This window comes from Micromys minutus (assembly GCF_963924665.1).
Source record: "Micromys minutus genome assembly, chromosome: 14".
Lineage (NCBI taxonomy): Eukaryota > Metazoa > Chordata > Mammalia > Rodentia > Muridae > Micromys > Micromys minutus.
Window position 1 is genome coordinate 37,321,428 of NC_137983.1, and position 72,089 is coordinate 37,393,516.

Here is a 72,089-nt window from a genome sequence, read left to right on the forward strand (position 1 = left end):
AGAAATAAACGACCATGGAATGTGATGGAATGCTCACAGATTTTAATGTTGTTCAGTGTGGTTAGGTAAGTAAGATGATAAATAAAAGTAATTAAAATCACTAATATGAATACTCCAATTCTGCTGCAGCGGGTACAGGCAAACTTTTATCTCTGTAACTGCTGTACTTCATCAAGGGAAACAAGATTAATTCTGGTTTTTCTGCTGTGACTGGTCCTGCCAGGAAAACAAATTAATCTTTAAAATATCATCAGAATCTTAAGGTTTTCTATTCATAAATATCCCTAAAGGCACCCCACAGTGAAGAATAAGTAATAATGCAGGGAAATGTAAACCTAAGGGACATGTGAAAAATAGAATTATGGGGCTGCAAACACTACACATTATTCCAGCAGGAACAGAATGGAGCCTACAATCAATGATTAAAGAATGCCATGACGTTGTCAAAAGTAACTGTTGTAGTTTTCTAAAAGAGCCGTTTAGTTATTGCTTTGGATTTAAATAGCTGGAGTGAGGCACACTGGAGACACATCAGGCTTTCGATGAGAGTTGCCAACAGAAAATAAGTCACCGGTTATTTGGAGACTGACAGTCGGTATATGTTATTTTTGAGTCATCTGAAAATTGCCCAGTTATATACTTCCCCTTTAATTCACACCGGTGGAAGGTGGGCTCTGAATGAGCTGCTCAACAGAAAAGATAAAGTCGCTGTAAGAAGTCATTTTTCTATACACTGTATCTATCAGCATGCTTTCTGATCAGCTGGGCAAGGGGACCCATTTGGGTCCCACTTCACATGTGAAGAAATATAGCAAATCCTGAACATAATCAATTCAAAATCAAGTAATATAGTCATCAATGTCACATGTGCCAGTCAACTCATGTAACTTGTTGATAAACTATCAACATTTTTACTGCAACAGGATCTGGTTGTGTAGACCAGGCTGAACTGAATTGGTGTTAATTCCTCTGCCTCTGTCTTTCAGATGCCAAGAGTACAGGTCTTTAGGAGAACGTTTGCTACATATTTTGAAAAGATATGTCCTGAAGTTAATTAAAATAGTTGGATAATTTTCATACTATGCTAATGCTGAGATTGACTTTATGGAGAATATTGGGTTTAAGGAACAAGCTCCATATGTGCGTTATTTGACAATACGGAAGTCATTTGAATATAACTTTTATCTGAAGCATTTTATAGCAAATTTATTTATAAAATAAAACCAAAATGTTTACCAATAAATCATTTCTTCAAAATGATATAATGCTATTTAGGATTTTTTTTTCCTCTTAAAAATATACTCTGAAAAGTATGTATAAGCTGAGGCTGGAGAGATGGCTTGGATGGTAAGAGCAATTGCTCTTGCAGAGGACAGAGGTTTGGTTCCCTGTACATTCGAGAGCTCAGAACCTTCTGGAACTCCAGCTCCAGGGCATCTGATGCCCTCTTCTGGCCTCTGTAGAAACTACATGCACGTTATGCTACGTATGCACACACCCAAATGAACACAACTACATACAAAATGGAAATAAATCCTGAAAACATGAAGCATCAGAAGCTAAATGAGATGAAGAGCCGCTGTAATCTGTTTGTAGTTCCCAGGAGATCATTAGGACAAACGCCCTAGAGCAGGGTCGTCTGTCACTTTGCCATCGTGCTGGTGAAAGTAGGTGCCTAGCAACCTTTGTCAAAAGCCTCTTTGTCCTTGTTATTGTTCATATTTTGGATATAGCATCTCACTAAGAGGCTGAACTGGACACCAAATCTCAAACTACACTTCCCAGGTAGCCACAGTGACTGCAGCTTCATTCAGTTAAAACAGACTTTGTCTAATCTGAAAATACTTTTTTTTTTTTTTTTTTTTTTTGAGATAAAGTTTTGTACCCATGTTTGGCCTGGAATTTATGGTCCATGGCCTATCCTGCTTCGGTTCTCTCCTCCTAGTCTTGGGATTAAGCCCACAGAAAGGCACTTGATAGTATTTCCCAACATGCTGCGTTTTGGTCCTGAGGATCTTAAGCTGTTCCCATCACTAGTGGATGAGGCCTTTTGCATGTTACAATGCATGTGTGACTTTTCTGGGCCCGTAGCACATGCTAGGTAAACAAAACAGCAGTTTAAATATGGAAGGAAGTCTTCGATTACCATCCTGATCCTGGTGTCTGCATGACATTCAGCCGATTATTTTTGCTTTCCAGAACTTTCCTTGCAATTGTAAACACAGAGGACGTTGCTTGGTCATTCCTGTATAACAAAGCTGAAGTCCCTGAGTCAAGAACCTGTGTTCAGTAAATATTAATAAAATGTCCCTCAGCTTCTCCTTTAAAAAAAAAAAAAGAAAGAAAGAAAGAAAGAAAAACCAGAGTTTAAAAACAGCTTCCCTTTGGGCAGCATTCTTTTTCAGACTCTTTGAAGATGTGCATAATTTTCACAGGCTGGGAATGGAGTCACTGGAGACAGGCATATCACACTGTCTCCTGGTAACAAGGATGCATTTAACTAGCAGAACGGAAAAAAATAAAATAAAAAACAGGCTAGTTTCCACCTGGGTAAAAATCTCACTGGGGGAAAGGTTACTGGTTGTTTACATTCAAATGGACTCTAGGGAGACTGGCCTGTGAGGTAAGTTAGCCAGAGGTCCTTCCTAGAGTGCGTTACCAGCCCGGATGTCTCCTGCCCTTCCTATGGGGCCCCCATTGAAACAAGGATACAGGGGCTTTGTACTAAGCTGAACTACACATCCGTGACTGTTGCTAGAGCAACAGAAGAGTTCTGACTGCTGATGAGTTCTGATCTTTCTGACTGATCAGTACCCTACTCTTTCCATTTGGTTTTGAATCAGTCTTTGGGCGCTCATTGCCTCTGCATTTTAACACCAGCTAAGAGGGGTGAAGGTGTTTTTCACAGCTTGGGTGGAGAGAGGGGGCAATTACTTCTAATTTGGGGACCATGTTAGATCATTGAGGGATGTTTATCTAAGGCCAGATATTAATTAACTAATTTAAAGCACTACTTGAAAGAATGCCATTGATGTGAGAAGCAACTCGGTTCATAGACTGGGGCCCTGTCAGGCCCAGCCCTACAGCATTCACGTACACTTAGGACTTCAATTTAATTGAAATTCTAATCCCTACCAGGTTTTTAATAAGAGGCAATTATTAGGAGATTAAGAAACATGATTCTCATTTCCTAGTTAAAGAGGTCAGGCAGTTGTCACAATACTCCAGGGAGTATCAGCCAAGTGGTGGCACTACCCAGGGCCTGTGCCCTGTTTCTCCCAATGTATCTTAACCTGCCCATGTGTGTTCTATTTTCTATTATACTGATAATTGATTCCTTTGATAAATTGTGGTAAAAGGAAACTACTTCGCAGACAACACTCTTTATCCAAAAGAGGAAAGCCAGCAGGCCCGGTTTGCCCAACATAAAAATAACCACTCTTTTGATTCTAAGCAAAAAGAGAATTCACAGCCAACTCAAAAAAAAAAAAAAAAAAAAAAAATGGGGAAGAGGGTGGTACTTCTGAAAATCCGGGGCCTGGGGCATTTTCTGGAATGTGTACAGTCAGAAAGTGCAAGTGAGTCAGCAAAAAGAATGCACTGAACCACACCCCTCTCACCTGCTGAGGAGTCATTCTTGCTTTGTGGTCCACTAGTGTCAGCCCTGAAGAGCTGCAGTTTAAATCCAATTCCTTTCAAATACTGGGCTAGTCAGGACCCAAACCAGCTCTCCATTTCCTGCTGTGTGAAGACAGTTCTGTCAGCACCCTCTCTGTGCTTTGACTCTCTTACAGGAGAAAATAAGGATGTTTGAACAAGGGTGTCGAAAGCCCACCCAGGTTGCTGAGTACCCAGTGATTTTCTTTTTTCTTTTTTTAAGATTTATTTATTTAATGTATGTGAATATACTGTCATTCTCTTCAGACACACCAGAAGAGAGCATCACATCCCATTACAAATGGTTATGAGCCACCATGTGGTTGCTGAGATTTGAACTCAGGACCTCTGGAAGAGCAGTCAGTGCTCTAACCACTGAGCCATCTCTCCAGCCCAGACCAGTGACTTCTTAGGTAGCCAAATGCTCATAGAGTTGTGAAAAGCAGCAAATGCATGCCCCCCCCCCCCAGCCCGTGTAGGGTAGCATTATTTACTACCTCGCTCAGCTTGCGGTTCTCTCTGTAAGAATGAGGAACCATTCACACAAACCAAGCCTGTCTTCTGGCATTCATTGGAACCGTTCGGTCCTCAGCCTCAGAGCTTTTCACAGAAGCCTGTTATCAGTGCTGCTCAGATGACCAAATCCCAGCCACAGCACAGGGTGAGCCAGGCTGCTTCTGTAAACTGTTCTCAAAACAGCAGAGCGAGCCCTGCCGCCTTCCCAACATGTGCCCACCCACTGCTATTTCCTCATCATCTCTTGTTTTCCCACTTTTATGTTAGGGTTAAGTCGCTACCCACCCACCCATTCCCCCTCCAGTGGACATTCCTTAACAGGAAACCAGATGGCTACTACTTACATTTCCTTAACTTCCACTCTAATAACTACCAATAAATCCTGGCATACTCACCAACTCTTAACATCCTTGTGGTGACAGTGACTTTTAAGAGTCATGAGGCTTGTGACAATGCCTCCTTTAGTTGCATCCCTATGAGCTGCTTCATGTTGCTTAAATTCTGCTCTTCTGTATATCTGAATTCCCTGCTTGCTGCCTCCCAAACACGCTCAATCTTAGACACTATCTCATCCTCTTCCCCTGCCAAATATTGATTATACAGACCTTCTCCAATCCCAACCCCTTCAGCTTTCCTCGCTGTTACGTCTTTTTGTCTCCCCTCTTCCTTAAATACAGTGACCCCAGGTTATTCTCACAGCTCTGCAGTTTGAACTATGTCTTCCCCATCTCCAAAACCAGCAAGGGCATCAGCAAAGCATTGTCTTGTGTGATGGCTCTGTCTTCCACACAATGACCCTTTGTTCTCCTAATTAGTCTACAAGGGCACTGTCACTTGGAAGAGTCACTCAAAAAGGATACCCTTGGTCATTATTACAAGTGAAATGTTCCTAGCAAACATGCCCTCCCACACCGATTCTCCTGAAGGCCAGTACAGAAAAGAAAGAGAGTTCAGATCCCCTGAGTTGTGATGTCCACTTGAAGGAGAATAATGGAAGACAGTGGAAATCTTTGTCCTACGATTTACCTTGTCCCATTGAATGTCCTCACCCATTGTTTCTTAATGAATGGCCTGTGGTGGATGCCCCCACCAAACCCCAGGGATCAAAGCCGTGATGTACTATGTGCTCTCTGGGCTTCCATTGGGTTTAGCTGCCTTTATGGCTGCTAGTGTGCAAGCCTTACCTACTTCTTTGTGTTATTGGCTTTGTTTGTTTGTTTGTTTGTTTCTGGTACTACAAACTAAACCCAGAACATTACCCTTGCAGGCACCTTTGCTTTTCAAAAGCACAGTTCCCAACAATTTGAAGCTAACATGTGTGGCAGGTTACCTCCAATCTTTACCCACAGATAGTGCTGGGTAGACAATTTCTGATTAGCAGAGAATCCATATATAGTTGCTAAGCTTGGAACATGTTATTAATGCACTTTGGGTGTTTGTTCCTATTGTCGTAACACTGACTTTGCAGCTTGAAAAATCCCCAGTTGAAGGACACTCTTGTGAAAATATGCAATGTTATACACGCATTTCTGACAAAAAGGAAAAAAATGTCCAGTCCACCCTAGCTCTGTCCAGACAAGCACAGAGAGAGGCGTGTTGACTTGCTAGGCAAATATTTTCCCCTAGTTTTACTGAATGAATTTAATTCACTGCAGGGCTTTTTCCCACACAAGCAGAAGAGGTGGGCTGCCTCAGGACCAGCCACTGCTGCTCTCCGGAGGGCACTGCAGTGAATCATCAATTTCTTGAATGAAAGGAATAGGCGGAGGACAGGGTAAGAACAAGGAGCTTGTTGCTAATGCCTTCGGACAATGCAAACATTTTGTGAATGAATCTAGATGATATATGACGAGCTGGCTTTGGGGGTTTGTTGTTCTAGATGGAATGCACAGAAAAGAAAAAAAAATGAACTTGTTTCAACAAAAGTTTAATCTAAGGGCCTGTTCACGTGCCTTTTTGTGTAAAGCACGAAACGGGAAGAATATTGAATCACATTGCTTCTTAACTTTCCTAATGCTACAACCCCTTAATACAGTTTAACAAGTTTGTTCAGCTGCTAGCTCCCTTTAAGCCCATTAAGTCATTCACTGTATCAACTCAAAGTTCCAACTTCTCCATTCAATGTCCACTGGTTTCTGTGCCTTTGTAGTGTGACTGTTCAATCCTCAGCTCACATTCTTGTCCCGGAACATCTCACAATGTTCACAAAGTAAATTGTGTGACATAGTCACCAGGACGGAAGCCCAGGTACACTGGGCTCTGCAAGATCTTCCCCAAGTCCTCCTCTAGCCTCATGAACCACTTTAGATGGAGTTCATTGCCCAAGCCTTCTGCTAAGGTAGTTCAGACTCTGAGGTCCCCATGGGGAGAAGGTTATATATACCACCTGTCAATCATGCCGTCATCCAACAAAAGCATTTCAGGTTCCTATGATGTGTCAGGATTTATACTAGGAACAAGAGATAGGTAAGTACCGTGGGGAATAAGGCAGATGACTTTCTGATTAAGGGAGCTAAAAAGGAAAACAAGAAAGAAAATTTAATACTACCAAGAAAAGGAGAAGATATTTCCATGACAGGAATTAGTTACTGATTTGGGTAAGACTTGGGTGAAGAGGTAGCTTGGAACAGACTTCAAAAGCAACAAGGAGCCAGTAAAAGTGTTCCTCGATACAGATTGTGTGCACTGGGAAAATTCAAGCACATAGTCTTGAAGGAAGAATTCCTGAAAGTCCGTGGCTAGTAGAGCAATCTTTTCTAACAGAAGCCAGGGTCAGGGAATGGAGGTTCTAGAGTGCAGAGTAGAAAGTAAAGTTTTCTTTGCAGCCTGGGAAATACTGAGAGAGTCCTAAACAGAAAGCTGGATGAGATACTCCTGCTGTAGAAGTTGTAAGGTTTCTCTGTGGTATGAAGGTTTTTCTTTGTGGTCCCGGGATCTCACATAATACCTACTTCGGTTTTAACATCCAGAGCCAGAATGCTGGTCCATCTGCAACAGTCTTTCCAAGGTATGGCCATCCCATAAGAAGAAAAGCCCAAAATATGTAGTTCAATATGACATGTGCAATTTTTTTTTTTTTTTTTTTTTTTTTGCTTTGGCTTGCCGAGTATGTGCCCAGCTTTTTAAGATTTGTTAAAAATGGAATTTCAAGTGTATTTGCCACGTGTACTACATTGGATATCCTCAAATGTTTTAAGCATTTGTCCTTCTCTAAGACCATGATAGGAAATAGGATTAGGTGGATTGCTGCTTCTATAGTCTCAGTGGAACTTTCTAGAGCAGTGGTTCTCAATCTTTCTAATGCTGTGACTCTTTAACACAGTTCTTATGCTGTGGTGACCTCCTACCACAAATCATTTTCACTACTACATTAGATCTGAAATTGTGCTACTGCTATGTATTGTAATGTAAATATTTTTGGAGATAGATGATCCAGGCTGAGAACCGCTATTCTAGGGCATGATGAACGTCGCAAGAGGGTTTGTATTCACTCTGTGTCTTCTTACCAAGAGAAAACTGAATCCTATGCAGCTCCTGGAGGCTTACCTAGGCACTCCAGTGGTAATTCACATGAGAAAGGAAGCCAAGAAACAGGGCCTTGCTTAGGAAGCCACTGGGAAGACAAGCCCTTGTTGGGGGAACAGTATTCAGGGATCACAGCATTTGGAAAGATGGGAATCTCTGCTGTAGACCTTGAGTCATAGTTTAGGAAAATGCCTGTTTCCTAATCAACCTTCCATCCTGGGATGTAAGTGCTTTGTAAAGGCCCAGGAATTTCACTTACTGTTCAATCCCTGCCACCTCATATGCTGGTGACCCACCCCTGACACTGCCCATTCTTACACCCCAGTGTTGTATATATGTTTGTTAATCTCTACGAAAGAGTCAGTCTTGACATCAATAACAGTATCTGGGAAATTCATCAACTTGTTACACTCATTAAACCATAGAAAACATGTACTAGAGACTCAGGACTATGTTTGCCATTGAGCCAAGGGGTTAAATGTGCGGTTTTGGTTATACATTTACCGACATCTTTTTTCCCCTGGGGGTGCAGTATATAGAAAGAAGACTATAAGCCAACATGGAAGAATTCGAGCAGAAAGACATGGCAAAACTCTGTCTTGACAGTGAAGGCAGTGGAGGCACTGGGGCATCCATCCATTCAATCTGGAAATTCTGAGAAGAATGCTCCATCCTGGGGTTAGAGAGCCCAGGACACTCCTGAGCTTTGATAAATGCAGATTCCTTGAGACAAACTTTCTCTCCTTTGTGTTGACTTGGGAAAGACAGGCAATTCCTTTCTCCTTTCTTTCCTGCTACGGCATTGCTTTTAAGAGCAATGTTATTATGCAAGGTCCCTCAGCTGCAAACGTGGCACCCAACATCACCCTCCCTTTACCTCACTTTGATCTGGGGCTTGAAACTTCACTCATCACAGGTTTATTGGGATTACCAGTTCTCCTCTTTAAAACACATTAGGAATCTTAGATGAATAATGGAATCGACTGACACAGTTGTATCTGAAACAGATCGTTCAGGCTTGCAGTGCAAAAGACATTCTAGAGGAGAAACTTCTAGAATAATATTCCAAAAACGAGTACTGGATCCCTGGATGAGTGGAAGTGGAAAGTCACAAACAGGGTAACCCCTGGCATGAGTTAGGCAGACTATGCCCTGTTTGTACAGAGTGGTAAATTCTGTTTGCAATAAAAGTACTAGGCTAGCTATTATTTTTTAAATTCTAAACAAATATTTCCCTCTGGTAGTCAGCTGAGTTACTGGGAATGGTAAGTTCTCTTTCCCTACAGAATTCTGTAAATATCTTTTCTCCCTGGGAGAAGCATAGCTATCTGGACTGGTAGAGGGACTGGCATTTTACGCGTCACTGTAGGAAATGATTGTTTTTCCCCAGCATTCAGATTTGATTTTTAATATGTTATTGGCTCTGGGAACCAAGCTGCTCCAGAGTAAGTATGTATGAACAGGCAGAGATGTACATTTTAAAAGTGTTCTTTGGGGATTAGAATCAGAACGTAGGCATAACTTAAGGAAAGCCGAGGAAGAAGACTTTGTTGTGTTCTGCACAAGTTTTCTATGAAAGATACCAGATGCTCACTGTTGAGAAAGATACAGCCTCCTCTCCTTGATTGTCAGCCTCCTCTCCTTGATTGAGAATTAAAGCGGAGACCTCAGATGCGCCCATTTAATTCGCAATCGTTTTTTTTTTTTTTTTTTTTTTTAATTTTTCCTGCAGTTGTTTTGACCCAAGAGTTAGAAATCACAAGAATTGCCTGCTTAAAACTGCGCGAACAACACAAGGGGAAGATGCCATCAGGGTAAATGCAAGAATGAGAATAGATAAGTCCCCTCCCTACTGTAATTATCCCCTTTAGGCAAGGATGCTGTGAAAGTGGCTGCCTGCTACAGCTTAGCTGGGGAAGCTATGGCAACTGTTAGCAGTTGTGAAACCTGCTTTCTCTGAAGCAGCAGAGGGTGCTACTGCTTCAGGGAGGACACTGCTGCATTTCTCTCAAGGACTTCGGCGCTGCCCTCTCTCTCCAAGGCATCTGCTCTTCACAAAAAGCACCAAGAAGAGGGGAAGAAATGAGTCCCAAGGTTATGTTGAAGGACACAGCTGGGAAATTCACTCCTAAGAGAACACAGAAATAAACCCTTTTAAAATTCTGGGTAGGTTTGGCATTTTGAAGTACTTGGGGAAAAACTAAGGGTGTGGGGGGGGGGCTTTAAGAAATGATACGTTTAAGAATTTCTCTGAAGCTTAAGACTGAGACTTTAATCTGTCTGGAAGCAAAATGTAGAATTTGGAGTGCAGCAATGCCTACAATTACAGGAGACTTTTGACGAACGATGAAGTAATTCCTATAATATCATTAGTGGTTTCTCTCTCTCTCTTGCTCTTGAGTATTTTATGTTTTATACATTTGATGACAGTCCAAAATGTTACCAAGATGAATCTGAAATACATTCTGACAAAATTATCCTGAGTTCGTTTTAGAGGCATACATTTCCGAGCAGGCCAGCCCTCTGCCACTAAACCTCCTATAAATTCTTTAGCAAAAGAAGACACTGGCTCTTGGTGGTTAAGGAACACACCCAGAGCAGTCCAGTCTGTTCATGGCAAGGCAAGTAGGAGACCCCAGTGTCCTTATTCCTGGTTCAAAGCTCTCCCTGCCCTAAGTCCCAACATTACATGTGATACTCTTACTGCATTCTGCCATTTGAGAACACATTATTCATTGATTTAATCAAAGAAGTCTCGCCCAGCTCTATGATGGGCTGAGAAAGAAACGAAACATCATCCCGCAGTTCTTCATACGGCTCTGTACCCATTCACACCAAAGTCAAGCGGGTGCCTTCCGTTTAGCTGCCTATCTTTTCCTGCCTGTAAACCCCCGGCTTCGTGACTGATTTCACTATTTCGTGTCAACAGTAGAGTAAAGTTCAACTGACTCAGAGCAAGGGAAGTGGGCCAGGTGGCCAGGGTTGTGTAACACCTTCTTCACTTGAGACCGGGTAAGAGTGATGAGCTCAGGCTGCCTGCCATCACTGATGCTGCACATAGAGGTGAAAAGTTCAAGGCCCCAGAAAACCCCTAAGCTACTTTGATTCTCCGGATGATATGGTAGGAAAGCCAGAAGGTGTTTTCTTGATATGCCTTCCCTGATGGGATGAAGCAGAAAGAATGGGGACGGAGGTACCCAGCTGTTTCCAGTGACCTGGTGGAGACAGGACCAGTCACACCTCGGTCTTCTCATAACAGTGTGAATTGTGAACTCCTCACCTGCCTTTCTCAGAAGACGAAAGCCATGCAGAGGAGTTTGTAGTTTGACGATGGGTCTACCCTTCCTAACTATTTCTGGACTCCAGAAACTATGTGGAGCCTAAGATCAAACCAGTTCTGTGAGAAGCAGAGGAGATTGAATCAAATTTCATGGATCAGGCACGGAAGAGTGTCTTCTGTGTGTGGAAAAGTATTGTAATTGGGGAGTGCTCTGGAAGGGAACAGTAATTGAAAAGAGAATGCCCATAAACTACTGAGCAAGTTAACAGAGGGTATGAACTTCGGTGCTATTTGATTAAAGGATATAGTAATTTTTTTAGTACATAGCAAATTATGGAACCTATTTCCATAGTTTCTTATTGAAACTAAGGAAGGACAAAGGTAGGTTTGAGGAGAGTTATGTAAATTACACAACCACAAAGAAGTAATGAAGGACATTTGAAATACCTTGACATTGTGCCTATTTTTTATGCCCTTGTTATTTTAGAGGTTTACCTATAGTATGTCTACTCATATAAATATCTAATTAATATTAATGAGAAGTAATATTTCCCCACAGACGACCCATGAATGGCCACTTTACTTAGAGAGAGTAATACCTAGCTACAGCTCCAGGAGGGATAGAATAGTATTCGTGAAAGAATTTAGTTCTAATTCTGCCACTTGAGAGTTGTGTCGCAGTGACCAAGTTGTTTCTCTCACTTGTAAAACAAGAACATTGATGTCAGCCTGTATTGTGCTGTTAGGATTTTTATATTACAAATGTCAGCGGACCTAGTGATTACAGAACTGAGGGTGTACCAGGAGCCTTTCTCTAATCTCTGAAAGCTCAAAAAGAATGTCTGGAGTCAATATTATAATTATCAGTTTGTACTATCAACTTCTGAAACTGTTTCCAAGCCAACACTGCTATAATCTTGTTGGGAGGTTGGTTTGTCCCTGACGGCGTGCATGTGACTACAAAGTGCATGTGGAACTCACACATCTCTGGCAGATGTGTATGATTTTGCCTGGAATTTCTTGAGTATCCTTGCTAATACTGTTGCTAGCAATCTGTGTCTCTGGCTTACAGGCAATTCAGAATGGTAATAGATTGCTACATTACCCTGAGAATATATGTTTACTGTAGCAAGCCTCACTGCTTGCTTTGTTTTTTGCATTGCATTGTTTGCTTTTGTTTGTTTGAATTAGGAAGCAATTGCCTTCCTAAAAGATATGGAAATCCTGTGTGTGTGTGCGTGTGTGTGTGTGTGTGTGTGTGTGTGTGTGTATGTGTGTGTGTGTATTGATATTAGCAAGAGTCATCCATGTGTAATTATTTCTCAGGAAAAAAAAAGGTTCTTTTTTATAATATCCTATGTAACTGGTGTTCTAAGACATTTTAAGTAACCAAAGTTTGATGATACCCCACGAAGACGCAGGCTCCATTAGAGTATTGAAAATTAAATGTGTTCCATGCCTTTTCCGAATTCATTCCATGATTCAACTTCAAAATGGCCTCATAAATCACCAAGGAAGCCTGACTATTGCTCACCCTGCCTCCGTGTCTGATGATAAAACTTTAAAATTTACACTGATAATGATTTCTCAAGGGAGTCAAGAGTGTTCTCCCATGACTTTAGACACTTGTCCAGAGTGGTAACCAATGCTGTTGGATCCTACCAACATCTTTTTAACCTCGGGTGGCTATAGACATTAGAACATATTTTAAGCTAGTGAAAAAGCCTAGGCCGTGGTTTTCTCATCCTTGTTGTGTTTCGCTTCTTCTTCTCTACCACATCCCCTGGTAATGATTTCCACAGGCTGGAAACAGTGAGGACAGAAGTTCTTCACTGGATAGATCTGAAATGGGATTGATACCTCTGTAAGTGATCTCATAACCCCAATGCACTTTACACACTGAGTAATCAATCACGTCAGACACTAAATACAGAGAATACAATCTTTAAAACCATCACAAATAAATCCATATTTGAAACTTGGTCTACCACAAAGTGATTCTGTGTTTGATGTATCTTTTAAAATCATCATGGGCGCCTTGATGGAGTTGGGTTCTTATTATTGCTCTTTTTATTTTTTTTATTTTTGACTGATTGATTTTCTTCATGATACTTGAAGGTATACCTCACCCTCTTACTCATTTTGGTTATGTGGAAGCAGGATGCTATCATGATGGGAACTGTGTACCCAGTGATCTTCATCTAATTCCTTACCGAATTAGTGAGTAAATATCTAATTTCTGGGGTTTAAATAAGACCACGATACTTTCTTGATTTACAGAGAATTTTCTACATATAACATATACAGTATTACTACAAAATAATAGGTTTTACACATGTTTAACTGAACTATGTGTATTTAAACACGCAAAAAGAATGATAACTATATGTGTATATATAGTTTATCCTGAGGACTGATGTTATTTAAGCATTCATAACTGCATGTATTCAATATTTTATTCAGGCATTGAAGTGGGTAGTGGATGAATTGTAAGTCTATTAGGATATAGTCATTTCATGATAAAGGTTTTGTTTTTTAGAAAAAGAATGTAAACAGCCACCATTTTAATCATTCATCCATCTGGTACATCAGTCTTGTGATCTATTTATTTAAGCTACATGCCACTAATAACTAGTCTCAGGTCTGAAAGATGAGGCCCACACCTTCTCCAGTGTGCTCTGGTGTGCTGTGGTGTGCTCTGGTGTGCTGTGGTGTGCTCTGGTGTGCTGTGGTGTAGTCTTGTGTGGTCTGGTGTGCTGTGATGTGATCTGGTGTGGTCTAGTGTGCTCTGGTGTGCTGTGGTGTGGTCTGGTGTGCTGTGCTGTGGTCTGGTGTGCTGTGGTGTGATCTGGTGTGCTCTGGTGTGCTGTGGTGTGGTCTGTCAGTACTATAGGCTCATATGCTGGTACTGAACACAACCCTCAGAAGCTTGGAAAAAGAAGCATTTCCTCAGACAATCTTCCTTTGGCAAGTTCACCTTGGTTGCAGGTGACTGAGGAAATAATGAACTAGAACTTTACTTAATCTGTCTAAAAGCGAGTTCTTTTACATCACTGAGATATTTTGACCCTTAACAACAATTTTCATGTTGATTTTTTTTCTTATTTATAAATAACAAGTAGGTGACTTGCTTTACGTGGATTAATCCTCTCCTTCAATACTGAAGATACCTGTGATTTCACCATTTATATAGCAAGCAGGGCTTTGTACCTGGGGGCTAGAAACCTGAGGGTGAGGGCCCCTGCCTAAGTGTATGAATTGGTATAGTCAGGTTAGCTCAAAGTCCATTCCGGAGAGTGGTGTCTTTATGAAGTACATTTGGTTTCGCTAAATGCTTTTTAAAAACCACATAAAATAGATTATGATGTCACCTCTGATTCCTGTGTAAAGAGGATCCCTCCTTCTTGCCCAATTCCTTTTACTCCACACCCCACCCCACAAGTCTAACTAACTCATCCATGTTTATTTTTTTTTCCCTTCCCAATCATGCATTTGAAATTTCTGTCCTTTCTTGCGTGCATTTTGTTTTCCACTTTGATTTTCTGTCTTTCCAGGTTTCCTTTTGATACTAATGAGAAGCTCAGGGGCTTCCCTTTGCTTCTTTTGGAAAAACAAATAAACAAAAGAGACTAATATAGAAGGCATCGGTGGAAAGTCACAGTCACAAGCAACAGCCATGGCACAGGGCACCCCAGAGACAAAGCTTGTTCACTGCTGCCTTCCCTGAGACGCCTCCCTGGGAGGGTATCCCTTTGAAACAGAAGCCACCAGCCACCCCTCAGGGATGGAAAACAGTAAGCTATGAGTGATAAAGGATTAAGTCATAGGTTATCAATGTGCACATTGCTTTGTTGGCCTTTGTTCTGAGGGCCTACAGGACATTCCCCCCCCCCCCCTTTAGTGGTTGGAATTTGATTCATTTCCTCTGTTTTTCTCTTTGGTTTCTGATCTAGAATTCTAAGCTTATCTGGGAGAGCGATTTGAAACCTGTGCTGAATGTAAGAGGTCTAGGTGTGCCTACAACAGCTATTCGAATCGAAGATTGATAGACCGTAGGTTTTGTAAATGTTTTGCCGTCTCTCACTGACTGGGCTTTAAGAAGTTCACTGATAATCTAGGAATGAAACCCATCTCACAATGCTGTTATCCTGATTTCCCCTTAAAGCTGCTTCTAGAAGTGGTCCAGAGCTAATCTTTACCAGCCCATTGTCTCTGCCTTCCACTCCCAACAGTGGCAGGGGAGGAAAAGAATCCCAAGTAGTTGAGTAACCAGAAATGGCAGGTGTGAGCCATTGAAATCATGGCTCCATTAGGCCAGTGTCAAAGCCCTTACCAGAATGTTCGACCCTAAACTGTCACTGTTATTTAGCTGGGTCTTTGACAACTCCAGACATACTACAAGCAAAGCCTGGGCACTTTTGACATCTTGTTATTATGTTTTTTTAACTTATGTGGATTACAGTGAGGATAGCAAGGGTAGCCTGCCTCCCTAAGGTCCAGTAGGCTTTTATCTTTCAAAGTGGGAAGATTGCACAATGATCAAAAGAGAAGCCACTGATTGGCTATTGGCACTCTCTAGTCCTTGAAATCACGCTGTGGATTAGAACATGTTAATTGCTGAGTATGGAGTTGTCTTGCTTGGGCTTGCTTCAGAGTCGGGAATTGGGAATTAAAACTTTGGAAACCCGCTTTGGCGTATAGGTGTGCACAAAAGGGGATGGGAGGAGCCTTCTACCTAATGGGGAAGGCAACCTTGAAACAAACTGAGAGCTGGGTCTGAGATTCTGAGAGTCCAGTACCCTTCCTGGCCTCAGACTCTGCTGCCTGTGGTTGCAGAGTCACTGTCCCTCTTCTAACCCCAGACACTGCACTGCAATGAAATAAACCGGAAGACGAGGCCCTAGTGAGGAAAATGTCCCATAAACAGCTCTCAGTGCTGGCTGAGGTGTTCTCAGGGACATTAACTGATTTCTAGCTATTATTGATTCAAATCTTTAGAAAACTGGCTACCTTTCCACTTGAAAAGAAACTTCTGCAAAGGACAGTGCTAAGTGTGAAATTGCAGAACAAAGGCAGTTAGGTGAGACATAAAAATCTCTGTATCTCACTAATACCAGCCGTAAAGTAAGGGACTTAAAAAGTGTACATTTCAAAGGCCTGTTTAATGTCTAAATCATGTTGTAGTACTTAATATTAATTTGCTGCTTTGTATCAAAGCACTGTTCTCTATGTAAACATGGTTTTATTGTAATTATCATCAATATTAGCCACCATCCTTTTTTTCCCTTTAGTTTTTTGAGACAGTTTCTCTGTGTAACCCTGGTTGTCCTGGAACTCGCTCTGTAAACCAGGTTGGCCTCGAACTCAGAGATCAGCCTGCTTCTGCCTCTCACGTGCTAAGATTAAAGGCATGTGAGACCACCAGCCATTCACCATCCTTACTTTTTACACTACAATTAAAAAAAAACTGTAAAAAAAAAAACAAAAAAAACAAAACAAAACAAAACAAAACAAAACAAAAAAAAAAAAAAAAAAAAAAAAAAAAAAAAAAAAAAAAAAAAAAAAAAACTTCAACCCAAGGAGCTGAAATTAGAAATACTCCAAATTCCAAAACTTTAGATTTGGAGTTTTTTAGCTAAGGTATGCTCGACTGGTAAAAGTCCTGTCAATATTCCCAAATCCCAAATCTCTTCAAGATGAAACAGTTTGGGTCCCAAGCATTTCTGGTGGAAGATGTTCCAACCTGCACTCGCATCAGCACATCCGTGTTTATATTCAGACATACTTGTTGTGGGGTAAGTGATTCCTGAGCTTGGATTTTTTAAAAGGCCTATGTATCAGAAGCATGAGCTTAAAAGCAAAGATTATATTCTGTGAGTTTAGCTGATATGCATTAAAGTGGTGTCTTCCAACTTTTAGGCACCACAAAGAACCGTACAAATAAGGAAATGATTAAGGAGAAAACCATAGTTGAGCAAGACCTTTGATCATAAGACAGTCTTGGCAATGAGTTGAGGATCTGAAACCTCAAGGATGTTAAAGTGGGCTGAGATTTTGATTTCAATAGCTAGAAGCTCATCAGAGAGCTCTTGTGTCTCCTGCTAGCCAGTGGAAGAAAGGAAAGAACCAGGTACCAGTCTGCTAGCTATGCACTGGGCCAAAACGTCTCTAACTGCCCTTAGTATCTGATACCAGCAGTGCTGTGCTGGCAGCTAGATGAAAGGTAGAAGAGCTTCCTCCCCACGTTTTACTTCTTTGAACTTAAGTTAGAATAGAAAGGAAGCAAAGAAAAGGAGAGCCAGTGACGTGATACAACATTGACTTGTGCAGAGAGAGAGAGAGAGAGAGAGAGAGAGAGAGAGAGAGAGAGAGAGAGAGAGAGAGAGAGAGAGAGAGAGAGACTGAAACAAGGCAAGAAAAGTTCCCAGAGATTCGTGGCTAGACTTTGGACTCCGGTATAATGGGGTTGAGATTCTGGAAGCTTCAAGAAATAAGGTCTAATGGAAGGTGACTAGGTTCATGCCTGTTCTTCTCTCATAAATGGGTTACAGCTTTCTCTTGGGAGTAGGTCAGGTATAGTAAGAATGTATAAATCCCCATAAAAGCAGGGAGTCATAAAAAGAGCTCCATTGCCCTCTAGCCGTCCCTTGCTTCTTGTCTCCCTTATGATCACTCTATCTTGCAATAAATTCTCAACACGATGTAATCCTCTATAGGCCCTCCTCAGAGTTAAGTTAGTGATAGTTATAGTCTTGATCCTTTTGAACTGTTAGCTAAAGGTATTGCCTTTCTTTACAAATTTCCCAACTTCAGGTATGTTGTAATAGCAAGACACAAGTAAGTTGGTACTAATAGTATCTTAAAAACGAATTCCAATACTACATGCCATGTTTTTATTACAGTTATTTACTTGGGGGGGGGGCTACATGCAACAGCATTCATGTGAAGATCTTTTGAGAGTCTCAAAAGAGTTCTGGAATAGAATTCAGGTGGTCAGGCTTGGGGAAAAAGCAAGTGCCTTTACCTACTCAGACATCTGTCCAGTCCTGGATAACATAATTAAGACCCAATCAAAAAGGATGATGGGGTAACTGACAGCCTGAAAATAATCTATATATTCTTCTGTGGCTTCTCTGAGGCAGTTTCATAAAGAAGCAGAGAAACATCAGATACTTTAAAGGCCATCCTTTGGTAGTATAGAAGGCAAAACCATCAAACATGAAGGGCAGACTTGAGGTCATCCTATGAAAATGTGTCCTATGGAAACCTCTACCACAGAAGTCGAACAATGAGGGACTGAGGAGAGAGCTTATGACACACATGTGTTTGTCATGTAGGCATGAGGACTGCAGTTCAACCCATAGCTGCCATGTAAAAAGCTCCTCATAGTGATACATATTTCCAAGAACAGTATTGGGAAAGTAGAAACAGATAAAACCCTGAGACTCTCACCAGCCAGACATTCCTAACAGTGAGCCTCAGACCAATAGAGAACATGTTTTCTTTTTTAAAATGTGCACGAGTGTTTTTTTTTTCTTACATGTACATCTATGTACCTTCTGCAAGCCTTGCATGCATAGAGGACAGGAAAGGATGCCAGGTTCCTTGGAAATGAATTAGAGATGGGTGTAAGCTGGTTTATGTGGTTGTTGGGATTTGAACCCTAGTCCTCTGAAAAAGTAACCAGTGCTCTTAGCCATTGAACCATCTCTCAAGCCCTGAGAGGCCATATCTTAAACACACACACACACACATACACACCTCACCACACCTAAGGTTAATTAATAGCATAATAAAGGTTGATACCTAAGGTTGATCTCTGATCATGCGTCTACACATATGTATGTACATATACATGTCTAGAGGGAGAGAGACAAAGAGACAGACAGAGAGAGCTAGAGATAGAGAGAGAGAGAGAGATGGATGGATGGACAGACAGACGGACAGACAGATGGATGGACAGACAGACAGAATAAATCAAGAGATCAGACCCAGGTACACAGTGAGACTAAGTTTTAATCAAACAAAACAAAATATAAAACAAGAAACAACCCTCCATCTAAGGTGTTGTGGTCACTAATATTGATGACCATAGACAAGTCAGTTGGTTCTCAGGAGTAGTGTAAACACGGTTCTCATGCCACCTGAGAATTTGGGGAGGAAAATACAACCTGTTTTTTTCAAGATTAGCAAAGCGAAATAGACATAAAAAGCAATACAGTGTTTTAATACTATGTATTCAGTCTTCTAATCCTTAACTTGAAATGGACAAAACTGTCTCAGAGTTTGAGCTCAGAGTACACAGGCAGGGGATGTCTGAAATGAACCTGTACTCTGAGAACACTGTTGTCCTCCTGGATAGGAAGGAGTAACCAGCAGCCTCACAGACAAGGTATGACTGCGTGTGGCTCACTGCACTAAGGGGCTTTGAACAGCTGCTGTGGTTAGAAAGCCACTAAAGGTGGTCACTGAGGATACTTTCCAAAAGTAATTAGTTTGATCAACATGTCACTCATGAGGATCAGGAGGCCATCCTTCTGCATAACGTGGGAAGAAACGTGTAACTCAAATTTGTTGTATGCAGTCAAACAATAAAAAGAATACACAGCGCAATGGACAAAGTACTTGGCTACGTGCCCTAAATTAATTTATTTTCTCTCCTTGAAAAAAGGAAACATTGCTTAAATTGAGTTCTGAACTGCTTCATATTTTATATTTTTAAGTAGCTGGATGGCAAAAAGCCTGCTCATTTATTTCCAGTTATTTAATTTGAAATTCATCTAGTAGACAGCTTTCATCTGTATAAAGTAGGAAGACCAACAGCAAGACAATGGGAAGAGCTCAGTGTACAGAGATGGCCCAGCCTTCTTAGCATCATGTAGGACCTTCAGTAGTGCTCCTGACTTGGGTCCTGAATTATCGAATCCTGCAGGAGAGTTAACATGCTCTCCACGTAGAAAGGGTGACAGGAAAGATTGGGAATGCATAGCTATGCCACAAACACATTCCCCTTGGTCACAGGGCTTTGGACTCTCCATTTGCGGCTGAGTTTTGATGCTGATTGAGGTGAACATAAAGAATGTAGAATGATTCCTTTGTTGTGAGGAAGAAGAAAGCCACGTCTGACTTAGCAAAACGTGTAGTATGAGGTTGTCATCAAATTAACTTGCATTTCATAGACGTGCTCTTGGAATGTATAACATTTTTCAAAGGTCTTGATGTGCATTGGTATCCATGCAAAAAGGAAAACAAACAAAAATGAACAAAACCGACACATTTTAAAGCCATGACAAAACCAACGGACTCAGAGGGAGAAGAAAGAAAGTGCTAACCAGCTCCGTGAACGTGAACTATAAAGACAGACCAAGTCTAGAGTGGTGAATCCACATCTTGCTTGACAAGGAAACCCCTTGGTTTCCATAGTAACATGTGTTGCATAGGTTAACCTCCCAGCAAGTCAAGCAGCGCTAAAAGGCCAACACACAAATCTCAAATAAATCTCAAAGGGAAGAAGTATTAACACCATTAATTTGGGGCAGATTAGGACCTGCATTTATGTAAGAAAAGCGATGTAAAGCAAAACTTAAAATGTGTGGGCTGCATCTTCCTGTCAAGGGAAATGGACTTGGTTACATCCCAGACACAGCATGACAGTATAGGTCTGGTGAATTATTCTGGATCGGTTTCCCAGACATGGACAGAGAATGTAGTGTTGTGAGTTCAGCTGGCCCCCCTTTGGAAGTTCCCCTACTTTTGGAGGGTGTGGATGTTACAGAGAAGCTGGGATTCACTTACTACATGCAGCACACCCCATGGACTCTGGAACACAGTGGGCACAAGGTCAGGAATGCATGTATCACTTTGGGAGTCCCAGGAGCTCACCCCCAGGAAAAGGTGTGCCTCTGGGTAGGTTAAAGGATTCATTTCAGCTGGAGGCAGCTCCCAGGGAAGGCTTAAACTGTGAGCTGCCCAGCGGTTGGGGAAATGAGTTTCTTGCAGACTGGATCTGGGCCATACCTGTGGCACACTTAGAGTTGGCATTGTTTGAGGTTGTGCACCGCTTCCTGTTAAAGTACTGTGCAGTCACTGAAGGTATAAAGCATCCTGAAGTTTGAGGGGTGGGGGTGAAACCTGTTCTCTGTTTATACTATCTTTTGCCCCACCTAAAGATTAAGGAGTTTAAGGTGTTGGTTTGTTTTGCCTGTACTTTTTAATTGGCTTTTATTCTTGTAGTTTTATAGTTTCTAGTACCCTTTTTAATATTCCTCCCTAGGACAATCTTTTTTGTCCTTTTGAGAAATGCTAAAATCCCCCAAATGTGGTCATCATGGAAGTTCCCGTGGGTGACCTCTCTCCAGCTTTCTAACTGTAACAGGTTCTCATTTTTCTTTCTTCAGCAGGGACAGCAATTTTCCCCTCCCCCTCACTGCCTCCATTCACCTATTGCTCATCTTTCCAATCAAAGTCTCGCTCATACACTCCCTTGCTCCTTCATAGGTTAATATCCATAAGCACATCTCTTTACAAAGGGAAGATCTTTCGATCTGTATTCAAATCATCTGCCCTGGGGGCCTTTACATCACAATGGGAAGAGCAGCTGAGGTAACTGAAGGAAGGGTGAGCAATAAGGAGTTAGAAGGTGGGGAGGAAGAGGGGTGATTAAGGGTGATCACCACGGGCTCGCTCAGGCTTGATGAAAACCCACTGTGTGATGACCTAACCTGGAATATCTAACGGGGAGTTAGTTATGCACGTGTCTGGACTTTTACAGAAGTTCACAAGCCATTGACTGGATACTTAGCACAGCTTGTTCAACAAGATGACTGTACTCCACAGAACTTCAACAGACAAGGCAGTAGAACTGTAAAGGACATAGTTGCTCAGTGTGGTAAAGGATGCTGGGTTTGGTGGCTGAAACCTAGATTCTGAGTCATGTGGGGGCTAAGGAAGGAATCACCTTGAAATCAAGGTGGGTCTGGGCTACATTGGAAGGTCTGGGCCAGGCTGGATTTCAGAGTGAGGCCCCATCTATCAGAGGGATAGACAGAATATATTCAATAAATGAGAGAGAAGCTTGGGACTTACATAACCACATTACAGAATAGGTAAGATTCAGCTTTCGTTCTTCAGAATGAAACTAGCCCTGGCCCTCAAAGGAAAATGCAGCGGTAAAAAGCTGACCCTTTTGCTCAAGCATTTATTTGTCCTTCTGTATTCCTGAGACACATGCTTTTCTGTTTTCTGTCTTCCTAATTCTGAGTTAGACACAACTTCACCAATGGGCCAGGTTTATTCAGCTTTGAGATGCCCCTTGGCCACCTTCTTCCTGACAGTTGCTGGCCATGTCAGTCACTTTCCCACAGTCTTCCTTGGAGTGTTGATCCCAACACTTAGGATAGATAGTCTATTATTGCCCTGAATTAAAAACTGGACACCTGCTAAAGTCATCCGAGAGGAGGAAAAGTTAATTAAGAAAATGCTTCCCTAAGATCATGTTGTAGGTAAGCCTGTGAGGCATTTTCTTGATTAATGATTGATTCGTGTATTGTGGGTGGTGCCATGCCTGGGCTGGTGGTCTAGGGTTCTATAAACAAGCAAGCTAAGCAGGCCATGGGGAGTAAGAGCAGGTCAGTAAGTAGCACCCCTCCTTGGTTACGTCAGCTCTTACCTCCAGGTTCCTGCCCTGTTTGAGTTCCTGACCTGGCTTCCTTCAATTATGATATAGAAGTGGAAGTCAAATAAACCTTTTCTCCCCAGCTTGCATTTTTTTTAAGCCATGGTGTTTTACTATAACAGCAGAAAGCCTAAGGAAGACAAGTATAGTGGTTTATTTAATATAATAATTATCAGTATAATTTTTATCCCATGTCAAACATAAATCAACAAGTAATTATTGACTGATTGCTTTCACAACTTTACAGATGTAGGTGCTAATCTACAGGTAAGGAAACTGAAACCCTGCAGAATTAAATGAATAATTTTGGTCACACGGGTAATAAAAAGGAACTGGGTTCCAAACCTAGGGACATTAGATTCAAAACAGATGTGACGGCTGAGTATACCACGTGACTTTGCGCCACCGTCTTGCTTATCTATGAGTGATACACGCTAAGCTGTGAGTTCACAACTTCTCAAGGTAAGAATAGCCATTTGTTTTTTTATAAATAACACATGATCATTATAAAAAATGAAATGAATCCCTAAATATACCTAAACAGAGAAAGTGACCCCAAATTCTATCCCCCTAAAATATGGCATCATTAAAACTTGGGATTGTAACCTTTCATGCATCATTTTATACCCATACAGACAGAACGAGACTGTACCGAGTCCTTTTCAGTGAGGACACATCATGTGTCACCCTGTTCTCAGAGTTCTCTATTTGGGAAATCCACAACAACCTGTGTGTGTTCTCCTACCCATTGGCTCTGTCTCCCTGATAACAGAAATCACTGGCATTTAAAGACATGGTTGTGTTAAAGTAAACTTTCGAATGTTGATTTTTCTCATTCTGTAGTTGATCCAGATCACAGGGCAAAATCCAAATGCATTCTTCACCTGCCCCGTGGTGTTCGTTATGCAGTGCACATGTACTGCATGCAGCTATTCACTTAGCTTGCCAGGGTTCCCCTAAATCCCACGCCTTTGTCATTGTGCTGGGCATAACCATAACGTCACCTTTAGTAAACAGGAGAGACTTTAAAAACACTTAAGGTAGAATTTTGGGGAAACTACTGAAAAGAATGATTGATGCCTTAATTATAATTTCTATGAGTAAAGGAATAGGTAGAAAACATGGGAAGAACTTACTACTTAATAAAATTAAACAAATATCTATTCACTGTTATCTGATTAAAGCTAATTTTCTTATGTATTAATGAAATCCTTTCTTAAGAAAACATACACTAGGACATTGTCATAAACACCATTGTCTCTAGACTGCTGTGCAGGATTAGTACCTGCTATCCAGTTCTTACCTACTGCTACATGTATGGAATATATGCTTTGCTCTTACATAGTAACTTCTAGCTGTGAAGTCTCTGTCTCTGTCTCTGTCTCTCTCTCTCTCTCTCTCTGTCTCTCTCTCTCTCTCTCTCTCTCTCTCTCTCTCTTTCTCCCCCTCCATCCCTTTCTTTCCTTCCCTCCCTCCCTCCCTCATTCTCTCTCTCTTTCCTTCCTTCCTTCCTTCCTTCCTTTCTTTCTCTTTTGATCCCCTCCCCCAGACAGGGTTTCTTTGTGTAGCCCTGGCTGCCCTGCGTGTCCTGGAACTAGCTCCTTAGACTAGGCTGCCTCAAAATCAGAGATCCACCTGCCTCTGCCTGCAGATTGCTGGGATTAAAGGCACACTGCTGTGCTTTCATGTGTGTCAAGCCTCAGCTTGAAATAAAGTCTCCACAGGTCCCCCACCCCCACCCCTGGTACTTCTATTCATCCACACAGAAGTACAATTTCCTTTGCACATCTGAGATATTCTTTCCTGGTCTCCCTGGTGTTTAATGAATACCCTGTACCCGACATGGCCCCCCCATTCCAACCTCCACTTTAGTATAGTCCTTCCTTTAAACTCATCTGTATCATGTATCAGACTTGGGTTTTACTTGGAACTTAGCCTTTTCTTGAGTAGTCCTCTTAGTGTACAGCATATAGAAGGTGCTCGGTTTGTTGACTGAGTAACAAAAGACAGCAGAAGAATGTGTTGGATTGAAATCACGAAAGCTTTCCACTTATCACTAATATGGAAAGGCTCAGTGGAATCCTAGAAAAAATAATCCAAGAGCTGAGACTTTCCAGAGGGCACTTGTACGGAAAAGGAGGAACAGAGCCTGACCAGAAGTTGAGTAAATATCCTCTAAGGCCCCTGATTATCCAGACATTGACAAAAGAAAGAGTTGGTGAGGCCTGCCACTGGGACTATGAGGAAGTCCTGGCTCAGATGATTCATGGTTAAATATTTGCATCTCTTCTAGCTAAGCAAAACAAAAGCTGTGGCATTCCATAGCCCTTAGGCATGTAAGATCTAGGGGCTTTGCCAGTTCTTTCTCCTTTGCAATCAGTTACCAATGAGGCCCCATTTCATAAAATGAAGGCATGCAAACTGGGAAGGAAGTGGAATAGTAAGCTATCGGGTTGGAATTCAGAAAGTATATCAAGACCAACAAAGTAATTGTTCAATTTGATTATTAATGTTTTGATACATTGATAGACTTGTTTTCTGTTCTCTAGCAGAAACAAGCAAGATGAAGGATGGTGAATGTTTTGAGGAAAGAGAGGGGGGAATATAGATAAGTTATTTCCCCAAATCTATCCACCAAGCCAGTGCACTGTCTCCAGATATCAACAATCAGGGTCATAGTGGGCCTCCGTGTAAGCAGCACACTTGTTGATGGACACATTGAATGTATTTATCTCATGACTGCCTGACGATTCAGTGTTATTATTTCCACTTCAGAGATAAGAAAATGGAAGGCAAGAAAAATAATTATCAGCAATTGAAGGAGTAAGGAGGATTTGAGTTCAAGTAACAGAAATAGAGGCAGTTACCTAAGAGTTTCAGAATGTAATGCTATAATATCTGCCACTAGTCATAGGAACTTATCTCTTTGCTACTAAACAACTCCATTTTCAGCTTTATATTCTTTAGGTTTAAGATTTGGTTGGGCCAAGGGAATCGAACATCTTTCATGCAAATCTTCCACTAAATCTTAGAATCCATTTCTAAACCTTTGTGGATGAGCTTATCAATTTCTTTCAGAATACCATTTTGATTAAGATGTATAAAAAAAAAATAGTTCTGCGTGCCGCTCTCCTGTAAGGCTGGCAGAGCTCCTGAGGTTTGAGAGCTCCTGAGCATTGTTAACATGGGACCAAGTTTTCCTCCTTGGGCCATAAATATAGTTACTTGTGTTTTGTTTTAGTTTCATAGAAGTATACAACATATCTTAAGCAAATCCCACCACCTAATCCCTCCGTTCAAAACCCAGTTTAAGCTCCAACTTCAAGACATTTTTGGAACCAACACTGTCCACATGTACACAGCTGTGGGGTTATTCACAAAGACACAGGCAACCTGTCAGTGGCCACACCTCAAAAACCAAAAAAGTCTCCTTCCTACAGAAATCATAAACTACCAGTAGCTCCTTGAATGGGGATGGAACCTCAGGAGCTAATCAGGAGCCCATCTATCCTCCATGCTTTCTCACATTCTCTTTCCTAAGTGTTATCCCTGAGAGCTATAAGGCCAAGAAAAATGTGCTGACATCCCCCAAACTAGAACCCTCACCAGTACTGGTACATATTATGAGAGAATATGAAACTATAATTCAGAATAACGCTCATAATGGGACTCCTATCACTTTACTATGTAGATAAGGTTAGTTTAAATGAATTAATATGTGGAGACCACATTTATGAGCCTGGTTCTGTTACTTGCTTGTTTAGGACCCTGGTCATGACAGAAACCCATGACTAAATTTTCTTTGTGACTTCTTGACAAAGTAACTGAAAGAAGCAAGTTATGAAAGGTTATATTTAGCTCATAGTTTCAAAGGATTGCGTTCATGCAGAAAAGGCATGGTGAAACGGAGTGGCTCGCCTCATGGCAGGTCAGCAGAAAAAAGGAAAGAAAGAAAGAAGCCAGCATAAGGTGCAACCCTTGTCCTAGTTAGGGCTTCATTGCTGTGAAGAGACACCATAACCATGGCAACTCTTATCAAGAAAAAAGTGTAATTGGGGCTGGCTTACAGTTTGGAAGTTTAGTCCATTATCATGATAGTAGGAAATATGCAGCATGCAGGCTGACATGGTGTTGAAGAAGGAGATGAAAAGGTCTACAGCAGGAAGAAAAACTGAGACACACTTCCTCCAACAAGGCCACACCTACTCCAACAAGGTCACAGCTCCCAATTGTGTCACTCCCTAAGGACCAAGCCTTTAAACTCATGTTTCTATAGGGGCCATTCCTGTTCACACAACCACAATCCTGGAACACATATTCCCACCTTCATAATCTACTATCTACAACTAAATCTCATCTCCTAGCTTTTAACACCTTTCCATTATGCCATTCTGTTTTGAATCCATCAAAGGATTGATCTATTTGGTAGGTCAGTGCCCTTTCAGATGATCTGATCTCTAGAAATTCTTTGCAAACATATTCTGAGGTATACATTAGTAATTTCCTTGATGACTCTCAATCTTATTAGGTTAATAATCAAGATTAACATGATGGTTTGATGTTTGAAAGAAATGTAGACTGAGAGGCAGTGTGTGTAAAAGGGTTCTAGATCTCAAGAAACATGCATAGCCAGGTTATGTCTGTGTGCAACCAATAAAATAAACAATGGATCCAACAAAAGGGTTATGCCAGTATCTCCTCTTTACCCAAAACACACGTGATAAGATTCATCTCAGACCCCCACAGACATAAATATGTGATGTTTTATGTATAAAGGGCCATTATTAATTACAAAGTAGAAGAGTTCATCATGACTGGATTTCTGCTAGATGATGCGCACACAGCCAGCACCACAAATGGGACTGCTTATGTGTATCAGAATTCTACTAATACAGAATATGCTTTCCAGTTGATTCAAGATAATTTGTCTGAAAAGAGTTTTCAGTCTTTTGTTATCACTGTCTTTTGAAATCACACAATTGTACATTTATTAACAACCTTCTACTTACTAGACACTGGAAATCAAGGGACAGGCAAGAAAGGGAGGGACTTTTTTTCTAGTGATGAGGGACTCCTAAGAATGTATGTCAATATAATGTGGTGGCTAATGAGACAGGGAAAAACAGAACCAAGGCAGAGGAGACTAAGCACATGTGGTCAGGGAGTCTTCATTATTGACCCTCAGAATATGTCTCATATAGACATGAAATGGAAAAGGAAAATTCAGCCAGAGAGAATAAAGAAATGAAAGTATCTCGAGTAGAAATGAGCCTCTTGAGTTCCAAAACATTAAAGTTTAAAAAAAAAATCTGCATAGTACCAAGCTGTACTATACACCTGTCCCCTGGGCCACTAATTTACTACAGCTCTCTATCTTCATCTGAGAGGTTGCTTTGCACAGCAGATGGTGGTTAACATGGAGAATCACAACTGGTCAACATATAGAGACTAAGTATTTGCAGTGTGCTTGGCCATAAGTGAAACCTGAATAGCACACCCCACCCTGCAAAGCTCAGGCACCCTGATGGAAGAGGGACAGATCATTTGTAAGATCCAGAGGCTGGTGAAGTCTGGGATGAAACAATCAGGGTCTTCTGGATGTGACAGTATCTCTGTTCTCAGGAACTCACAGCAGCTCTTGTTTATGGCACAAGACCTTCATGAGATCAAGCCAGTTGATGGTTTCATTGGTGTAGAGAGGAGTTCATAAAGTAGGAGCTCCCACCCCTAACTGAGGAGCTATTGGCAGCTCTTTGCTTCTGTGGGAGAGAAAATCAGATTTATTGAAGGGTGTGGATCCAGGTTTGTTGACCATGCACTAGTGAATGGGCCTCATATCCAGGGTTGTAAGAACAGCACAAATTGGAATGCATAGGTTCCTATCTAACACAGAGAACACATAGCTGGAGTATTAGAGTAGAGGGGTTGAGTCTTAGAGGAATTAGAAGGAGGAGCTAGGAGTGAATTGTAGTCAGAATAAATTCTATGAAACTCTCAAAGAGCTAGTAAAAATGTGTTTCAACAAAGTCCATCCAAGTTCAGAACAGAGAACAGTAAGACAAGTCTGAAGAGCTCAGTAAGGGTCCAAGGTAAAAATCTGTTGGAGCTACCAAGTTAGGGTGAGGTTGAAAATCATTCTTACTGTGATGGGAACCATTTGGGGTCTTGAAACATGGAACTTGTAACTTCGGAAGAGATTTTTTAAGGAGTGCTATGGCTGCTGTCATGTGACCAAGTGCAGTCACATGGAGAACCATGATGAGAGGCAGGCACCAGTCCTGAATGACAGTAGAGGTAACAATGGTGATGAACTTGACTTGCTCTATTTGAATAGCAGATGCATATTACTTTGTCTCTCATCCCTGTGAAGGAAAGCCTGGCAACCAGATTAAGAAAGAAAAGGATTATTTGTTCTTGATTTTCAATGGCTGTGTCTCATGTCAGGAGAATATGGCTGAGTGTAAAAGTAGTGTACATCTTTGTGGTCAAAAAGAGGAGAAAACGGAATTCTGGGAGTCTCCTGGCTTCCTCCTTTTATCCCTTCAGGTTCCTAGATTACTCATGGTGCTACCTCATGTCAGGCTAAATCTTTCTCATCAGCTAATCTTCTCTGGAAACAATCTCACAAACACACCCAGAAGTGTTCTTCATTGTTACCTGGGTGATTTTAAACCAAATCAAGGCAGCAATGAAGAGTAGCCACCTCAGGAAGTCACCTGATTGGAATAGATTTCAGACTCAAAGTTCACCTGCCTTTGAGGTTAGCCCACCACCTGGACTTATCACCAACCTGTAATTGATTAAATTTGATTAATGTAATTTGATCCCTTTTCAGTAATCAAATATTGGATTAAGGAAGGGGTATTGATTGTCTAAAGAAACAAAGGAGCTGCTGTACAGAGAAAGGATGGGAAAGAGAGAAGGTGATAGAAGGGAGGGAGTGGAGAGAAAGAGAAGGAAGGAGGGGGGAGAGAATAGACAATTGATGTGGTAGGGGAAGGGTGAGCTGTCAGTGGTCACATCACTAATTTGTAGTAGTACCTGGGGCCTCGGGTGCATCTCCCTGTAAGCTACAAAATCAATTTTCTTGTGACAGTGTCAGAGAAGGATAGATCCACAACTGTTACCTAAGCCATTTGTCTTTTCAGAAATCAAACAGCACAAGAAAAGAGACTGGCATGGTTTACCTGAGGTGACATATTCGGTTCCATGTTTTCAGACTTAGGTTTATTTTGTTTGTTTCAGTTTTTCTTTTTCTTTTTTGTTTTGTTTTGACTTGTTTTCTGCAACACAGAGGTTAATTTCCCCCTAATAGACTTTTGGCTTTCAGTACCTGTAATAAAAAGAGTGTTCATTCTTTGCCTTAAAGCATCATATGTGCACTTTAAATTTTTAAGACAAGTATTAATAATTATGACATTTAAGACAGGATGAATTATGTCATTTTCATTCTGGTCCCTTCACATGCTTTTTAGCAAGAAATATATCTGTCTTCTACAGAAGGAAGGGAAGGAAGGGGAAATGAAGGCAAGGACATGTGTGGGGGAGGACGGTTGGCACAAAAAATAGCCCGTAGTATATAGAGATGGTTGGCGGGCAGGTCGTGTATCCTAGGCAAGTATAAAGATCAAAGTTTGAATTCTCAAGACCTATGTCAAAGCCAAGCATGTGGTGTCTACCTATAATCTTGGCACTGGGGAGGTAAGACAGGGGACCCCTGGGCCAGCCTCACCAACTAGACTAGTGGAATCAGTAAGCTCCGGGTCCAGTGAGAGATCTTGCCTGAGTGTTCAATGTTCAGCTTCCATCCACATGTCCACATATGTATACATATAGCCACGTACACAGGTGCCCATACTTATCGTCAGCATCACCTTTTATTGCATATCCTGAGTTGATGTCTTTGGGGTTTTGTCATTCATTTTGTCCATTTTGTTGAAAAGATCTGGAAAGTAGTAGCCTGTTTCTCCTTGCCTGTGAACAACTCTGAGACTTATTCTAGTTGACTTGAGTTTCTCTGTAATGTTTACTTGGTGTTGGCTAATCACATTACATTCTTAAATTACAAGATGTCTATTCACTGTTAAGCATGCTCATGGTGAACACTTGCCTCTGCAGCATTTATACATTTATGTGAACATGCAGAAAATAGCCAAAAAAAAAATCCAAATCAACCAACAAACCAAATAAACAAACAAATAACAACAACAACCAAAAAAAAAAAAAAAAAAAAAAAAAAAAAAAAAAAAAGGATCTCATTGATGTGGGAGCCCTGGATTCTTTCCTCAGAAAACCTGTACTTTCTTACCAATCTGGTACTGATTTTGTAGGACCTTAGATCAAATTTATTCTTGACGTGCCACAATATTTCGGAAGGCTATGAGAAAGACTCATATTTTGTGAAATATTTTTTTACATCCTTAGCTAGAGAGGATGCATCAGTATGTCTAGTTGCTCTCATCCTCCCACGACATGGATGACAAAAACCACAGTCATATAGGATAACCACATACATGTTAAGGCTTCCACAACACACTCCAGAGGGTGGTTGCAGGTAAACATTCATTAACTTCTTAAATGACAAGCATCTACTATCGGTTGTTTCAGCGGCCTTCACGTGTTCTGAGCACCAGCGCTTGGCCATTCCAAAGCAACATCCAAGGGACTTCAAAGCTCGCATCTACCTTAGAAGGAGAATCAAGAAAAAAAAACGTAGACCTGTTTCTGCAAGAAACAAAACCCAATGCCAGTTTGGCAGGGTGGCATAGGGAAATATCCAGGTAACTGCCGATGGAATTGTGTATGCTGAGAAGCCTTTTCTTCCTCTAATGATTTCCATGTGCCCTGGTTCTCTCTCCCTCAGAAGTCTATGCAGATTAGTCAAGTGGAACACAGAGTCAGAGCTCCCAGTGTCTCAGTGCCTACCATCAATAAAGAGAACAGATAACACAGATGATATTTTAATAGCAACCATAAACTGGTACTTAATTCACCTTTTTCCTGTGTCCCTAAACTCCCAGTTTTACTTCCCTGTCATCCTGGAGCAGCTACAAGCTAATGAAGATGAGCATCTTCATTTATGAAACATCCTAAACATGCTGATGCGGGTTTAAAGAGATAACCAATGAAGTAGTCTCTGCATGTAACATGTTCTTGGATGATACGGAAATCATGGCACTAAATCCAGTCCTATTAAGACCTCATCTTTGCAATGACTCTGGCTCTAGTCTGCTTTCTGTTGCTAGGATAAACACCATAAACAAAACCAACTTGTCAAGTAAAAGGTTACTTTACATCACAGCTTACAGATATCCCTGAAAGGAAGACAGGGTAGAAACTCAAGTCAGGAAGCTAGAGGCAGGAACTAAATTAGAAGCCATGGAGGTAGGATGCTTATTGGTTGTTCCTTATGGCTCATTTAGCTTGCACACACACACACACACACACACACACACACACACACACATAATTTTATTCTTATATTGGAAATAGATTTTATTCACTGAAGATATTCTGATTATGGTTCCCTCCTGCTATTCCTCCCAGTTCCTTCACACCTCTGTTCCCATCCAAATCTACCCCCAACTCTTTCCCTCCAGATCCACACACCTCCCATTGTCTTCCATCCAGATCCATACCATTTCTGTCTCTTCTTAGAAAACAAACAAACATTAAAAGAATGAAAATAAATAAAATAATAAGATACAAAAAAGATAAATCACAAACAAATCCAGATATGAAGAAAACAATCAAACAAGAAAAAAAGCCAGTGTTGGTCTTATTCATGGTCTTTATTATAGTAAACAAGCTGTTTGTATGTAGAACACTTCACAGATTCGCACATCATTATTTCTAGAAGGTCATGCGAATATTCTCAGCATCATTCTAATTTTAGTGTATATGTGGCAGAAGAAAGCAAAGGAGGCATGTTCTTAATAGAGGTTCTCTCTTCCTAGATGACTATATTGTGTCAAATTGAAGAACAAGAGGAAAAGTAGGAAAGAAAGAGGAGGGGCAGGGAGAGGGGGAGGGAGGAGAGTGGAAGAGGGGAAGGGGAAGAGAGGGAGAAGGAGACGAGAGGAGAAGAGAGAGAGAGGAAGGAAGGATAGATGGATGGATGGATGGATGGATGGATGGATGGATGGATGGATGGATGGATGGATGGATAGATAGATGAACAGGCAAAAGGAAAGAGAAAGGAAAGGAAAACATAAAAAGAAAAACAAAACAAAGTACTTGTCCAATATAGACCTCTAATCCTATCTACTGAAGAGGCTAAGCAGAGAGAACGTGGTTTGAGGCCAGCCTGAGTGATACAGTGAGTCCCTTTGAAAGGAGAGGGGAAAAGAGACGCAGCAGATCTCACTGAGCAAGTATTCAGAACATCACACAACCTTCAGTGGTGTTTACATCTGTTAGAAATGCTAATATTGGAATCGCTGGCATTTAATTCTCATCCACGAGATGCTATACTTTTAATGCCTTCCAAATTTAATCTGTGCAATCAACTTATAGAAATGGAATTATCCAGACTGAAAACATTGCTTTATGATTATGTTCATAGTCCCAGACAGGAAGGAGCTCAAAGGCAGCATCTACTGCATCTCAAGTTGTATGAACATCAGCTTGCAGCTTTTCATTTCAATCATTTTCAATATATATATCTCGAGTAAAAAGTCTCTAAGTCAACTGAGAACAGCTTTAAATATTCCAGCTAAGACAGTCGTAAAAACAAATCTTATTTTATTATATGCCATTTTTACTCAACCTGCTGTCTCTTTTCCCATGGTCACTGGTTGAATATCGGGTGTTTAAAGTAATGGTAAAGCTGTTCAATAACAAAAGATAAAGGTTATTACCTTTATGCTATTATATTCCCTTAAAACCTTTTTAGAGTTATTTATTTTCATTTTATGTTCATGGGTGTCTTTCCTGCATTATAGTCTATGCATTATATGTTTGACACATCTGCAGATGACATAAAATGGCTCAGGTCCCCTAGAACTAGAGTTACAGGTGGTTAGGAGCCACTATGTGGGTGCTGGGAATTGAACCCAAGTCCTCTGGAAGAGCAGCCAATGCTTTTAATTGCTCAACCATCTCTCCAGTCCTAGTGTGTTCCCTTTAAATAAGGGAGCTGCTGCTCCAGAAGTTCAAAGAGCTGATTAAATATGCACAGCTAATAAGGGTCAGAGGCAGAGTTCGCCAGCAGCCTGGATCTCCAAGGCCAATGCTCTGTTCCCTTCCTAGACAAAACCATCCACTCCCTGTATCCTCTGCATCAAAGATACAGAGTTAACCTCATAATTAGGACCTTAGGACTTCAGCAACCGTTTCCTATAGCATCTGTAAGAATACAAGGAGATATGGGTATGTATCGGAGACCTCTTTCAGTACGGTTACAAACACGTCAAGTTTTCTTTTTAACAAACCTGAATTTTCTAGAAAATTCCTTGCCAGGCATTGACTCATTCCCTAACAATGCAGACTAAATGAGGCGGTGGTGCAGCACACTTCAACAGTAGAAGGGCTTTTATCCAAACGGGAGGCAGTTCAGCTCACCACACCGACCTGGATGATTAACTACTACTAATTGATGGTGAGGAGATCTTTAGGCATCGGAAAAAACAAGTTACCCTCTGAGAGTGTTTTTAAGACCCTCTGTCTTGGGTTGTGGAGAGACATGGTAGGTTCACGGTGCCAGAACAATCTGTTCTGAAGAGAAAAAGTGCAGTCAACCATTTCATCTGCATTATGCCAAAGAGTCACTCACACAAGCCTTAAAAACGGTTTTGACAGCTTGTCTTGGCTGTCTGTAAATCTGCCCTCCAGATACAAACTTCAGAATCCTCTAGAAGGAAAGGAAAGCCTGTAGTGGGTGGTGACTTTCACTCATTATTCACCTCATCCATCTGATCCTCTGTGAAACCATCTTCGTGGGCCTGTTGAATTTTTTTAAAAACGATATGTGAAGTTCAGTGTCGGGTTTAAGTCAATATCTTTAAGTTACATCTTCAAATTTAGACTTTGCCTGTAAAGTCTTACCGAGGCCAGCAGATATTTTTTTTTCTCTGATAATAGAAATTTAAATTGCATCCCACATGCACTTACGTGTGTGCTAATGGCCTTCCCTGCTATGAACTTCAGGAACGTTGAGTGTCTATTTACTTATGACACACACATAGTATCAATGGTCTGACAGGCAGGTCTGTAGAGCAATAAGCTTATCTTTGTATGTCAGCCAGAAGTAAAGGGCTACAATAGAGGTGAAGAATTGGATCCATGTTTTTTAACTTGATGTTTAACCATAATGAATCAGAGGCTTTTATGAGAAACCCTTGCCAGCCCCTGCAAGATCTGCTTGCCAAAAATGGGGAGAGGCTTTTTATTTTTCATTTTATTTGAAAAAATTGTTTGTATCTTAATTTTACACTTCTAGGACACCGTTTATTGAAAAGTTTAGCAATCCTTTTTATACGACATGAGATGTCACACTCTTCAGAGTTTAGTAGTATAATGTTATCAGATCCCATAAAAATGGGAAAAAAGAATCAACCCTGCCCATAAGGAACCCATTAGAGGAAATCGTCTGTATATGAAATTGTGCCTTGAAAAAGCCTTCTGCTTCTATGGCCATAAATGACTTTGTAGATAGACTATTGTAGTTAGTAATCCTGTCAGTACAAGGTAGTTTTGTGTCTAAAACTTGACCACACACCCAAAATACCAATGGCACTCAGATGCATGTCTGGGATACTCCTCTGAAGGTAGAAGGGTGGAATTCATGCAAATGCTATTCAGTTCACTCTACCCATGGGGATTTTAATAAATAGCAGGTGTTGGGTTCATATATTGTTGTATATTGAAATGACTCAGTTCTATGTGCTTTGCCATTCGAGTAGGAAAGAACCATATCTAAACTCTGTAAACATATTGCAAATTTCTATTGACATTTCAAAATGTAAAGGAGATCAACTTTATTATTACATGCTAAGGTAAAACATGCATACAGTTATTAGACAACTATTATTTATTTTGCTGCTCAGAAGGAGCTAAGATCTGCTCATCTCAAAGGAGTTCTTGGACCCTGTGTTTGTCAGAGGATCCTGCCACAAAAGTGATGTCTAGTTGGCATCACACAGGAAGAGCTGCATTTCAGCAGACACCTGCATTTCAGTAGCTATTTAAGTGGCTGTCTCAGAGGTTTAGACTCTAGTTTTCTCTGTACTGTTAACATAGATATCAACTCTGCTGCATTCATGTCAATGAAAGACATAAGTCATCTTCATCCCACTTAGGCCTTTTGAGTGGCATGTTAGAGGGTAAGTGAAGGCAAAGCCCCAAACAGGCATTTGCTGGGACCAAATGTTTCAGTGTTTCATGATAGCCCAGTATATTAGTATACAATGGTTTTCAACCTATGGGTCATGAGCCCTTTCATGATCAAATGAGCCTTTTACAGGGGTCAGTTAAGACCATCAGAAAATACAGAGTTATTTACATTATGATTCATAACGGAAGCAAAATGGCAGTTGGAAAGTAGCAATGAGAATAACTGTATGGTTGAGAATCATGGCAATACGAAGAACTGTATTAAAGGGTTGCAGCATTAGAAAGCTTGAGAATATAGGTTAAATTTAAAGCACTATATTCATATGTAAACCACACACTGTTCTGGGGAGAGACCCTATGTGCCCATCATAATTGCACATCAACACTTGCCCCTAAATAGCCTGCTTGCAAGAATCCTGAAGCATAAACAAGAGAGTTCCTTAAAGCTCATGTTGTGTAGTGAATTCGCTCAGCCATGGAATGGAATTTCCAAAACCATGGCACAAGTCAACCTTTTCTCCTTATAACTTAATTATCTCAGGTAGTCTATTATAATGACAGAAAGCTAGTGTACCTTCTAAATAAGGGGATCTGCAATTTAGTGTGATGTTATGTGACATCTTTCTGGAGCTATCTATTTTGATGAGGAACTTTATAAGCATAGAGACCCTGCAAAGTCTATAATATACCACATATTAATAGAAGTCCAAAATCAACTCACTTATACCTCATAAGACAACTTAGTTTAAGCGTTTCTGCTTTCTTAGCCCTTTGATCTAGTAATGGAATTCTAGTATATTCACATAAATGGGATTCCCTCTGGTTCACTGTGCTTCTTGCTTTTCCATTTACTTTTAAAATATAAAGAACTCTAGTTGTGTGTCTCTGGATTTTTAACAGGCAAGATATTTTCATACTGTACTTTACACTGAGAAAGGCTGACAGAGTAGTGTCTGCAAGGCTCTGGCTGTGAGGGTTGTGAGGATATTGAGTGAGACTAATGTGTGTGCCTTGGGCGTGGCTCCATAGTTGTTTATAAAATGTCACTTGCTTGACACTTGAAGCTTGTCATGCATTGGAAGATCCTTTCAAGAGGAGGTTATGGGTACAGTCCCTAGTGTGCATTCAACATTTGCAGATACAGTCAAGTTGTGAGCTGTGTTCCTCTGTGTGTCTTGTCTGTCCCACTCCCTCGGAAAAGCCATTAGAGATGCAGGATACTACATGGTATCTGTATTTGAGCCTCTCGGCCATTTCAGCAGTGACTTGATGGGGTGTGAGTGGTCTATCCATTTATCTTTTCCCTTCTAATGATTACTGCATGGGCAACCTTAGCTTTTAAAAGAATCAATCCCTTTGTTGTATCTACTAACACATCTTCCTTGAGTTCCTGTTGTCTTTGTCTTTGCCACCTGTTTGCTGAGCATCCAAGTTCTTTATCCTCTACTCTGTCTCCTTTCTTATCTAATGATCATAAAATAAAATATGTCCTGAACAAATTGTAAACATTTGGATGTCGGAAGAAACACTTCTCAGTGACAGGATAAATTCTAACAATGAAGAAAGCAAATGCACTAGCATGGATTTATTGCATGGGGCATGTTAAGTATTTATTTTGTTTTATACTATATGGCATACATGAGGTTGATAATGAACAAAATATGAGTAAAATGTCTATAAGGTAGTAAAGGAACAGACAGGTACACCCTGGCCAAACTTGAAGAGACAAATCTTCTTTTCAGTTTGAAGAAAATTGGTCTGTAAGTATTCTAGCAGAGAGGAATGGAGGATGTGGTTGGTAACTCTCTTGGATCTTTTTCCTTCTCCTAGGGGACCAGCTTGTAAAGGATTGCGAAATGTACCCCCTGTGGTCTTTGAATACCATCCCATATTCCTTCCCAGATCTTCTGTAAACACTGCCAAACAAAGACAGAATGATAAACTATAAGAAGGAAGAACAGAAGTTTCATTTTAAATTAAACCATTGGACCTAAAGTTCCAGAATGTTGTTTAAACATGTTGTTTCCTGGTATCATGAGTCGGACACAAGTGCTTTCTGTAAACGGATATGTATTGGTAAAATTTGAGAACAAGATTCCTACCCATTTACCTAAACAAGCAACAGCTAGGTTTGTTAGTTCACAGCTAACAATACCCTGTTTCTGATCAGAAAGACAGAAAGATGGATGAACACCTAGTTATATATAGTTCGGAAGATGCAGAATTTCTCTAACAGGCTGAAAATTGACCTGAATAATATCTAGTACATAGTGTGTGAGGTGTCTCTGTTAGGAGCTTCTAATATGTGCTCTAACCCAAGGTGCAGGGGGTTTGTTCTTTCCACACCACTGTTCCCTCTTCTTCAAACAAGAACACTATCATTAACTATGTATCATGTGCTATAGTACGTATGCTGCATAATAAAATAACAAATCCAACAATTCTTAGGGACTGAATTTATTATGTACTGATTCCTTATGGACACTAAGTACCACAGCTGTCCACATTAGGACTGTTTCTCTCCCTCTCAGTTCTGTGCTGTTCCTCACAGATGCCCACTAAGTATTTATCAGGTCAGTGTTCTCTATAGTCATCCCCCATGACCACCTTTTATTGTTTGACCTTCTGGCCCTCTTTATTTCTGTACCTCTCTGTCCATGTTCCGAAGCACCTCAATTTTCACCCCATGTCCAGAGTTTGTTCCAGGCATCTTAAAAAAACAAACAAAAAAACCCCCAAACAAACAAAAAATAACCCCAAAAACTGGTTCTTCCAATACCAAGAAATACACCTCAGGGTTTTAGAGAAAATGTTTTATATTGATTAATACACTACAGGTTGGCCACTTTCATTTTTTCCTAATTGTTTTCTTCTCCTTTTCCATATTTTGTGAAGTGGTTGCCACCAGCAGACGTCTTATTTCTCCAGACTTCATTAGAAGTCCATGAAACTCTGGCAGGGCTTGTGAAACCTACAGATGGGTTGCAAAGAACTCATAAACCTTGATATTGTATGAAATGCATGTGCCTGTTTATAGACAGGGGATGGTAGCTTTTATGAGCATCTCTGGGGTACTTTGACCCATAGAACACTCAAATCTCCTCTGCTAAATGAGCAAGGCCCAGTCGCTTACAAAATTCTGTACTTTCCCCTTGGAGATGGTCTTGATTCCTTTAAAATCCTTTCTGAGATGACAAAGAAGCACTCCCTTTCCTTCCCCGAAGTCCATGTCACAGCAAGACTAACGTAAGTTTATGCCTTAAAGATTCCATCTCCTGGAGTCTTCCTTTGTGATCCCCTTGGCCAGCAATCTATAGTGATAACCACCAGGCAACATTCTCTTCACATTCCCAGTGCTTGCCGTCAGAGAAGCCTGACACTTGACAAGCATTCATCCTTCATGTGAGTAGTGACTTGTGGGGAAGTGATGCTTTCACTTCCATGAGCCTGTGAATGCTGGGCACGAAGACACTGACCTTTCGGAAGTAGAGGGTCATACGGGAGTAGAGTAAGAAGCAAAGGCATACAGTGATGTTGTGCAAATGACTTGAAGAAATATGAATGAGTCTTGTGGCTAGTTGTATCATATCCAGACAATAAGGGTGCTTCAGCCTTTGTCTTCTCAAGGGCCAGGAAGGACCTAGGGCAGCATTGTCTGCAGGATCGGCCAGCTTCAGTCTCCATGATGCAGATAGTGCTGGTCGACCAATACTAGTTAAGGTCATTTAAATTCCTAAAGCCTCAATGATCTAGAGTTCTCTAACCCATCAAGCAATGGGTAGGAAATTGAGCAATTGTAGATAGTGTAAACACAAAGAACGGGACCATTTTAGTGGACAGGAATACTTTCTCATACAATGTTATTTTGTAACTACAGCAACATATTGCAATGATTTAACAATTGTGTTAGAAATGAAAAATATTTTTAAAAAATCAGTTTAAAAAGTTGGGGGAAAAATTTAAATGGATACACTTCACCAAAGACTATGTGTAGTCAAACAGGTGCTTGGATGCCCAAGTACTAGTGAGTAAATGAAGCTGAAATGAGATTCTTCCTCACACCTGTTAAAATGAAAAGGACTGACTCAGCAAGTGTTGGCCAGACTAGTAACTATCAGGAACTGCCACTCACAATGGCCAGGCTACGGCAACATGAAATATCACCCTTAGTTTTAAGAAACTTAGTGTACCTGGAACAAAAACCTCCCAAGAAATGAGTCTATTATAAAGGCATCGCAGGGGTTGAGAGCAACTGGTTCTGGGGACATCCTCTCTGAGGCCTGATTAAGATCTTATACATCTCTGCAGAGTCTACCCAAGGCTGCATGAGCTACACCTGCTCTGATTATCATTGAGCCCCTCTGAGCTGCTCCACTGCTAACTGTTAGAGGCCACCGGAGTCAATCCCTGAGAGTCTTTGGTGGTACAAGGAATGGCCTAAATAGAACTAGAAGATGGTGGCAGTTTTCGACTGGAGGTCCTGTAGTGCGTCTGTACCTTATCCGTCCATCTCAGTTACCCTCTTTCTATCACAGGGCAGGGTGCACTGCCAGACAAAGGGAGGAAAATCTGCAAGGAGCATGCTCTTTCTATATCAGAGGTACATTTGTTTTTCCGAGACAGAATTATGAAGTCATCAAGAGGTCTTTAGGCTGGAAGGGGAAGTCCTGCTGGCGAAAACAGCTGCAATCCTATGGATTAAATCAATCTGTAAGTATGTGTTCTTGGATTCTGTAGTGATCCCACGGGTATGTTTAAATGCTGGCTTTTATGACCATGGTTTAATATCATGACAAGCCTTCTCAGCTCCCTGAAGCTGGCTTAGGGAGAAAGGGAAGCTGGCTGCTGAGGGTGTCACTAAAAACTGATGCTCAGTGTCTGTGCATATTCCAGAAGACCCACGTGACACACGTTTTGTCATCTGTGTCTTTGACCAAAGCATGTTACTCAGTCATTAGACTCTGAGAAAGAAGAAGAAAACAAGGGACTTATAAAAATCTTCAGGAGAGATGGTCCCAAACTATTAGTGCAAGGGAAGAATTGTAAGTGAAATGAAAATGGGGTAGACAAGTTAGCTGGAAGTAAAATACTAGAGTTCTAAAGCAGGTGATACATACAGGAATGCACACAGTTTATTTCTTTTGTTTGCCTTTTGTCTTCGCCATAAATAGACATGAGGTAATGTGTGTGTGAAGACTTACTTCCCTCCTAACGAGCTCACCCGGCAGAGGCTTGTTCCCAGCATGCCCTGCTCTTATAAATCAAGAGATAATTTGACATAATTACATAATCCTGTGGCCATTCCTCCTCTTCCTCCTCCCTTAGAGCAAATGGAAGGGCTCTTCGTAGGCTATAAAATGCATCGATTCACTGAGTAGCAGTAGTGATTCTTCTCACAAAAATTATTATTTCCCAAATCATTATGTTGGAAGCCACGGTGCTGGGTGTTGGGAATAGATACTGACTTTACCTTCTGTGGCTTTCAACTTAGCAAGTGAATCAGACAATTAGCCAGATTATTTTCAAAGAAAGCTATGTGAGTATGTTGGAAAGTGTGGCTTGCCTACTCCACAGAATATTCCTCCCATTTTTATTATGGTCACAACTGCTTAACTACACCCAACTAAAAGATCCAATCTAACCTGTTCTATAGCTCGTGTGTTTGTGTACAAACGTGCTCATAATCCACTGTTCCATGAGATGGAAGCGAAGCATTCAGGGATATGTCTAGCATGATTTCTTAAAGCAGAATATCTAAGTTAGAAGAAAGATCTCTTTTACTTCGTTTTCCTTCTAAGAATTGAGAGGTAACAGCTGGAGCTACAGCAACAATTCTGGACTCCGAGCTAATTTTAGGAGTACTAACAAATTGGAGTTCTGGTACTGTTATACCATGTTGCCTCCAAAGTGTCTCTTGCTGGCTGATGGGAGACTAGACTTCAATCACCTTAGTGGACCTCTCACTAAAGCAGAGGAAAGCAAAAATAATATCAACTGGCAAAAGGACATATACAAGTTGAGACTGACCCCCAGCTCTCTTCTGGTAGGGGAAGATCAGAGATGGTATCTCCAAAAAGTGACATCTTAGGGAAATAAGTCAGTGAGGAAATCATCAGAAGGCATTGAAAGAAAAAGGGATGGTGTAAATCAGAGGCACAAAACACCTACAAAATGCTAAAATCAGGGCAGGGTGCACAAGGGGAGGAGGCTGGCATCACCTGGACCATTTGCTGTGCAGAGATGATTGGCATTCAAGAGAGGTCTAAGATGAATACGGAGCAAGGGTAAAGAGTACAGAGCTACCTAGGACAGTGATTCTCAACCTTCCTAGTGATGCACCTTCAATAAGTTACCTCAGGTTATAATGACCCCAATGTTAGAACTGTTTTTGTTGCTACTTCATAAATGTAATTTTGCTACTGTTATGAATCATATGGTAAAATCCGTCTTTTCTGATGGTGTTAGGTGACCCCTGTGAAAGGTCCTTCAACCCCCTGAGGGGGTCACAACCCACAAGTTGAGAAACACTGACCTAGAGAGATAGATACTAGCATACTCCTAGTCTCTAAGGTTTTGTCACCTACAATTCTTCCTCAGGAAGAACATTTAACACTGGAAAAGGGACAACAGCCACAACTCAGCTATTAGAAGTCAGGTAGAAAAGGACTTATTTTCTGTTTTAAAATGGTATATATATATTTTTTTTAGAACTTGGCGGGGAGGAGTGTGTGTGATCTATTACGATACTTCCTTGTTACAAATTCTAAGAAATCGCTGGAGTAGAGGGCGTGGGTGAGGAGGGGTTTGTTTTGTTTTGTGTATAGATAACCAAAGAGGGAAAGGCTGATGTAAGATTTCCAGGAGGGGGACAGGCCTCCTTTGTGGTCTTGCCTTCCTAGAGAGCCTGGTGGGCAGACAGTGATTAAGATAATATTTACAAACAGGATGAGCCTACGTAAGCCCCTGCAAGCCTCAGTTTCATTATTTGTAAAGTGAGGATAATAACGCTCACTTTTAGAGTTGTTTGGAGAGCAAATAAGACATGGCACAGGATTTGTAAGTAGATGAGAGGAGGGTCATATATTTACCTACTTGTAATTCATTTGCCTGTAGAGTAGTTGAGACCTAGAAGATGATTACTTGCACAAATAAATCTTACTGGTACAACCTTGTCTCAATGTGCTTTATGTATTTTGAGGTTTTTGTCTTTGGAAGCATTTTCCAGAACTGCCCTATTTCAAGGAAAATTAGAGAAAAGTTTATTTCTTTGAGACATCCCGATGTTGTAGCGTTTAACACGTTGCTATGAAACCTAAACTACTGTCTTTCACAAGTGTGACTTTCTCTAGAATCCTGCCAAGCCATTCAGATTCCACATTCATTCATGGAAAATTTGCAAGACAAGACAATTACACTTTAGTGAGTTAAGAGCCCAAATTTCTTTCTGCTCTGTTTTCCCTTTCAAAATATTCTTCCTGTGTAGCAAGAAATTGAATGTCTGTAGACACTTTTAGAATCTCACTGAGAGAAAATTGGAGACACAATTACAACCTTTGAGGCACGATGGGGGCTGTTGATAAAAGACACAGCAAGGTAACTTTTTCCTCTTTTTCCCAAACAAGAGAAATAGTGCTTTCCTGCCAGGAAGAGGAGGGGGCCAGAGATAGTACGATGCTACGTATGCCCTAAGATAACAAGCATCAGCATGTCAAGTATGTGAGTGAGCAACACATCTGGAAGCTAGTGTAAAATTGTACAAAGCACCAGGCACCTGCAGTGGTGACCAAGGATGATGAAGAGCCATTGATGTCAGACAGTTGGCAAATCCATTTTGGCAGAAATACATATGACAATTCAAGACATGCAATTTTAAATTAACCATTTTTCCTTTTAAATAGAAATTACAAAGAGTCAAATTTATCAAAATCCCGAGGCTTAGAGAACTCAAGACTGCTTGTAATGAATGGTACCGCTGCTTGAGTGTATCTATACTAAAAGAAGAAAGGAAACATAGTGTGAGTTTTATGAAATTTGATCAACATCTGGCTCTGTACACAAAACTGTCAAAATAAGTTGTACAGTAGAAGTTATTTTGTGGTTATTTACATATAAATAATAAAATGAACAGTGTTAAAGACTTGAGTTTTCTATAGAAAAACAGTCACAATACAAAATTACTTTTGGATGAAGGAAAAAGCTATTTAAAAATACTAATTCCCTCAGTTTAAAAATGATCATGATAGGCATGAATATGTTAAGAATATTGCTGCAAAAACTCCTAAGCAAGCCTGAGCTACAGAGGAAGGCCCTGTCTTAAAACAAAAACAAAAGACTTAAGAACAAAACAGAAAAAAAGAATCAAAATATCATGCTATTTTACTAAATTTATAATATATGTCTCTTTGAAAATGTACCTTTTAAAACTGATGAACTTTCTTAACTGAGTATTTAATTTTATGCCTGATAATTTATTCTTCTCATAAAAAGGGCTCTTGAAATTATTTTTAACTCATATGACCCCCCCCCATTCCCCCATAAAACATGGACCAGGTTATTCCTTTTGGATGATTTTCTGGTTTTGTCCCCTTAATTTTCCTCTGGACCATTCATGATATGATCAGACTTCCTCTGTTTCTGGGAGCCCACAGTGAAAACCAAAGACTAAAGGGCACAAAGTCTGGGACTTGAGCTAGAACTGGAGCTTGGCACCTGCCTCTTAGAGCAGAAGTAAAATCTCCAAAATTCAAAGGTACCCACTGTTGTGGCTTTGTGTATGACACTGAGAAATGTACCTGACAGTCACAGCCTTATTCATCCATTCGATCGACCATTATATGCCAGTGCATTGTTCAGGCAACTGACCTTACATATTTGTGATTACTAACTTTGGTTGTCAAATTGATATACCTGGAGAGAGAACCTCTGCTGGGGAATTACCTCCATTGGATTGGCCTCTGGGCATATCTGTGTAGCATCTTATTGATTGTTGTTGGTTGTTGATAGTTAATTGCTGATTGGTGATGGGTGTGGGACAGCCCAGTACACTGTGAGTGGTTCCACCCTGGGTAGGTGGTCCTGGGAGGTAGAAGAAACGTAGGTGGGCAAGCCAGGGCAATCAAGCCAGCAAGCAGCATTTCTCCATTATGTTTTGTTCCTACCTTAAGCTTAACCAAGAATGGCTACTGGTATCCCTAAACTATACATCTTGTTGATCCCAGCAGAAAACTCTGGAGTGCTCAAAAACCACTTTACCGATAGTCTCTGTCACCTGTGTGATAAGGATCTTAAGTTTTTCCTCTTCTAACCCTGCATGTCAACCGTCCCACAGAGAGAGTTTCACAAACAGTTCTGTCTCATCCCATTGTCTTCCATGTGAGCCTTATGCTTCTCTTTGTAAGGAAAGTGACTCAAAACCTTGGCCTTAAGTAGCCCAAGAAACCAGCAGGCAGCTGATGTGTTTCTTCTTCCTCAGAACTCACACTCCATGGGTGGTTTCCCACTTGTTTTGTAGAACCTTAATCAAACCTTTCCCATGGCTGCAAGTCTGGCATCAAATGGCTCACTGATCCTCAGTTAGAGTCCTCCCTTGCTGCCCCCATCCTACTCTCTACTTCTGTTGGCACACTCTTGGCTTTGCCCTCACTCAGACTCTTCTGTCTCTATACAAGCTGGGCCGCTAGGCCTCTGGGCCGCAGGTTGACCTGCCTTTCTGTAGAAAGCTTATTTCTACTCCTGAGGTCATTTGAAATGTCACACACTAGAAAATCTGAGTTGATCCCTCATTCTAGCTTAGTGTACATTAAAACATGTTGCATTGCGGGTATTAAGTCATTCTGACTTACAAAGTTTTCAATAGCATATGGTTTGTTCCCTCTTGGTCATGGCCACCATTTCAAATATAAAGAGGTAATTTTCTGAACATTGAATATCTGGATCCCTGGTAGATCATGAGATCTCTGATGTAGGTATGTCTATCTGGTCTGGTGCAATGCAATGCACACTCGATACTGCCCAGTAAATTTGTTGGCCACTATTCAACATGACTCCACTGGTTTTACCTTTTCCATGTTCATGATACACACAGAATATACAATGCCAGGGAGAAGAGGACTATTTGGTCTAGATCTTGTTGCTTCATTTTTCAAGGGTTTGGGCATCAGATGCCATCCTATTGCTTCCATTTTGTTGCCTTCTTTGGAGTAAAACATTTCACAATATTGTGTCAAATAAACACTCCTATGTCACCAAGCACAGGGCTTTGCACAATACCAGGAAGCATGTCATTTACACAGCAGATACGCAGATGCTGTGGAAGTCCTGCTGGAAATTCAAACTTAGAGCAACACATACTTAACTCCTTTCTAAATAGCAAAAGTGCATCTTTGATACATACTCACAAGGACTTAGGAATTTATGGGAACAGGGTAATGGATCATAGTAGAGAAGCCCTCACTAGACCTGTCAAGGCTTGTGTGTACCTGGTGTGAGGCCAAGCACACGGGGTATGCAGTTGACTCTATTCACTCTGCCAATGTCTGAGTTCATTAGTGAAGTGTATCCCAGCCGTTGTATTCCAGGGGTGCTTTGTAAGCCTATGCCTTGTTCTCAGGATCCTTAGACTGAGTCCACATCATGAACGATTCCTCCCAGACTCTCCTAGGCTGGGAGGCATCAGGTAATTTATAGCATCCCAAATACTTACTTATCTCACTAAGAAGTCCCATAGTTCTTCACTCCCTGCTTCTATGCAGGAAGGGCAATGAGGGTATGACTCACGCCATGTTGTTTCAGCATCCATTGAAATCATGGCTATGTGAGGGTACAGAGCATGCAATGGACAGAACACAAGCACAGAGGTTTCTTAAAGCTGAGAATTGCCTTCAACACTCAAGTCACTTGCTCACGGGTATAATTCCTCCAGTGCAAGGGGTCTTAACCATGCTACCTATGGTCACCCCCAACCTTAAACTCATTTTCCTTGCTACTTTGTAACTGTAATTTTGCTACTGTTATGAATCATAATGTAAGTATCTGATAGGCAGGATATTTGCTATGAGACCCCTGTGAAAGGATCATTTGACACTGCTCCCCAAGGGGTCACAACCCTCTTGTTGAGAACGGCAGCTCTAGTGGGCACACAGTGCTTTAAGTGGCTAGTCCCAGAGTCTTTGTGACATTGAGAGGTGCTGTGATGAATCTTCTCTTCCCATCCTGCCCACCAAACAGACATTCATGGAACATAGTTATCAGATAACATTTTAGCAAACAAGGATCTCTCCACCAGCTCTTACTCATCCATCTTTCAGTCTTTGCCTCCTTTGGTCCATCTGTCTCTGCCATTGTCTGTTGCAGTAAATATTAATGAATGACTTAACCTTCAGTGTGGAGCAGAGCACACACACACACACACACACACACACACACACACACACACACACGTGGTTTTCACACCACTTGGTACTCCAGGCTGCCTCTAAGAACTCAGGCAAGGTTTACTCCACTGCCCCTGTTGTTTCTGTCCCTGGTAGATACAGCCGCCCCAGAGTCTTTCTTTCCTCCACCACCCAGTAAAAACTGGTAACTTTTCAAGCAGGTTTATGTATTAAATTCTCAATCCATAAAGTCTCTACACAATAAACTTACATCCAAATGACAAAGATACAAACTGCCCTTCTATATGAGATAAAAGACCCATAGAAACTTTTAGAAGTAATAATAACAAAGCTGAGAGAAACATTCACATCTGCCTCTATCTTGGCTCTGGGGACTGCATGTGTGTGCTCGGTTTTGCCCTAGAGCAGCCTCCGGGTAATGAGACTGTGGGGGCCAATAAAAAGTTACACCATCCCTTAATATTTACTGCGACACTGTCTCTGTTTCTTTATTTCTTTTTTTAAAGTTATTTTTTAATATAATGATTCCAGTGTACTATAATATTTCATGGACTTGTCTGACTCTTAACATATAGACTGTGAAAATGTTAAATGAACAAAATAATCTATGAAACAAAGTGGCCACTGATTGCCAAGGTCTAAGGGACTGAGATACCGAGGTAAGGTTGCTCACACTAACGGATGAGGAAACTGTGAAGGGATGTGGGACTTTTCTCCATCATTTTTCCAAAAGTTGTACTTTTGGGTCTTTTGTGATACTCTGTGTTAAACCCAGGGCTTTAACATGATATACTGTGAGCACACGTGCAAACATAGCTTTGTCATTAGGTTGCTGGGTGGTAGTGGCATGTGCCTTCAATCCCAGTACTTGGGAGGCAGCAGCAGATGGAGCTTTGTGAGTTTGAGGCCAGCCTGCTCTACAGAACTAGTTCCAGGACATCCAGAGCCGAACAAAAGAAACCCTGTCTCAAAACGTTTTTTTTTTTTTTCTGTTTCTTTTAAATATATTTTATATTTTTCTTTCTTTTTTATTTTTGAGATTATATAATAATTGCATCTTGCCTTTCCCTTTCTTCCCTCCAAACACTCCCTCATTTGTCTCTTTGCTCTCTTTCAAAGTCACAACCTCATTGTCATTCATTGTTATTCTATACCTACGTAGTCACATATTTCTAAATGCAACCCACTCCGTCTGTAGGTTACTTGTTTTCAGGTTTGACCACTTGTTATTGGATAAAAAATGGTGTGCTCATCCCTGGGGGAGACTAGCTCCCCTACTTTCAGCATTATTTCATAGCCTGTACGTCGTTTTTAGCATAGGATGGAGCCTGCATGCACTTTCTCTTGTCTACTTTGGCCCATCTGTTATTATCATTGTCCAGAATATGTTTAGACACAGATTTTATGGCTGTAGCTTCTGAAATTACGAGCAGGCACAATCTCACAGCAAAGTCTCTGACACACAGATAGCTAAACTGTAAATACATTAGACTTCATGCACAATGCCATTCTATGGCAAACACTCAACTGGTTATCAGCCATATACTGAGAATGTAGTTACAGAGACCACCCAAGGCCCAGAGCAGTGTCATGTGCAACACCACTCCTGTAGTGAGACAGATGGTTCCAACAAGCTCGTGTTTGACCCTGGTGAAAGGCAACTTAATGATTCCTACCATGTATACTAACTGAAGAGTTTGCCCCAGTGGTGTGCTTTCCTCTTTCCTTTACTGTTCTTTAGCTCTTGTTCAAATGTTCCATTTGACTTCTTCATCTGTCAGAGGACTGCAGTTAAGATTCACAGAAAAGAATATAGTCCAGAGTCTGGGAAGAGATGACCAATAGGCAGTGGCAAACGCCAGTGGGTAACATGACGTTCTCTAGTGAGTAGGAATGTTTTGAGTGTGATTGTTGCGGTGACTCTAAGTCTGCTTTCCCTTTGCCTAAGCAGCCTTGAGAATCCGAGCGAATAGAAGAGGAAGTCAAAGATCAGGTGCCATAATTTTAGAGCAAGTTTGGAAAAGAATTACATAATGTTTTAAAATGCATTGTCTGTGAGAATCATGGCATGCATGTGAAAATGGAGAAAATTAGGAGGGAGTGAACGCATCCAAGCACCACTGAAGAAATGGAGTGCCAGTGAGAGCTAGAGATGGTCTTCATAGCTGAGAACACAGCACGGTTCTTCACTTATTCTCCTGGCTGACCTTCGGAAAGATCGAGAAAGAACGCTGTGGGCACAATGATTATGCGCTGTGTATGTTTGTGTTCAGTAGATGACGATGCAATTGGCGTGTGCTCCACCTCCATCTTTATCATGGTCTTGATTGCTTTGTTATTGCTGAGACAAAGCACCATGAACAAAGCAACTTATAGAAGAAAAAGGCCATTGGGGCGTCAGTTTCAAAAGGTTACTTTTTGACCACCTTGGTGGGAGGCATGGAGGCAGATGGACAGACAGGGTGCTGAGACAGTAGTTGAGAATTTAGTTCCAATCCCAAGTAGAAGGCAGAGAGAGTTACTTGGGAATATCATGGACTTTTAAAACAAGCCCATCCCCAAAGACACAGCTACTTTAACAAGGCTACCCACCCTCATTTTCCCCAAACAGTTCTATCAGCTGGGGACTGTCAAAGTCTGAGCTTATGAGGGTCTTTGTCACTTAGATCACCACATTTCATTCCCTGGCTTCATAGGCTTTGGATGTGACCATAGCGTAAAATGAATTTAGTTCAACAGCAAATGTCTCCAAGGGTTTTCAGTCTCAACACAATTTAAAAGTCCAAAAATCTCTTCAGAGAATCAAGGCATTCATTTAATTATGAGCCCTGTAAAACCAAAAAAGCAAATGACATACTTCCAACAGACAGTGGCACAGAATATACACGGCCATCCCAAAAGAGAGGAGTTGGGGCACCATCAAGAAATATCGAACCGAATATTGAAAGTCAGCAGAGCCAATTCTAAACCCCGTGGTTCTCTGCCTGATAGTAACAGTCATACTTGGCTCCACCCTTCCGGCTTTGCTAACTGCAATGTAGTTTTCTCTCTTGGGCCATTTCCATTCCCTCTCTGTATGCAACTTTCCCTGGCAGATATCTTATGGCTCTGGCATTTCCAATATTCTGGGGTTTTAATGTAATCTACAGAGCTTCATGCAGCGGCATCTCCAGACCCCCACACAGAGACTTTTCTGCAACACACCCAGCCTCAGCAGCTTTCCTTAACTGCAGAGGAGGAGTCTACATTCCCCTCACTACTCTAGCCTGAAGTCTTGAACACTATGGCTGAACAGTTCAGCTGCCCACTTAGGTTGGAAGCTGGCTCCTTCCTTGAACTACACGTTGATTTATTGATGGTTTTAGAGATCAGAAGATCCTTTTCCTTTCACAAGTGTTAAGATTAGCTGGGTGGGTTCTTGCCCTGCCTGAGGGCACCACACCCAATAAGGACTTTTCTCATCTCTTTATCACAAGCTGTGACTCCAAGATTAAATCCCTTGTTCTTTTTGCCCCATTTGCTCTTTTTCATTGTAGACCTGCATATGAGTGATTATTAATAACTAAGATTAATAGAGTCAATGTTAGGCTGTCTTGAACTCTCCTCTGCTAGCAAAATTAGCTCCAAACGTTTCAATTTAGCCTCAGCAAGATTCTTAAAACAAAGGTAAAGCATTCATTCTTTGCTGAAATATTATAATAGTCTATAGCCCAGTTGCTAATATTAAACACTTCTGAAATTTCTTAAGCTGAGCCTCAGCATATAATACACATGATTCTCAGCTCTACTACCATCTCAGCTCCTACTATGAGGATGCATTAAACTCCTTTTGCAACACTCAACAGCTTTCCTAATCCACAGTTCCAGTCATCCATATTTCTTCTAAGAACAGCCTGGTCAAGGCTGTCACAGCAATAGAACAATCCCTAGTAGCGACGTCTGACTTACAAACTTTTCTGTTACAAAAACAAAGAAGCAAGCAAGCAAACACCCTCCGTGACCAGGGCTACTTCTAAAGTTTTAAAAGAAAGAATGTATTTGGAGGCTTAAGGTTTCAGAGAGTTCAACCGTGGCGGGGACCATGGCTGCAGGCAGACGGGCATGGCGCTGGAGCAGAAGTAGAAAGCAGGGGGAACGAGAATGGTACAGGCTTTTAAAACTTCAAAACCTGCTTCCAGCGATAGACATCCTTCAACAAGAGTACCTCCTAATCCAAGTAGGGAATCAAACTTTAAAATGCATGAGCCTGGGGAGTCCATGCTCCACAAAACCAATTCAACCGTTACAAGTCATGTAATTAAAATTACCGGACAATCAAATAGGATGCTTTCTTTGTGTTGTGGGGAGCCAAGAAAGCCTTAGTGAACATGGACCTAGTGGCTGAAGTCATGAATAAATACATTGTTGAAACAGGCACAGCCATATCAATGACCCAATGCCCCAGACCCATAGGAATGGCAGAAACTTCCACATATGGGTTAAGCTCAGAACTGGAAAAGCCTTACTCTGGGACTCTGAGTGCAAAACGTTGACCAACTGCACAGATATTTGTCAATGATTGCCCATTCAGTGTGTGTAAAAATTAGTAACTCAGGTTTTTCTGCCCTGTCTCCCACCCAGATGACTGTCACATGAGATTACTGGGCTACAGAGACATCCTACTCAGACCAGCTAACCCCTCTGCCTGTGCTGAGCATAAGAAATGCTCTGGGGTCCTAGGTAGTTGCATAGCTTATGCCATTTTGTCGGAGCAGACATGGCCCCCTGCACCTCAGGTTTTCTGTATGCGTGTTTGTATGTCTGTCCTTTCTTTTCTCACTTGCCAGCCCAGGACAGTTTCTAAGACCAAATGGAGTTGTAAGGTTCCTGTACAAGCTTATGCTTTCGGGCGTTCTGTTCCTTAAGGCTTAATACAATATGCTATCAAAAATAAGGTGTTTATCAGAAATTATATCAGCTCTCACTGTGGCTTTTAACCCAGTGTCTGCTGTCTCTGTACTTTTGGCAGCTTCTAAAGTTCCTCATCTGACCTGGGAAAAAGAAAACAACACAATGTAGGTTTCAGAATTTCATGTAAATATTTTAGGAAATAAAACAGAAAGGAAATAGCTATTGATAGGTTTAGTCTTCACCCAAACACAGCTGTGTTATTTGTGTGTATAAATGTCTGCACAAGTGCATGCTGGTTGGGGCAGAATTGATGGGACGGCTTGACAACCTCCCAGAACTTGAATGTAAGTAAAATCGGGCTCCCGTCTTTAGCTACCAGTGTTTCGCTGTGGGATAACTCAGCCGAGTTCATAATGCAGCTTCGAGGCCGACCGTGGCTCAGGGCGGTGTGGATTATCTATCTGCCACCCGGGCTGTGGGTTGCAGTCTCTCAAGTCCTGGTGTCATTTACATTGTTTCCACTGGGAAAGGTCAGGTGTCAGCAGGGACTAGAAGCAAAGAAAAAGTCATCCCCTGGAACCACAAGTGTGAAGGAGAGGGGAAGTGAGTGACAGCTTGCCTCTGTGCTGGATCATTTTCAGGGGTAGCCGACCACTAACTACATCCTGAGGCTTTTTAGCAGAAAGGAAGCTGAAGGACAAACATCTGAAGGAGAAATTAATCTCCACGAGTAGGTGACAAGCTGCGATAAGCCCTCCGGGTGCATGTCCGGGTAGCACAGATGTTAGTGTGAGAACCAGCCCTCGAAGCAAGGAAAATGGGGAGAAGGGTGGGGGCGGGGAGCTTGGCCACCAGAAACAAAACACACCAAACAAAATCATCTTCACTGGCAGCAGATTCTTTTCAAAGGCCATGTGTTGAAAAACTACAATCGAATACACACACATATATAAGGCAAAGGCATGGTGACACAAATTTTCATCTTTCGCAAACATGTTTTGAAGAACAGTTTCATGTGTTCTTAGAAAGCCCCAAGATCATGAACATCCATGTAGAGTAGTGCTTGGGATGTACCTGCAGAGGAAACTCCGAAAAATGTCTGTTAAGGCAGGTGGTTCAGGTCAGGTGTGGAATGCTTGCCTAGCATGCACAAGGCCCTGTTTTCAGCATCACATGGAAAAATAAAGCAACAACAAGACTAAATAAGCACTCTTAGAAATCTGTGGATATATTGAAGTTGATTTCTTTAACCACCATAGAGAAAAATTTAGTGTTAGCCCACACAGTGGTAAAAAATTATATTAAAGTTTAAAAAACATAAAAAATTCTCCTATGATTAAAATATAACCAAGTGCATTACATGACTTCAATATACAAATAGTACAACTAAATATGAACAGGAACAAACTTTTTCGAGGAAAAAACGCAGAGAGATTATAGACAACGTTCTTCTTACCTTAAAACAAGGCTGTTGTTATCATGCATGCACTTCTTTTTAATTAAATGAAACAAACCATAAAAGATTAAAACTTTGCCATGGACAGATCGAATGAACCAGTGTGAATCTTTCCTTTCATGATATTGAGTTGAGTATAAAATCTCTGTGAGAGATGAAAGCTGGTTTCAATAGGAACAGTGGGGACTGTCCATTCCTTAAATGCTATTGGAAATGCTGTCACTGTCCTGAAGCCAATAGGAAACATAGCAAAGGAAGCATCAGTGTTCAGCCTTGCTGTGTCTTTAAATGGCCCAGCTTGCCTGAACTGAGGCTCCCTGAAACACAGCATCCCTCTATGTGAACCACACACATACGCAGGAAGAGAGGGGAGGGGTCGTTATTTCAGGAACAGTGTGCTTCTTCTCTGAGCCTGTCTGTCTTATATTTATTTGTGAGGTAAGTAGAAGAAAGTGGTGATGATTTATGTCTCAGGTGTTTGAGGAATATCGAATAAATGGCTGCACAGTCTTTAGACAACAAAATAAGACAAGTCAAAATACTTGGTCTCTCCCTTCTGCTTCCCAACATATCCACCCCAAAGAGGCCATCACATTATTTTCCGGTGACTTAACTGTCCCAATAAGATAGCTCACCAAGAGAATGGATATTGTTTGGGGGAAGGCAGATATTATGTTTATGGCATGGTGACTCTTACCATCAACTACAATGTACAGCTTTAGAACAATCAGATTAACAGTGCTGAGAAATAGGGCTTAAGACTTCATCCCAAATGAAAAGGCACCCATAGTCCTCAGACAAGAGGGCTTTCTGAAGTTAGATAGCCCCCTTTCTAATGCATAATTCTGCCTAGACCTCCTATTGTCACCAAAACCTTTAGACAGTTGGTGTCCTTCTTCCTAGTTAGAAGCTAAGCCAAGAGGTAAGTATGGATTTTGGAGCCATGGAACTGCACACTCATGCACTAAAATCTCTTCTGGAAGCACTCAAATGTGTGATGGTCATACCTTGAATTTCTATTAATAGCATCTGGAATTCTGAGGTTTCCAGAAGTATGTAGGAAAGAAGACTTTGGCCTTATAAAGGTTTCATTTTAGAATGAAAATAAGTCATACAAAGGCAGTGATGAGACAGGGCATCATTGGCAGTAAGCAGCCCCTGGAAAAAGAGGACGCCTGGTGAGTGAACCAAGACATAGAAAAGGGAGCAGACATGGCTGGTGCTGGGTATCTTGAAGGAGGAAGGTTAGTATAGATATGTGGGAGAGCATACGAGATGCAGGGACATCTGGGAGAGTCTAGACTTAGCTGGGCCATGTGAAGAGAGAGGGGGAGGAGAAGAGAATCAGGTGTAACAACCAGGAAATTCAAAAGAGCAGACATAATGTAACCAATGTGGTTGGATTATATAGGAAATGGCAGCTGGAGGAAGGGGCAGCTTAGCCCCTGGGCTAGAGAAGTTTAGGGTAGGGGTGGGGTGTGCTAGCCAAGGGCACCCTGTAATACGTAGAGACCTAGAGATGCAGGGAGATCCTCCCAGACAAATCCACTTTCTCCTGTTAAATAGGCACTCAGCCTCTGGCTGTGTTTGAGGCCTAACCCCCATAAAGAGAGAGTGCCGGTTGCAGAGTCTGAAGGCTCCATCATCTGCCTCTGAGGCTCTAGAAATCCCTCTAAAATGTCCTCTCTTGGGGAATTCTGCTATCAAAGCACCCAAGGAAAACCTTTTCTGCATCTCTTAGTGTTTATTTTCTTCTCTCATTTTTGTGTTCTGTCTAGAACTGTTCTTCCTCATCCTGTGTCCAGAAACACATCCCCCCAACCCTTCATGAGCAAGTCTCTACCACATGTATAAGGCCAAGGCTATCTCAGGCTAATAATGCCCACATCTCTTCTTTGGGGCAAAGCTTGATGCATTGTGCCCATCCCTTTCTGACAGGCATATTACTCTACGATGCATTTTATTTCTGTCTTTATAACCAACCAAAAGGTGACTCTGAGCTCAGATACTTATCTTAGGATTCATCAAATTATCACAATGAATTCTTTTAAAAGTTAGTCACACTGGTCTGTTGAAATGGTGTAGCCATATTTCTGTTCAAGGGGATATTCATAAGCTTGTAAGAATGACATACTGACAAGCTGAATAGTAAAGTAAGAAACAAAGAATAGGGTGATCTGGACTGAGACTTCATGTAATTCTTGATACTGGTGCTCATGGTTGCCTACAGGCCTATTTGTGTTCACAGCAAAAATAGGAAAGAGCCTACTAGCTTCCTTCAGTTCATGGGTAGTGCTGCCTGTTGTCTGTCTGCCCTGAGTGTTCTCTCGTTTACATCTTCAATTATCGGGACTCTCTACTTTGAGAACACTCATCTCTTCTTTCTGCCTGGGGCTGTCCATGAGCCTGTCCCATCACCGACCTTCTGTGTAGTGCCTCACCCCCTTAAATTCTGATTGTCCACAGGTTGGCAAAAAAGGCAAGATTAGTAAAAGCCATTTTGGTCAATACCCAGCATATAAGCAGACAAGGTCGTAGTTCTTATTAGCCACCATTGGAAAATGATGAATCAGGAAAGACATAGGACATCCCCTTCCCACTGTGAGGAGCTGCCGTGGCTCCAGTGGGAGAAAAAGAAGCAACATCAAAAACAGACAGATGGGATGAGGCGGAGAGCCCGGGTCCAGAGTACCTAAGAACCTGATTGCTACCTTTTAGATTCTCTCTATAATCCAAACCTCCTTCCGAGTAATGAGAGTGCGAGCACCCCTTGTTTTGACCAGCAGAACTGAATAGGACCCCACCATCTAAAACAGAAAGAGCCCTGGTTTAATCACACCCTCCATTATGAAAAAAGAATTAGGATGCCAATTTCACAAGGAGATCATTTTATTTCCTAAATTCATGTAGAAAGCCTTCTCTCCGATGGAGTTTAATAGGGCTTACTCGGTGAGATCATAGGCAGTTCCGTCAGCACGCGGTTACAGGAACTGCAGAAGTGATTTTCATGTGGTGGTTTCTAGTATAAACCTTGAAGCAAAGCCAAGGGGATAACATTAAAGCATAATTGAGCTAAAACAATTCTTCAAGGTTTGCCCATATCATATCGAGTGTCTAACATTCTAGTTGGTCTCATTTCACCCAAGGGAACTTCAAGGAGTAGCAAGACACTTTCTTATCCCTCAGTTCCTTCTGGCCCATTTATCCAAACTCCTGCTAAAGACTGGTTAACAAATACTTAGATACTTTAATGTCTAACGTGACTGACCTGTTTAGATGAATGAGTAAGAACTGGATCTTAAAATGCATTGGGGACAGTGTAAAATTAAGGAGTAATAATATTTATTATTATAGGAATATAAAGCACTTGTTTCTACACAGAAGTAATCTACTTGGCCTTTGAGGGCGCCCCTATAGGTTCTAATTTACTATCTAGCAGTCACCTTTGGGTTTCAGGAGCATTTACATAGATATATCATCAGTTAGATACTCAGAGTCATAGAACACACCCGTTTAAACATGGAGTGGTTGCTCACTGAGAACGTGTACTTATTTGCTGCAATAGAGGAGTCAAGGTTAGACTACTCTGCAGTAGAGCTAAATCAAGAACTTAGCCTCCCAATATGCTCTCACAAGAGATTTTGTTTCTAAAATTTACTGGTCTATATGTTCATTCATCATCTCATCTTTGGTTCTAACAAGACAGTTCTGCGTTTTGCTTGCCGAGGTATCCTTAGACTGCTTATGTTGCTGTTGAGATTAATTTCTGTGTTTTCAGTCTCACATTAACTGAATCTAGGAGATTGGCAACGATCACTTCAGAACTAAGTTGATTCTAAACTCATATTTATTCTTTCTCCATATTTTCAAATTATTAGTAGAACAATGATTTATAAGTCATCAATTGTTAAATAAATTCACGCATCATAAAAATAACCAAGAAAATATTATGTATTTGGCCTTTAAAATTACAACCTACTCAGATTATAAATTATATGAGCAGTCATAATTAAGAAGTCGGACAATAATCTAAAGCTCCAAGGGAATTCAGAGAAAGCATCTGTACAAATTTACAAGGCATAAATCTAAGCACGGAAAAACTCCAAGGAAGCTTGGAGAAAATCAAATGTGTTTTCATTTTCACATTATGAGTGACATAAATTGAATGATAATGATAATGATAAATTAACTATAAAATCTGGTACTTCAGAAGACCCTATTGCAGGGGCTTTACATGAATTACCTCGCTAAACTTCGCCGCAGTCTTATAAAATGGTTTAATATCATTCCCATATTTATGTGCTAAAAATGAAATTTAAAGGAGATGAATCTATTTCCAACAGGATAAAGTTGGTAGCCAACAAAACGCAGCTCTGAGTTTAAATGTTAGTAAAAAATTAATTGATTGATTAATTAATTAATATACTGGGACTAGAAAAGTATAATAACTCATATCCCTATATAATTATTTTTATAAATGGATATGTTATATGACTGTGTAAAGACAAACTGCCTCTGTCCTTTTTGGGCAATGTCTTTGAAGTGACAGACCTTAATGCTTATCTTACAACGAAGGTATTAGAGGAAACTGGAGATTCCAGCATGGTGGTTCTCAACATTTGGTGTCAAAGGCTTTTTCACAGGGGTTGCCGAGAACCACTGGAAAAGGTAAATATCAACACTGTGACTTAAAACAGTAGAGAAACTACAGTTATGAAGTAGCAAGAAAAATAATTGTGTGGGTGGCAGTCACCACAGCATGGGGAGCTGTATTAAAGGCCACAGCACTAGAGAGGGTGAGAACCGCTGTTTAGGTTATCACCGCAGCCAAGTCCTTCACTTCCCAAGACTCTCAGAACCCTGCCCTTGGAAGGAAGGTTGACAAGCTGGCTGAACGTTGACTATTTGGTGAATGCACTTGCAGATTAAGAAGAGTATTACATTTTTTCATACAATAGATATTGACCATATTCTTTCCCTTCCCCAGCTCTGCCCAGCAATGCCCCACTTTCCTGCCTACCCAACGTCCTGCTCTTTCTCTCTTTCTCAAAGGGAAAACACAACAACAAAATATAAGAATGAAGGTATATTTTGTGTATTGTGGTAGTAACACTCAAACTTACCACTTACGTTTTCTTCACCAGGTTATCAGGAATAGACTCAGGCTTGACCTGGAGCCTGTGTCTGTAAACAAATGGGCTTCACTGGTCAGGCTATGAAGGTCAGTGGTAGAGTTTGTCTCCTGTGTGTAAAGTCCTGGGTTTGATCCCTAGCACTGGAAACAAACAAAAAATCCCTATGCGACTGACCTCAGAACTGTGAGGGAGAAAAAAGCCTGAGACCAGCCACTGCGATTCACAGCTGATTCAACCCACAGATCTTTTCTGACTCTGTCTCACATCCTGTAAATAAGCAGAGGACACTCTGCCCTTATGAGGCTCACATGGAGAAAATCAAAGTGTTGATGCCCTTAATTGAAAAAGAATAATAATAAAAAAAAACTTGAGGTAAGAAAATAAACAATCGCTCTCATGTTAAAAAGCCACATGTGAAAATGCGATTAAAATCATGTGGAACTTACACATAAAATCTCGGTTCTATCCGGATGAAAGTCTCTCTTTCTTGTAGTCATTGGGGGAAAAGCTACTACAGCACAGCTGACAGTGGTAAGACACCCCCAAATGTTGCCATTTGCTCCTGGTCTGCCAGTGAATTCACCCTGAGATTCGAAAGCGAGGCACCCAGATAAAAAATAACATTGGTTCATGTCTGCTTGTGAGAAAATATAAGGAAGAATAGGGATTATCTTCTCAGACTAGAAGAGGGAAATTTTCAGACCTGTACATCAGAATCAAATGGATGTGACTGCAATTAGTTTTCTTGTTGTGATTGTTGGTTTGACTGTTTTCAAGAAAAGTTGGTATTCCAAAGATTATAGCCAATGCTTTCAAACAAACAAACAAACAAACAAAAAATCCAACTATAAGGAGACCTGTCTTTGTCCCAGATGAAAGTTTATTTATTTATTTTGCTCTCTGGTGTGCTTTAGGGAGGTAGCTAGTGATAATGAGTGATAAAAAATACTTCATATATAAAAAAGTCTAGATGCTTTTGGTTTTTCATTGCTGATAACTACTTTGGGGTCATAAATAAATAGTTATAGTACTAGCTGAGAAATGATCCTCTGATTTAACTTAGATTGTAAAAAAATTTTAGTCTTGCATGTTAATGTCCCTTTTCTTCCTTCTTTTATAATGCCCTTTAATATGGCACATGATTTAATCAAAGCATATTTCTTAAAGGTCCCTGAACATGATGGGGTACCTCTTATCCCATATATGTAACAAACCCTATTCTATAAGTCTAGTTCACACTCAGTCCTTCCTATTTCTTGATAGATGGGCAACTTTCCCACACCTGACTTACAACTTGTAAGCCCCAATATCTAATTGAGTAGTAAACCCACGATAGCAGAATGTTAGTGCTGAAGGAATACTAGCTCTTTGGGATTGCTCACATGAGTACTTCAGAAGCCTTTGGAAATTTCAACATATGATTTAAGTCCCAGCCTCAGATTTAGAAAGCTAAAGTAGTCTTGAAAATCCATGTTTTAAATAAATTGTTTGAGGGAGTTCTGAAGAACTGGTGGCCTTAAAAGCTACTGTTTTCTGGTGAACTTATCATGTCAAAAGTAATGAAGCAGAAATCATGTGATTTGTCTAAAATCATAGGAAGTAAATTACAAACTGTCACAGACTCGGTGACTTCTCAGACTTGGTATAGAAGACTATACTATATATCTTCTGCTGCTTTATATATCCTGTAATTATTTGTCGAACAAGTGCCACCATTATACAGAATTATCTATGGTAATTTGGGGACAGTGAGGGATGAAAAATGTTTCTAGGTTAGAAGTCAGCTATCCGCCATCTGGATGGCCGGAGTGTGTAACGAACATAGAGTTACAGTAACTTCATCTGGGAACCTGGGTAATACATAGTTCTTGCTAGTCTGTGGCTTGCAGGTTGGGGTGTTCATGATTCGTGCTATAAATTCTTAGTACAGAAGAGGAGCATTGAGAAACAGCATACAGTGAATGCACAGATAATGGCAGAGAAGGTTAGCAGAACTATTTCAATCTGCTCTGTTGACCAAACACTGGGGTCCTGATAAACAGGATTGTCTAGTGGCTGATGTCTCTCTGGTACTCTTGAAAAGTTTAAGGCATACAGACAGAAGGTATCTTTTATCTGTTTTTCTAAACCAATGGTTCAAATACATTTTTTTTTGTTTTTATGGATAGTAAAAGATAATAGACTTCTAAGCAGCATGAAACTCCAGTCTTCAAATCTGATACCACCACCTTTTTTCCCTCAATCCACTTTACCTCAAGGCTCATGATGAAACTATGATCCCATTTTTAATGGGATTTGAAAATAATTAGCCCAGTGAGAATTCAAACATACCTTAATGGTGACTGCAATTTTTCTTCTACTCCAGTATGCTGGAGTTTATTGACCACCACACCATAGAAGAACAAATTTTTAGTTCCTTCTCTCAAGATGGAAGAACCATGCTCTCATTTTGAGCAAGGTATATTTGGAAAGCAAAACTACCAAGAGCACTTGATCACCCCATCTGGTGACCCTTAGGCGCTTATATGTCTAAAACTGAAATTTGCTATTTGACACCAAATTTTGTTGCAGTGACCCCACCCCCTGTTATGTAGTGGAACAAGAGGCTAAGAGTCATCAATGCAATTATAGGTAACAATTGGAATTATCACAGAGTCTCAATTCCACCTTTCCTCCTACCTTTAATTTTTTTTTTCTTTTTGCCATTGTTCTTGAAAAATCACCCTTCCATATTGGTTGACATGGTAAGCCAAGGTTTACTTCCTATTGCTGCAGTGTGGGGAGGACAAGGTACCCTTGGCTAGTGATCACATTCTATCATTGAGGGAAGCCAAGAGAGAAAGTCAAGGTAGAGGCTGTAAGCAGATCAAGAGGAGAATGCTGCTTACTGGCTTGTTCTTCATGTCTCCCTCCCCTTGCCTATATCCTCACTATTAGCTTCACGAGATCAGCAATGCAAAGGTGGGAGCAAAGCACATTTTAAAAAAAATGCTCCTCCAGCATATTATAGGCTGAGGAAAACAAAACAGGCTGAAGGGTATCCCATGGAAATTCAATGGACTTGGGGAATAAATATTAAACTATATAGAGCCTGGACTTTGACAAACACAAGCAGTTAGTAGATTTGGATAGATAATTGGCACTAAATGTAGAAAGATATAGAATGTGTTCTGACAAAGTGATAACCAGCACATAGTTTTATTGGTCACATTTGTGGATGAGACTTCTACAATGTCATCAGCAAGTGCTTTAGAGTATAGAAAATGAGACAAATGCAAAAGATTGACTTGAGATAATTTTTCTATCAAAGAATAAAGATCTGGCTTCTAATGTGTTATTAAGTAATGTCCACCAGAAAAAAAAAAGCATAATGTCCATCTAAAAGGATATACACAATAACTCTTTTGCCTTGGACCACAGCACTATAGTCTCAGATGAGCAGCTCCTTGGGGTTCTCTGATGATGGTGGAATGCATTTGGGAGCCTGGGGGAGCAAAGTGCACAGAGCCAAGTTCCATTCCCAGGAAGCTTTTCAGGAAGCACCTCCCAGATTAAGTGATATTTACATACACAATCTCTTTAAAGACTGCCTTTGCAAGTTCCTTACCGTAAAGAAGTAAGGTTCCAGTTTACACCCTGTTCCTAAAACAATTAAGTTGGTCTCTTTTTTACCAGTCATTCAGTGATGACATTATGAAAGAGAGAGAGAGAGAGAGAGAGAGAGAGAGAGAGAGAGAGAGAGAGAGAGAGAGAGAAAGAAAGAAAGAACGAAGGAAAAAAAGAGAAGGAAACAAACAAAAAGGAGAGGGGGAGAGGGGAAGGGAGGAGGGGGAGGGAGGGGAGAGGGGGAGGGAAAAGGGAGGGGGAGGGAGAACAAAACAAAAGACTGGATGTCAAGATTGACTTTTGAAAAGTTCCCAACAACAACATAAAGTCTTAGGAGCGCTGAGTCTTAACATGTTTCCTCCTAGGTCTGTGTAAACTAAGATAAAAGTTAGAGGAAGACCGAATTCAATGTTTGTGCTGAAGCAGCAGCTGTCAGGATTGGTGACATTCAGTGTTTTATGGATCTAAATTGAGCCTGGATTAGGAGGCCACCTGTCTCCCTGAGCTTGTTGTGATTCAGTCACTTGGGGGAAAAAATCTTTCAGAGGAGGATTTTAAAGCCCATCGAGGCCGAGGCTGGGAGGCCAGGTACAGTTTGTCAATGAGAGTTACGAAGATCCTGATCAGAATTCTCCTTGGCCTTACTCAGTACTGCCCTTCTCACTGTCCTCCTGTTGTCCTTGCCAAGGCATCTCCAGCTGTGCAAATGGAACAAGTCCTGTCTCTTAAGCTGCAGATGTGTTGGGGTGAGAACATTCAGAATATAAGTAGAGCAAGTATATTCAAAAGGCCTCTCTGTGATCAAAACTAATTAGGTCTCTAGACAAATCTGCGAGCTAATCATTTTCTTAGTGTATGTGTACATCCAGAGCCAAGAGAGGATGTCTCATTGATTATTAAGCAAAATTTCTAGTTGTTTACCCTATAATAAGGTCTATTCCCATCATGAAGAACCAGGCCAGGCACTCTTGTGGTTTATATATATATATATAATAAATGCTTTCTAAATTAATTAATGTATCAAAGGGCATCTTTGAAGTGGCCACATGACATTAAAAGGGTGTGTTGTCACTGAATACAGTTGTCTCCTGCAGGTCTAGTTCTAGGTGGAAACATCTAGAGAGAACCCATCGGAAAAAGAGCTCAGATGTTTGGGGAATTTCACTCTATCTATTTGGTGGCTGATTACAAGTGAGGGCCCCATCTCTCCATTCACTCCCTGAAAGGCTTCATTTCTCAGAATAATATTTTCATGTTATTTGTTTTTTTCCCTTGGTGATTCTATTTTCAGCTTTCTGCTTTTGCTTATAATGAACTTTGGGTGATAAATAAGTAAAAATAAAAATCAATAAAAAGGATGAAGTTTTCGTTTTTTTTTTTAAAAAAAAAAAAAAAACAAACCCATAAGAAAAATTTGTATTAAGGGATGAAAGGAACCCTGCAGCTAGAATTTCCTCTCATCTTAGATGTTCTCATCTGGATTCTGAAAAAGAGCTGATATTTCTGGTCCTCCTAAAGGACAAGGGCAACCTCATGCAACTCTCCTGAAAACTCACATTAAGAAGTGAGCATTTATCAATGGACCCAATTGAATAGACAATATTCGTTTAACGACTGTAAGACATAAATGGCTTTATTTATGAGGCAGTATTGAAACCCCAACACCTTTTGGGGGCTGGCAGTGGTAGAGTGTGTGTTTCATAAGCCCAAGTGTTCACTCAGCACCAACGAATAAAATAAAACCACTACCACCAGCAACAACCAAAACCCAACCAATGAGAGAGACAGAGACAGACAGAGAGACAGAGTCAGTCAGTCAGACAGACAGACAGACAGCTCTTTCCATAGCTAAAACATCTTTAAATGGGTGGGAGCAGCTGGGAAGAGACCTCAGTAGCACTGGAACGAGGACTGACAATATGAATTTTATCTCTGCAACCACGAGGACTGACAATATGAATTTTATCTCTGCAACCCCCATGGTGGAAAAGGAATATGACTCATTCAAGTTGTCCTCTGGCCTCCACATGTATGCTATGTCATGTTCTTCAGTGAATGCAAGGGTGTACATACGGACATACACACACACACACACACACACACACACACACACACACACACACACAAACACACCCCCACCCTAGCTATGGTAAATAAATAGGTACTTTTTTAAAGTGACATTTTAAAGTACATCACCACAGCCTTTATGATTCCTCCCACTGTGTGTTGAAGTCCCAAGGAAAAATACAAAGAACCACAGATCAAAGACATTTCCCATCAGCCATGAAACCATAGACATACAGACCAGAAAAGCCAACTCAGCAGGTTGTATTGTATATATGTGTGAGTCCATATGCACACATCAGTTTAGCTGTCTTGGTAAGCTTTGGGGATTCTCCTGTCTCCTACCTCACCTCACTGTAAATGTACCGAGACTGCAGACGCGTGCCTTTACATCCAGTTGTATATGAGCTCTGAGGAGCTGAACTCAGCATCCTTCTATCACATCTGTATTTTAACCAAATGCCCATGATGTGACGTGACAGGGGACAGATCACCTTGTTGCTGTTTTACATATTGTGTCCTGTGGTCCCAAGGATAGTCCAGTTAAGACAGCAGTGTGAGGATGTGTAGATTAGGACACTGTTGACCCAATCACAGGCAAACAGCTGCAGAATGGCAGAAAATCATAGCTGAGATAAAGCATCAGGTTAATGATAGCACAGAGATAACTTCTTAAAAATCTTAAGTAATGGAAGGCCAGGGTGTGAGCGATCAGCTTTATAAGACAGCAGCCTGCACCGCATAATGAGAGCAGGGGACCACATGTGACTGAATGATGACATCGTGAGTCATTGTGAACCTGTCCTGATGGAAAGCCTGTTCTTATAAGAACTTTTAATTTAGCAAAGCCCTTTACTGAGGCATTTTCAAACAGATGTGGCATATCAGTATTCTTGTGTGTGTGTGTGTGTGTGTGTGTGTGTGTGTGTAATTTATATATGAGAGTACATTATAGCTCTCTTCAGACACACCAGAAGAGGGCATTGAAACCCATTCCACATGGTTGTGAGTTAACATGTGGTTACTGGGAATTGAACTCAGGACCTCTGGAAGAGCAGTCAGTGCTCTTAACTGCTGAGCTATCTCTCTAGTCCCTTAGTGGTTCTTTAAAAGCAACAATTTCAGTATATCGTCCATTGGCAAAAAATAAGTAAAATGTCATGACGGTACTTTCTGAACATTCTATTTGACAAATCTAAATTGTCATGTTCTTTTCTTTTGTTTTACGTACAAGATTGTTGTCGGTATTCTTGTATTTAATATATCTAATTAGTTCATTATTAATGTGTCCAAGAAATATGGTGGCTTTTCATTACCCCTGAAGTTCTATTCTACACGACCATTCAAGCTATTTATTTCCTTTTGAGTATTATCTGGCAGAAAGAATCTTAAGATCAGCTTCTAATGCAGAGTTAAGAATGTGCTCTTCTGTGTTAGTGTTTCACGGTTGTTTATTCTGTTCTTGACCTCATTGAGATTTCAGTGACTTAAGATTGGTCAAATGAATCTTAAGTAAAATCTTTTAATTAAAGCAAACAAAGGATCAGCTTTTACAGGAAGGCAGTCAGTGAGCATGATCTTGTGGTTAAAGACCAAGAGGATGCTGTGTGAAGAGACAGAGAGAGCCCTCGGGGTCAGAAGATTACACAGCAGTCACCCCCATTCCATCCACCCCACAAGGCTCTCCTAGATTCCTCTCCATCCCCTTGGACTACTTCATTAGTAATTGTTCTTATGAGTGTGTTTGAGAAACTTCCAGAAATAGTAAGTTTCTCAGACCATGTACTTGTGAATTAAGGAGCTAACTTTCTTTAAATTTTTTTCTTCTATACTTCTTGACACATTTAGTCTTTTGTTGATTTGTTTGTTTGTTGTTCTTGTTGTGTCATAAAGTAAATAAATGTGGGTTTTCCCCCCACAGATCTCAGAGCACCATTTTGATCCCGCAGAGGGGAAGGTTGTGTTGTGTCTAGAGCTGCAATTTCTTCTCCTACTGAAGAAATTAATTTTGTACATGGAATCTTCACTGAGGCTGTGTGTGTGTGTGTGTGTCTGTGTGTGTGTGTGTGTGAGTGTGTGTGTGTGTGTGTGTGTGTGTGTGTGTGTGTGTGTCATAGCCTTGGTCTGCACTGTCAAGTATATTCCTGTCCTTGCTTTCTTTGTCTAAAAGCTTTACTTTTCCTCTATTTCCTCCTTTCTAACACTCACTCTCCTAAAGTCTTCCCCAAACACTTCATTGCTTCCAGACCCCACACATTCTTTTTGTTTCTATTGTCCTTTTAAAGCGTGAGGTTGTTTTTTAAGTAGCAGTCTAGACTGCTACCTGCCTCCCATTGTCTCCAGCCTTATAACTAGATGTGATCATCTAAGGGCAGCAAGCCCCTCACACCTCCACACTGAGCAATCAACTAGCTATGAACCAGGGCACAGCCTGTTCCTCGAGTGTTCTGAATTTTCTCTTCTTTCCAGTCACCTCCTCAGTCCCCTGTCTAGATCTACTGCTGTTGTACCCCCTTACTTTACGTTTTCATCAGTCAGTTTCCTTTATGTCTCAAGCCTAGAGTCATTCAAAATCAGCACAAAGAAAAAAGGAAGGACTGTGACACAAAGCTTGCTTGCAATCCTAGTGAGAGCCCTTGACAAAGGAGATCTGGGCCTGAGAAATGCTCTCCTTTCATCCCTTCCCTTCCTCTAGAATATGCAAGTGTATTTTATTTAATGATTCATCAAGAGAACATCATAGATCCCAAGGGTCAGGTATCCTCTACCTTGAGGCCATTTCGGAGAGTTCAAGCTTAATTCAACAATTTAAACTTAGCTGTTCTGGTCATTGTTCCTCTTTTTTTCTCCTTCTCCTTTTTCCCTCCCCGGTTATTTCTTTCCTAATAAAACATGGCTTCAATTTAGTCTTCAAGAGAGATAGAAAGGTTTAGCTTTCATCCCATTAGGCATGACAGTTTAACAAAATCAAAATGCCATTTCAGTAAATGACATAACCATAAGACAGTTTATTTCTGCCCCGCTGTGCCTTTTCATGGATGAAAACCAGGCATAACTTAGGAGACTGTAAAGTGAATGATGGACACAAGGATGGCTCGGCTATCAGTTGCCCTGAGAAGAACAAAAGGTAGAGACTTGTGTTTGAATCCCAGTGACCTGATGATTTCTATCCCTATTGACTACTATGTTCTAAATGACAATAGCCTTCTTCACTTCTTTCTCTGGTGTGTGCAGCTCACTGCTCCCAAGCAAGATGGGTAAAGTAGCCTATGAGAGTTAATAGACTTGCTCAGGTATTTCTGTGATTGGCAATACCTAACACATTCCAATGGTTCATTCACCTAAGAATAAACAACTTCAGGTGTTCAGCTCCTTTAGGGCAATATGACAGATATATGAATAACATTACTAAACATTTCCAAAGCATGACATTAAGATAATTTCCATTCTTAACAACAGTGTGCCGTGAATTTGTGCATTGTTCACTTTTGACAATTCTATTGTTTATGAGATAACACATTATAGTTTTAATTTCAGATTCTGGGGACTAAGGACATTGATCATCTTTTGAATGTTATTTGTACACGAAGAGTTCTTTTGGTGAAGATAATATATGTGTGTGTGTGTGTGTGTGTGTGTGTGTGTGTATTACAGACTGTAAAATGAAGATAATATATGTGTGTGTGTATGTGTGAGTGTGTGTGTATGTGTGTGTATTTGTGTATTTGAGACTGTAAAAGTATGTATATCTTAGACTAGCTGTTGTTTTAGGTATGCATGGCACACATGTTTTCTATAAATCCAAGGATTGCCATCTCATGCATCTAGCATTATCTTTTGCAGGAAAGATGTTAAATCTGCTGAAATAAAATGTAAGTGCCAATTTTTGTTACACATTTGCTAATGTAAATGCAGAAACTTTGTCCAACCAAGACAACAAGGATTCTTTCCCTTGATATAAACTATAGTTTTACATTTTAATTTTCTATTTATTGTTTATTTTATGTTAATTTTCACATATGATATGATATGGATCAAACTTCAGGGTTTTTCTTTTCACATGGATATCCACTTATAACACACTATTTCTTTGAGAAGACAATCTTTTCTCCACTAAATTGCTGTTGCTTTTTGTAAAAAAATTGATTCAAGTTACTGTATTTGGCTTTTCTTCTGCTATCTTTATCCTATTACCCTGATCTACTTACTTATTTATTCTAATACCACCTATCAGCATCGCATTAGCTTTGTAATAAATCTCCAAGTCAGGAACGCTGACTCAATGCTTTCTTACTTCTCCCTCTCCCCCCTTTTTCTTAAAAATCTTTTGGGCAGCTCTGTGCTCTGAGATCTATGTGTTTTGAGCCTATAAATTTCCATAAAATTAGCCTGCTGAGATTCTTTTGGGGACTCTGTTACAACTAAATAACAACTTAAGAGCCCGCAACTTAACACTGAGTTTTATTTTTTAGTGTATTTTTGTCTCTTAAGCCTTTTCTGCAATGATTGTTGGAGTGGTCACATGATGCTCATTTTGTCAGAATTCATCCCAAGCATTACACATTTTTAATGTTATTATTAAAGTATTTTTATACTTTAAACTTCAAATTGTTCATTTCTAGTACACAAAATACATTTAATACTTATAATACTAATATCTTAATCTTGCTAAATATATTGATTAGTTTTATCTAGATTCTCAGAGATTTTCTGTACGGATGATTTTACTGTAAGAGACAAGATTGAAGGCTGCAAGTCTATGAAATTTGCTGAAATTTCTTCAATTTCTACCAAGATTTTTGCCACCTTTTAATATGAAAAAGTTTCTTTCCTGTCTCATAATATGTTCCCCCTTTCTAACTGTCATCTCAGCAGGCTGATATTATAATCATAACGATGTTTCAGCCAAACTTCCTTCCTAAAGCTGTTGCTCTTCTCTGGGGCAATGGAAGGGATCGCTAGATTTCTCCATTTTTCCTGAGTCCTCTCTCCTGTATCCTTCTTAGTCTGTATTTCTGACAACTGTCCCTATTGCCAAAGCCATAGCCACATGCCTGTTAGAACTAGACCTTCCTCCCCAGAATCAGAACATGTATAAGGTTTCTAGGGCTCTCAACACTAGTTTGCACAGACATAATGACTTTATACAACAGACATCAGTCAACTCATAGCTCCGGAAATGACAAATCCAGAGACATGATGTTAGGAGGGCCTAGTACCTACCAATGATTTATTTGAAGATTATAGGGTTGCCATCTCTCTGTCTTGCTTTGCTGATTCATGTGGTCACAGAACCTTTGACACTCTTTGCTATATAGGAGCTGCACTTAAGTTTCTGTTGCCTGTTGATCTTTATATAGGACTAATGGATTTTTGGATTAGGCTCTCCAAATCAAATTTGACTTTACCTTTAACATATCTAAGTACAGCATATTTGTAAATAAGGTCAAATTTGACTAAAATTTAGAGGTATGAGAAGTTAGGGTCTCAAAATCTCTCAGGGAATACAGTCCAACACAAAACAATGGATACTTTGTCATATTGTTGAGTTGTATAAGCTATTTATAGACATAAGCACCCTATATAATTTTATAATCCAAAAACTTTTCATAGTATGATGTATATAACATTTTATTTTGTTAGTTTATATCTGAAGCAATTAATTTCAAGGGAAATCTTGTAATTTTCAAGAAATCTTATATAGTTTGTCACATGTTTCTGTTCGTTTCATACTAGTTTGAGATCATCTTTAAAACCAATTATACCTAATCTCAAGTTATAAAGTTTTATTTCGTTTTCTTTTTCAGTAGTTTATAGTTCTTGTACTTAACTCTGTGGTAAAATTTTGCTCATTTCTTTAATACTGTGAAGTACAGAAGCTGCCTTAAAGTACATCTTATGCTGTTAAGTAAAGGTCAAACTTTACTGTTTTAAGCCTTGACATTCTATGAAAAAACAGCTGACTAATGCATAATCATGCAATGCTCTTTAGTTTTTTCTTAGTTTTCTCTAGTCATTTCCAACAATGTTTTCATTCCATGTCTTACGCTCTTCTGTCAAATGCACTCCAAAGCATTTTATAATTCCTAATGCCATTATAAATGCAGTTGGTTCCTTAGTTCCAGTTTGTGATTATTCATTGACAGTAGAGAGCAAAAAGTTCACTTTTGTATATTCAGCACATATCTTACAGCCCAGCTGAACTCAATTATCAGGTCTAATCATTTCTTTGTGAATAGAGTTTTCTATGAAAATACCAGATTGTCAATAAATAGAAAGAACAGTATCTTTAATGATACCTTTTATAACTTGTAGCTCAATCATCAAATTAGTGTCAAGTAGAACTATCAAGAATAGCTATTCTCTTCAACCTGACTTTAATGGGTAACTTTCACGTTTCACCATGATATGAGCTATGAAAACACCTTGATTTGATTGTAGAAGTTGCCTTCCCTCCCAGTTTGTTGAGTCTTGTCAATAAGAGTGCACTGGATGTCAGGTGCTTTAGGAATACATTAAAACAATGGTGTAGTTTTGTCCTTGAGCTTAACATGTGGTATTCCATTATGTTGTAATGAGTGATTTATTTGTTGTTGTTAAAACAGTCTTGCATTCTCAGAAATGATTTGCATTTGATCCTACTGTATAATCTTTTCTTTTCTTTTTTTAATTTTCTTTCTGTTTTAATAGCTTTGGCTTGGGAGTATCTGGGTGTTTCCTGCCTTTGGGTGTTCTGGGCAAGTGGTCAGAGAGTCTTCTAGGTAATAAAGTCTTTTAGTTTCTTGCTGTCTCTAGCTTCTAGTGTATCAATCTTGCCTTCCTTTGTTTCCCTTGCTTTTCGAGGTCAGTCATCTGACACATCCAGTAGATGACCATCAGGTCCCCTCCTTGATGGTTTCTCTAGAGCATGTGTCCACCTCATACATTGTGAGTGAACTGAGTACTTTCTAAACCACCTAATAACCTAAGACAGATTCCTTGCCCCATATGGTTGTCCTCAATGTATTTTTCATCTCGAATGTTAACATAAACCGTAAAGAGAAAGTTGGCCTCATCTTTTGCATTGTGGAGATATGCTCAGATATATAAGCAGTTAAATAAAAGTTCTGACTGAAGCACATCACACTACAACTTCTGCCACTTTGTAACAAAAATCACATTTCATCCAATTTTAATAATGTTTCTTATTTCTTTCTGAGACTTCCATATGTAATTATGTTGCATATATATATATATGTGTGTGTGTGTGTGTGTGTGTGTGTGTGTGTGTGTATACATATGGCCTCCTAAATCCATTTGATATTGCTGTGTTGTTCATATGAATGTATGTTTAGCGCTAAACACTTGGGAGAAGATAATGTATCAAGGAAACCTGTTCTTGGAGAAACCTGATTCTCTGTCTTTTATCAGTCATTGATTGCTAGTAGTTTTTCATCTAAATGTGGGACCTTGTGAAGTTTTCCCCATACATGCATGCCATGGTGTTGAAATTTCATGGGTGTATCTACTCCATGACATCTAGAAGATACTATCTTATAGCAGCCGTCCTGGTCTTCCAGCT